At 42.1% G+C, this 72,089-nt stretch overlaps 2 protein-coding genes, 1 non-coding gene and 1 pseudogene across 3 annotated transcripts; 1 reads left to right on the top strand and 3 right to left on the bottom strand.

Annotated features, from left to right (window-relative positions):
* Positions 1 to 8,853: 8,853 nt before the first annotated feature.
* On the bottom strand, positions 8,854 to 9,228 carry LOC133832651 (uncharacterized). Its single transcript, XM_062262962.1, has one exon. The coding sequence runs from the start codon at positions 9,226 to 9,228 to the stop codon at positions 8,854 to 8,856; it is 375 nt and encodes a 124-aa protein (XP_062118946.1).
* Positions 9,229 to 25,274: 16,046 nt separating this feature from the next.
* LOC133832650 (protein CHROMATIN REMODELING 5-like) lies at positions 25,275 to 26,189 on the bottom strand. The gene is made up of 4 exons (XM_062262961.1): positions 26,117 to 26,189; positions 25,882 to 26,016; positions 25,442 to 25,633; positions 25,275 to 25,346 (listed from the first exon to the last, which is right to left on the bottom strand). The coding sequence occupies exons 1-4, from the start codon at positions 26,165 to 26,167 to the stop codon at positions 25,275 to 25,277; spliced, it is 450 nt and encodes a 149-aa protein (XP_062118945.1). The 5' UTR covers positions 26,168 to 26,189.
* A 2,199-nt stretch (positions 26,190 to 28,388) lies between these two features.
* LOC133829261 (short integuments 2, mitochondrial-like) lies at positions 28,389 to 29,603 on the bottom strand (annotated as a pseudogene).
* Positions 29,604 to 30,391: 788 nt separating this feature from the next.
* Positions 30,392 to 30,498, top strand: LOC133833361 (small nucleolar RNA R71). The gene has a single exon (XR_009892742.1). It is a non-coding gene; the product is annotated as a small nucleolar RNA R71 (small nucleolar RNA).
* The last annotated feature ends 41,591 nt before the right edge of the window (positions 30,499 to 72,089 follow it).

Below are 72,089 nucleotides of genomic sequence, written 5' to 3'. Positions count from 1 at the left end.
AGGCGTACAAAAAGCGGTCTACTATGTTAGCAAGAGGCTGATCGGGGCAGAACTGAGATATCCACCCATCGAAAGGTTAGCATATTGCTTAATCCTGGCCTCAAGGAAACTACGCCCTTACTTCCAAGCCCATCCCATCACAGTGTTAACCGACCAGCCCCTTCGGCAAGTCCTCCAAAAACCAGAGGCGGCTGGGCGATTATTAAAATGTGCAGTCGAACTAGGGCAGTTCGATATCACATATTCACTGCGAGCAGCAGTAAAAGGACAAGTCTCGGCCGATCTTATTGCAAAGTTCACAGAACTCCCAGACAGCGAGTAGTGCGAACAGCCTAGTGCGCCTAAGCCTCAAGAGAAAGCTCCTTCGTGGAAGTTATTCATGGATGGGTCGTCCAACGAATCCCACGCAGGAGCGAGAGTGATATTGATAACGCCGGAAGGGCATCGATTTCACTGCGCCATCAGGTTCGACTTCACCGCGTCAAATAATGAAGCCGAATATGAAGCACTCCTCGCTGGATTGAGAATGGCGAAAGACATGAGCATAAAGACGCTTGATGTTTACAGTGACTTACAGTTAGTGGTGAATCAAGTTCTAGGGGAATATCAAGCGTGAGGCTTAAAAATGGTGGCCTACTTGAATAAAACTAAAGACCTGCTAGCCCAGTTCGCGAAGTATACCCTCCAGCAGATACCGCGGGATCAGAATTCAAACGTAGATGCCTTAGCCAAACTCGCAAGCGCGAAAGATGCTGACACCTTGAACATTGTGCCAGTAGAAAGACTGAGTGAGCCAAGCATACAAGCGGTTGAAGCCAGTATGGAAATTCGAATGGAGGATACATGGATGGCACCTTACTTGGAGTATCTGACAAATGGTGTGCTACCAACAGATAGAAACAAAGCCAGAACTCTACAAAGGCAGGTCACTAGGTACATACTGGTCGATGGTGTTATGTACCGGAGAGGGTATTCAATGCCACTACTCAGATGAATTACGCCAGAAAAAACTAAGGAACTAATGAAAGAGGTGCATGAAGGCTTCTGCGGGGATCACGCTGGGGGGGTAGAGTTTGGCAAAGAAGATTCTAAGGCAAGGCTACTTCTGGCCAACTATGAATGAAAATTCAATAGAGTTTGTACGAAGATGCGATAAATGTCAAAGGTTCTCCAAAATTCCGCGAGCAGCTCCAAACGAGTTGAAACAGATGCAGAGTTTGTGGCCTTCTGCGGTATGGGGGATAGATTTAATTAGATCCCTGCCAATGGGAAAAGGCGGAGTAAGGTACGCAGTCGTGGCAGTTGATTACTTCACTAAATGGGCCGAAGCTGAACCACTCACTACCATAACGACCAAGAAAGTTCTTGACTTTCAAGAACAATGTTTGCCGGTATGGTTTGCCTCGAAAGATAGTTTCAGACAACAGAACCCAATTTGACAGCGACTTATTCACCGACTTCTGCGAAAGGCACGGAGTTATTAAAAGATTTTCTTCAGTTGCGCATCCCCAAGCAAACGGGCAGGTCGAGGCCGTGAATAAAACTCTTAAGGACACCCTGAAAAAGAGGCTTGAAGACGCTAAAGGAGCCTGGCCAGAGCAGCTGCCTGAAGTCCTCTGGTCGTATAGAACGTCTCACCGAACAGCGACAGGTCATACCCCATTTTCCTTAGCCTACGGATATGAGGCTATGTTACTTGTCGAGTTAGATCCCCCCTCACACCGACGCATAACATACGACCAGGACCAGAATAGCCAACTGATGATGGAGTCCCTAGGCTCAATTGACGAGATACGGGAGAAAGCCCGACTCCGAGTTGCTGTGTACCAGCAAAAGGTCGCCCGGTACTTTAACTCAAAAGTAAAAGAAAGAAAATTCAACGTCGGTGACTTGGTGCTACGACGAGTTTTCTTAAATACCTGCGACCCCACTGCTGGAGTACTCGGACCTAATTGGGAAGGACTTTACCAGATTGAAGAAGTCCTTCATCCGGGCACCTACAAACTTGCACGCCTAAACGGAGATCTCATTCCACGTTATTGGAATGGAGAACACCTGCGCGAGTATTATCAGTGAACAGTCCTTTTTAAAGGACTGGCTTGTATTAAATTTTACTTTTTACAAGTTTTGCAAAAAGGGTTAGCCATGTTGTATGGCTGATCGCTTATATATGTATAATCCTTTTTTTAGGATCACTCGTAAAGACATGTTTAGTCCATTTTTAATACGAGATTATAAGGGACTGTGCGCAGCCAGTCATTCTTGCCAACCTTTGTAAATTTATGTTTACAAGTATTTGTTCATTACGTGTGTTGTTTTGCTGTATTACAAGTATTGCGTTTCCAACCGAGCAGAAATGCTCAAACAGGTCATGGTCAAGGCAAGTGACCAAGGACCTCAAGCTCCTCGATCACTTGGGGGGCATATAAGGCACATCGATAGCAAAGCATACCATGAGGTATGTAAACACATGAACAAAATAAGTGAAATGCTACGGTACTTAGAGTATTTTTCAAAATTCATATTTTGCTAAATCAAACCAAAGTACTATGCTAAGTTCGGTCATACGGACAGAACGGACAGATGTTATAGTAAATGAAAATATTATAAAATTATAATGCAATCTTTTACACCACAAGCATCACTGCTTGGATGTAATTGTTCGAATAAAAGGAAAGTTTGCTGCCCATGCAGCAAATCCAAAAAAGATAGTCTTTACATCAAGACCCGTGGGTCGTGTAATTGAAGAAAAATAAAAAGAAAATAAGTTTAAGGAGCAGTAGGAGCAGGAGGGTCTTGCTCAGCAGACTGGTTGGCCTCATCCTCAACAACTCCTCCTTCCTCTGTGCCAGTGGCCGGCTGGATGCTTGGGGAAGCGGGGATCCTTGCTCTTTCCTCTTCTTCAGCCAATTGAGCAGTGCAGCGGGCCAGTTCAGCATTCCTGATATCCTCTGAAAGGTAGTCGAAGTTGGCACCCTGGTTGTGTTTCTAGAAGTTATAGAAACACCGAAGCGTCGCATTCTTATACGTTTCCAGATTCTTGGCGTTGGCAATCTTCAGCTGCTCTATTTGGCTCTCAAGATCAGCCATGGCCTTATCCTTGGAAAGATTCTCCTCTGTGAGTCTCTTGCATTCGCGATAATTGACTCGGCTGGCCTCCTGGTACTCCTCCGTCTGCTTCCTCAAAGCTGCCTTCGAAGCTTCGACCTCCGCCAGCTTTGCCACCGCAACATCTCTCTTCTGGGTGACCGCCTCCAACTCCCCCACATGCCTGGCTTCTGTAGCCTGGAGTTCCTCAGCAGCTTTCGCCTGGTATCTCTCGATGGCCTTTGCCCGAGCCTGGTCGATGGTAGCTTGGGCACGGGTACGAGCAGTAGTTTCAGTCAGCAAAGCCTGTGGACAAAGGATAAAGTTGGAATCTGTTGCCAAGAATAAAAGACTAAGGCCAAAGAGATAAGAAGCACTTACGCTGGCCATTTCGTTTAGGCCCTTGTTTAGAATTTGGTCGACCCCCATTTTCTCCGCCTCAGCCGTCGCATCCTTACAACGATCGTACTTCACGATGTGTGCAAGGCGGTCCTTGGCTGCTCGTAAGGTGCGGTTCGAGAGTTTGGCCCCAAGAGCTTCGTCCCGCTGGTTTTGTTCTTTGGCAGCTGCAGGCGGAGGGTTCGTCGTAGCAGGCGGGGTTTCCTTCTCAACAGGAACCGAAGGCTGGGCAGAAGTTTGCCCAGTTGGCATGTCCTTGGAAGGATCTTCTATTCGACCCTTCTTGGCAGGAGGTCCTTGGCTTAATTCGCCGTTATGCCTCATCGACGTCTTTCGCCGAACCAGAGGAACTTCTACTTCCTCCTCAGTCTGGTATAAATCGAAGACATTGGGAGTGGCCATATCTGCACACAAGTAAACATATGCAAATGATAAGATAAAGGCAGATAAAAGCTCTTTATAAAACAGAAAAGAGGTCACAAAGTTTAATACCTGAGCTACAACTACTGGTCGCTATACTATTGACTCTATTAGTCACACACTCACTATCTGGCACGAAGAAGTCTGGCCCTAGATTTGGAGTATACGTAAAGTTGCCCTCCCCATCAAACAAGTGACAGGGAATTGGAAAGTTATTTAAAAGAAAAATAACTGTACCATTTTCATCGGAGGATTCCCCCAAGTTCACAACAGATTCTGTTGCCTTTTGTTTCCCCTTGCCTTGGGGTGCAGAAGGCCTTTCTGCGGAAGGATTGGCAGTGGGTTCCCTGATTGTAACCCCTGTCGGCCTCCTTCGCGGAGGGGACGCAGGGGGTTGCTGCTCGGGAATCCCCTCGGCAGTGGCATCTGCTACCACGGGCCCTCTTGTTTCATGGCGAGGAGCCAGGACGCCAGATAGCCTCAAATTTTCATCAGTAACCAGGGACTTGACGTTTTTTTCTGCGTCTGTCATCCTGGCCAATGCGGTGGACCTCAACACCATGTCTGGTGTTGGGGTCGTACGTAACCATGGGCCTGAAAGACAAAGTGTACTTTAAGAAAAATGAAAGGAAATTCGCTGATGAAAAGTATCGACCAGTAAAAACAGCACTTACCTCCTCGGGCGAAGGCCAGGTTGTTGCTGGTCATGTCCGGCGTAAGGAAGTACTCCTTGATGTACTGCCCCACGCTAGATATGTGCGTGGTGTCACTCAGGAACGTCTGGTTTGTCTCCTGGTGAAAAAGGTGGAAGAAGCCCGTCCCATACTGTTGAGGGTTGGACTTGAGGTCAAAGAGGTAATTGACCTCATGGGGGGTAGGTTCTGGCCATTTTTTAAGTTTATACAGGATATAGAGTGTGGCCAGCATTCTATATCCATTTGGAGTAATTTGGAAGGGGGCGACACCAAAATAGTTGGCCACCCCCTGATAAAAAGGATGTAGAGGGAGGGTAGCCCCCGCCTCTATATGATACCTAGACCAAGCACTATAAACACCTCCGGGAAGGTTAGCCCTATGGTCTGCAGCAGGAATTTTGAGATTGACCCCTGTGAGAGGATACTTCCTGAGGTAGTTGGCAAGCATCCGAGGAGTCACTTGGCTGGTCGGGGAGAGATACCACTCGACATCAGGCAGATTCTGATGACGAGGACGGGCTCTAGTTTGGATATTAGGGTTAGGTGCGGGATTTTCTTGACCACTGGTCGAAGGAACCCTAGCCTGTGAATCAGGCTTGGCAGGAGAGTTTGGGCTATCTTCGGAGTCAGGTATTTTCTTGCCTAAGGATTTAGAACGGGCCATTTGAGGAGGAGATGGGCGAGGTCTAGGAGAAGATCGTGAGAAAGGGATTTTGTGAACTCTATCGGTTGGTTGATCTTCTCCTTCGAGCAGTTGGGCAAGAAGATCTTCGTCGATGGGCCGTTCACCTCCCCACAAATCTGGCATTAAAGTCTGCAAACAGAAGAATGGGGACGTGAGGATAGAGAATTTTTAAGGCTTTTTAGAATAACGCTGGTCGAGTATAAAAGTTAAGCTTTTATACAGCAGCATTCTAACAAAAGCTAAAAAAATTTCACACGAACAGTTTGAGAAACGGATCAAAGGGTGAAAGCAAAAAGTTTTTCGTAAAAGCTTTTTCAACTCCCTTTAGGGCGGGAAAAACCTATTTTTCGGCTGGCCTAAAAATCAAATTTTTACTTCGGTTTTACGTCCTAAAAAGTATGATCCCAAATATCAAACTAACTCGTAACTTTTTTCACCCACAAGACATTCTACTGACAAGCATCTCAACCCAGAAGTAGATAAACTCAACAGTAAAACATACAGGAACATGCATTACAATAATACGAAACATAAAGATTCGAAGACTTACCAGAAAGAAGGTCGGGAAGATTGGTAAGAGTTTTCGGAGATCAGGGAACTCTCGGACTGAGTTTTGAGAACGCAAAGGGACGGTCTCCAGAAGAAAATGGAAGCTCTGGTTTTAGGGTTTCTTGAAAGAGTAATGGCGTGCGTAAAAAGAAAAAGGGAATTTTGGAGATGTTATATATAAGTTTGTCTGTGGTATTAAAAGGGATTAATCATCAGTTTCCCCTTTTTCAAATTATGGGGAAGCGGGATAGCCGTCAAATTATTACTGGGGAAGCGAAAAGTCATGATTAGACAAGAGTAGGTTGCTTTTTCCAAGAACACACGAAGGGTTCTGACACGTATGGCGGGGTCACCGAATGGTCGTTTCCTAAAAAGTTTATTTATTGCTCGTAATAAATAAACTTGGGGGACAAATGTTACCCAAAAAACTGGCATAGATGACGTGGCAAGTGATTCCTGGACACGTGGTTGACATTTGGAGGAACTCTGCTAGGATATCGACCAGAAGGCACATTATAAGCAGTAGGCGGCCTAGTCTTACCTGTGACCAGTTTGGTCGATGGTTCCGCATACTTCATGATGTTTCTATAAAGATCTTTGTAAATCCCGAAATTGACTCCCACAATCTCTTGAGTATCCGGTTATTTAGGAGAGAATATATGTAACAAATTCTTGTAATCCCCCTTGAGCCTATAAATAGAGAAAGATAGCTCAAGGAAGGGACTTTTTGCTTTTGAATTATTTGAAACTAGAGTAATTCTATCTGAGATATTGTATTGTTCTTCAGAGGTTAGTGAAACTCATTGAACACTAGTTCATTGATCACTCCTTTGACTCTCACATCAATAACAATCTAAGTGGACGTAGGTTATTACCAGACTCTGGGGCCGAACCACTATAAAATATCGTGTTTTTATTATTTTCGTCATCACGTTCTTTTCAACTCATTCATCCACATCAAGCGTATTTTGACTCCGTGTCAGTTGACCAAAATCAGGGTCAACAGGAACAAACGAACTTGATTCTTTATCACCTTCCATTCTTGATAAATGATCTGCTACTTGATTCTATACTCCTTTTCTATATTGGATTTCTAAATAAAACTCTTGAAGCAACAATACCCATCTAATCAACCGAGGCTTAACATCCTTTTTTTCAATCAAGTACTTGATTGCGGAATGATCCGTATAGACTATCACCTTGGTGCCCACCAAATAAGATCGAAACTTGTCAAAAGCAAAGACAATAGCCAAAAGTTCTTTTTCTGTCACTGTGTAATTGAGCTGAGAACCTATCAGAGTACGAATATCATAGTAAATGGAGTGAAAAACCTTGTTTCTTCACTGCCCCATCACCACTCCAAAAGAAAAATCACTTGCATCACACATCAATTCAAAAGGTAAGTCCCAATTTGGAGCCACAATAATTGGTGCTGAAATCAATCTACTTTTCAAATCTTCAAAGGCTTTCCAACATGCTTCATCAAAATTGAAAGGTGTATCCTTCTCCAAAGTTTCAAAGAGGTTTAGAAATCTTAGAGAAATCCTTTATGAACTGCCTATAGAACCCCGCATGGCCAAGAAAGCTTATAATATTCTTCACTGAGATGGGAGGTGGGAGCTTTTACATAACCTCAATGTTGACTTTATCAACTTCAATACCATGCTTTGATACTTTGTGGCCCAAAACAATACCTTCCTTAACCATAAAGTGACATTTTTTCCAGTTAAGGACAATGTTTGGTTCTTCACATCTTTGCAACACCTTAGCCAAATTACTCAAACAGTCATCGTAAGAATCACCAAAAACAAAGAAATCATCCATGAATACCTCTAAGAATTTCTCCACCGTATCAGTGAAATAGCCATCATGCATCTCTGGAATTTGGTGGGAGCATTGCATAAACATAAAGGCATCCTCCAAAATGCAAAAGTACCATACGAGCAAGTAAAAGTGGTATTGTGATGATCTTCTGGAGCTACTGCAATCTGATTATAACCATAGTACCCATCTAGAAAGCAATAATAATCTCTCCCTGCAAGTCTATCTAACATCTGATCAATGAAAGGAAGAGGAAAATGATCCTTTCTAGTAGCCTTGTTCATTTTCCTTCAATCCATGCATATTCTCCACCTTGTCACAATTCTAGTAGGAATATATTCATTGTCTTCATTCTTCACCACCATGATTCAACCTTTCTTTGGTACACACTGATCAAGACTAACCTATGAGATATCATAAATGAGATAAACAATGCCAACATCTAACCACTTGATTATTTCTTTCTTCATTACTTCCTTCAGGATAGGATTTAGTCTTCTTTGCCCCTCAATAGAGCCTTTTTCATTGTCTTCAAGAAAGATCTTATGCATACACTAAGAATGACTAATACCTCGAATATCAGCAATAGTCCACCCAATGGCCTTTTTGAACATCCTCAACACCTCAAGAAACATTTCTTGTTCATGAATCAACTTTGCTGAAATAATGACAAGTAAAGTGGATGATGACCAAAAGTAGGCATAACGCAAATGTGATGGCAAGAATTTCAACTCCAACTCAGGTGGCTCTTCAATTGATGGCTTGGGAGTCTTAAACACCCTAGATGACAACTCCAATGAATCAAATCGGGCTCTTATTCTTAGCCTTGAGAATTTGCCTCCAACCAATCTAGATACTCCTTCTCATCTTTGTCATTTTGAGAATCAAACAACAATAACCTTTCTAATGGATCACTAGCCCTTCCCGTCTCAAATTCCTTTGATGCCAAAGTATCTACCACTGAAACAACAGAGCACTCCTCAACCTCATCAGGAAACTTCATAGTTTTAAGGACATTAAAAGTCACTTTTTCATCTCGGACCCTCATAGTAAGCTCACCCTTCTGCACATCTATCAAAGTTAATCCTGTTGCAAGAAATGGCCTCCCAAGATAATATGTACCTCTCTATCTGCCTCAAATCTAGCACAATAAAATCAGCAGGGAATATGAATTTGTCTACCCTCACCAACACATCTTCAATCTTCCCATCCTGGATGAGCAAGAAATCTATCAGCAAGTTGAAGAGTAATTGTAGTAGGCTTGACTTCTCCAATCCCTGATTCATTGAAAATAAACATTGGCATCAAATTAACGCTTGCGCCTAAATCACATAAAACCATCCCACAATAACTGTTTCCAATGGTACATGGAATAGTGAAACTCCCAGGATCCTTCAACTTTGGAGGCAACTTGTCTTGCAAAAAGGCACTACACTCCTTAGTTAGAGCCACAGTTTCAAACTCACCCAATCTTCTCTTCCTTGTAAGAACATCTTTCATGAACTTCACATAATTAGGTATTTGCTCAAGTGCCTCCACAAGTGCGATGTTGATATGCAACTGCTTCAACATGTCTAGAAATTTCTTAAATTTAGAATCCAACTTTAGCTTCTAAAAATGTTGAGGAAATGGAGGTGGCTGCTTTGAATTTGAACTTTTCGAGTGACACTGTTGTGGCATCCCTATAGCATTCTGGGCAGAGGCAGATTTTTGTGCACTAGGAATTTCGGCATCTTTTTGGATTTCCTCATTTATTTGGATTGAAGAGGGCTCACCCTTATGCCCAGAATTTGTCTTGTTATTTTCCAACTCTTTCCCACTCCTCAAAGTGATGACTTTACAATGTTCCTTGCCCACATTTCTTTGATTCTCGGTATCACTTGGCAATGTACCATGGGGTCTATTTCTAAGCTCATTAGCTAGTTGCCTAACTTGGTATTCTAAGTTCCTTAATGATGTCACCAGGCTTTAAATTATGGATTCATTCTTCACTATATACTCTTTCAACATGTTCTCAAGAGTGCTAGATTGCATTGCTTGTGGTTGTGGCCTTTGTTGTGGTGCTTGTGGGGGTTAACCCGGTGGGAAATTTGGTCTTGGAGGCATAGAAGAATTTCTAGGGCCAGCCCCTTGATTACTCCATGAAAAGTTGGGATGTTGCCTCCATGATGGGTTGTAGGAATCAGAATAAGGACCATTCCTGTTTTGATTCCCCATGTAACACATAACTGCTAGATTGGAAGGCACTACAAGAAAAAATGCTTTTAATAACACCAAAAATGTGTTATCAAAACATACGATAACACTTTCTGATGTGTTAAGACCAACTATGTTATCGTAGGTCAGGGTACTTTACATAACACTTTATCAGTGTTATACAGATGTGTTATTGTATTGTCAACGATAACACAATTTCTGTGTTATTTTAATATATAGATAAGTGTTGAATTATGTTATTTATAGTCGATTATATAACACTTTTTTTTGTGTTATACTACACTTTAGTATAACACTTTTTTTGTGTTATACTACACTTTAGTATAACACCTTTTTTGTGTTATACTACACTTTAGTATAACACCTTTTTTGTGTTATACTAAACTTTAGTATAACACTTTTTTTGTGTTATACTACACTTTAGTATAACACATTATTTGTGTTATACTACACTTTAGTATAACACATGTGTTATATTAGCTTAGAGAAACATAATTTTTTTTTACTTACACAAAACTAGGAAAACAAATATGAAAGTTGAAGCCAAATAAAGTAACATAAATATATTTTTATTAATTACTCAAATGTAATTACAATATTTAGTCTACTAGTCTAGGCTTAAGAAATCATATTACAACATAATTTATGCCCAATTCAGATTCCTTTATCACCAAATACAAAACAAGAAATGTATACAAAAATTAGTGAAATACATTCTTCCATTCTTTGCATCAATATCTCGATGGCTTTGCAGTTTCTTTGAAAGTGTTATGCTTCAAAAACAGGTCAGTAAATGCCACCCTCAAGTTCTTAACCTCTCTATCTAATTCACTTGGTGTCCTTTTCCTGCAAGATCCTAGAAAATGGAGTAGGATCCACCAAAAACTGAGATAAGTCTACAGATCAGTGCTTGAAGTATCATACAAAAATAAAACTGTAAAACCCACATAACTCTTACCATTTTCTGAAAGTTTGTTCAAGACTACAGTATGTATTCCATCTTTTAGATTCCACAAATTGTCAACAACAGCAGCAACTAAATTACTTGTAACTAAACTATACTAAATTTCTATGACTAGAATGATAGTAAATGTAAAAGCAAATATTACATCCTTATGTTAAATTCAAGACTCTAGTGATTGACCTTAAATTAAAGAGTCATAAAAGAGTTTCAAAGAAATAGAAGACCTTATTGAAAACCCAAATCTCACCCCTAATGTTTCAAATGCTAATTAAATAGAAATTTACAAAGGAACAATGCTGCATAAATATCCAGTTTTGACATTAGACTCCAAATATCATAAAGTCAAATTTATATAAGAGGATTAGATAAAGCTAAAGCTTTACAACCTTAATTAACAATTAGAATACCTTCAAGACAGACTGCTTATTAGCTTTCTGAATGTGAATATTGGCAAGGAGAAGAATTAGATGTTCCCTCTGGTTGGCAACATTTCCTTCCTGGTTAGAAAACACATTATGAAAATTCAGAGAAGCATCAAAATATGAGCAATGCAGAAGAAAATAGCTAAAACAAGAAGTTACTTTTGTAAGTTTTAACAAACATTTAACAACCAGATCAGAGAACTTCTGATTTCTGACAGCAAATGTCTCATTTGATGCAGGTGAGTGTTGGGGTTTTATGCCCTAATTAAAACCCAAATTCTTTGTAATCTCATTTTATTATCAATAAAAGAATAGAAATCATTTTTTGACTTGGTCAATCACTTTGCTCACATGTTTTATTTTCATGATTATTTGTTTAATATAAACTTCTATTAAATCCCAATCATATAGCTAATCTTATTTATAGTGATATAATCACAGTGGAATATAAATATGATTATATGTTCAAAATAAGTTAGTCCTAAGATTAGTCAGTGCACCAGATTTACACTGACTTGCCAATCTACGATATGATCTACTTACACATTACAGTGTTATGTTCTTTCCAGAACATTAGCAAAGTAGATAAGAACGGATGTATTTGTTACATCGGACAGGACCGATATTGACAGTTGATAAGATAAGTAAACATACCGTTATTATCTATTCTAGTCATATCATATAGTTGACCATAGGTCAATTCAATCTCAATTGTGAGTGGTTAGTATTCTAACTGATTGTATTATTTGAGTTCTTTGACTTGTTCGTTACCAGCTTACCCTACGGACTAGCCCATACTTACATCTTGGGAACTCGGTAGTATAATTGAGTGGGAGTGTTAATTATAGATATGAACATCTATAGCTTCTGATGAAGAAGTGAAATGATGGTTTCCTTTTAGTTTGGTTCAAGGTGATAAATGATAGAGATCTCATTTCAGTAATTAAATTAGTTTAATGAAATATCATTTACAAGGAACTAAGTGTTTTAAGGATAAAATACAATGAGGGGTAAAACGGTATTTTAGTCCTATCTCATTGTAGACCGTCTATAGAGGATTGAGTGAAAATTATGGTTGTAACAATGGATAATTAATAGCGTATCTATATTTGTTATAGAGCGTTCTATGAATTCAAGAGTGCAATTCCAAGTCTATAGTGGAGTCACGAGGAATTAATAAGTTAGTCAATTTATTTGTTAGATTTATGATAACTTATTGGAGCTTGATTTCATAGGCCCATGGTCCCCATTGTACCTTGGATAAAATCAGCTAGATAGTCTCAATTAATTGATTTAATCATCAATTAAAATTATCAAAGTTGACCAGGTCAATTTTGGATAGTTTCACAGAGTTGTGTAATTTTGAGAAGAAAAGAGAAATTATGGTAGATTTATTAATTAAGATAAATTGGTATCTAAATTAATAAATAAATTTAAATCAAGGTTCAAATTATAAATAATTAATTTGATAAAGGATTTAAATAATTATTTAATTAATTAAATCAATAGAAAATAGTAGATGCCTTGATTTTAAGTCCAATGGGCTTATAATAAAATGGAAAATTTCACGGGCCTATAGCCCATGATAATTTCGACCTAGGGCTTCAAAATGGCTATTATTTTATTGATTTTTTAATTAAATTAAATGACCTAATTGAGTCTATAAAAGGAGTGCTTAGAGAGAAGTCAAAAAAAGACGACAGATAAGTCACAAGTCAGATTTTCTGATAGTTTTATATTCTCTCTAAACACAAGTCCTTTTCTAAGCCACTTTTTTATTTTCTCTTCTTCACTCTATATCTATCTCATGTGTTGAGAATTGCCCACACTAGTCTAGGTGGTTCTAAGGATACATAGGTGGTTCTAACATCCTGGATAGCCAAGACCGTTACACTGTGTGTTTATAAGGTGCCAGACTTGCTAATCAAGTTATTTACGTAAAATCGTGTTACTGAAACAGTAGAGGAACTAGGGTTAAAAGTGTTTTGGTCTCAAAAGTTATATTTTCATTACTAAGCATTGTTTATTTACATGGGATCCCAAAAATGACAGTTTAAAAGCCATTTACAAAAGTTACAAAGTTTAAATACACTGACTGGCCATACTAAGGCAAAAACGAGCAGTTAGGTAGTCCCTGTCCTGGTCCACTCCTCGATCGTGGTGATCGAACAGCTAGCTATGTACATTTCACCTTGGAGCTCTCCACCTCGGGCTTGGTCCAGCCTGCCCTTGCCTTAACCTGCACCACGTAGCACCCGTGAGCCAAGGCCCAGCAAGAAAGCATGATAACATAATAAGATCAGCAACACTTAACAAATATTTCACAATGCTCAACCAAGAATTCAACATTTCATACATTTATCCAATCCGTAATAACAGTTGTCGTCCAGACAGTCAATCAACTATGTTCATAGCACAACATTCACGTTCATAACCAATAGATTGTCATACCCATCAAATAACATTTAGGGTTGGCGCCCTTAGTCGCACCCTCTATTTGGCACACTGTCTTCGGCTCAATAGGGCCGCCCCCAGTGTAATACTCACTGACTCTGGCCAGCTTAACCAAGCTCAGTGATAAACAAGCTGCCTCAGCTCCCAGTGGCTGAGCCACGCCCCAGTGCGCAAATAATGATTCCGACACCCTTAGGTCGGTAATCGCATGTCCCATGGCGTAATAACACCATCTCACGACATGATATACAAATATTGGGAACACTTAGTCCCATCGTGACACATGGTTAATCACATTTACATAACAATACATACCAACATAGGGAACACTTAGTCCCAACCTAACCACATACTCAGGTGCAGCTTTCTTACCTTTCAATTCACTGGTTTCCGATGCCACGAAGCCGCGAGCACGGTCCTCTACCTCGAGCCTCTCCAAAGTCCTAATCACAACACAAATACAATATTCTTTGTCATCAACCAATCCAAGACTACCTTCCCGGAACCCAATCCACACTCTCGGAACCCCCAAAACCTTAGAACAACACCCCGGAGACATCTCCCGAACCCCCGGAGCAAAGGCCAAAAATTGCCAAATGTGACACCCTGAAATTAGCCTTGTGCCGCGGCACCACTTCCTTGTGCCGCGGCACCCACCAGTCAGAGACTCCAAGCCGCGGCACACAAAACCCGTGCCGCGGCACGCCTTCGCAGCCCAGAATTCTGGGTTCTTCCCTCACATTTTCCCGAGCTCCAACCTCTCCAAATCACCCCAAACTCCGTCCTAAGTCCCAAAACCAACTCTAAACCTTTAATAAACCTCACAACAACCCAAAAACATCATGCCCAAGCTCACTCACACCTTCAATCCTAAAATCCACTCTTGAATTTCACACTTAACAACTCAAACCAGAAAATTAAGAACAGCTTGAACCCAAACTCAAACCACACTCCAAACTCCCTATACCTTAACAGAAACAAGCCTAATAAACATACAGAGACCTTACCTTGAGTGATGAGTCCAACCTCCAGCTCTAAACCTCCTTCCCCCTTGATTTCCCAATTCTGAAATTACATAAAACCAGCAACCAACTTGCCTCAATTCACATTCATTATCTAAACTTCAGACCTAAAACTTGGATATATCATAATCAAGATCTTACCTCTGAATATTCTTGGTCTAAGCTTTCTTGACATCTTCAATCACTCCTTAATTCTCCTTGCAAGAGCTAAATTCAGCTTCTCCCTTCCATCTTAGTTTTGCTCCTCTAGGTCTCCAACATTCAGCATAAAGCCCCTTTCTCCAAATGTTATACGTATATCATATTTTCCCTTCAGCTAATAATCATTTATCCTACCAAATGACTGTTCTACCCTTCCACTCATACCCCTTCCTAACTAAACCTCAAGGCCATACTTGTCTTTTCACCAGCTTTGCAATTCTACCACTTTCCACATAAAACCTGTTACTCTCTATGGTTACTAACAGTTACACGGGTTACCAAATCACCAGTTACCATTATCTAGCTTTCTAGGACCGTCCCGGCACGTGCATCACACTAGTATCACAGCACCCACGTGGTACGATTCACACATCATAATTATCACATAACATAATTCACATAGTCATATAACATGCTTAAAATCATAATCATCACACATAATTCTCATCATGCCCTCCCGGCACACTAATCAAGGCCCTTAAGCCTTATTAGTGAATTTGGGTCGTTACAACTATCCCCTCCTAATGAGAATTTCGTCCTCGAAATTTACCTGAGCAATTCAGGACACAAATTCCACACAACTTATTCCAGCTATCCCGGTCATTCCTTGACCCTACCATTTCTGGTGTGTTACCTTAACTCTAGGTACAATCTTATTCCTCAAAACCTCAGTCTTTCAATCTCATGCTTAAACTGGTCACCCCTCATGGAATATCTTCATCTTAATCTGTAGATTCTTATCAGTCAACACATGAGTTTCTCCAATCCATGTCCCTAACATGGAATACAAAATCCACTGTGTATAGCTAACGGTGCCCAAAGATGTAGTCAACTTAAAAACAACCTCACCGATCCCCTACCGGATCCAAACAGCCTTGATACCCTGGGGTCCATCTAGCTCTTCACCTCTCTATCTCTGGTGACATCCCACGAAAGCTACCATCTTCTACTCGAAACTCCATACTCCTGTTTCCCAATTCAATAAAGCTTTTCCATCTACTTTGAAAAGTGAGTTTCATGCTCTAATCTTTTAATAATCTCAATGATCCCCCGAACTACTTCCAGATCCAAATACAACCTATCACTTATCTCATTCCAACGAAGGGATGATATATAATCCTTCTTATATTCCATTTTATCAAGTGTTCTTCCAATAACCAAATAACTCCCTTTCTCTCTGATTTACCATCAGTCTGAAAATAATAAAACTCGTCGGATTCTGTCTATCTATTCATTGCCTTTCTTAATCCTCCCAAGACCTGAGAATAAGATAAAGTCCTTGTTCAATGAAATTAACTCCGAATTCCATGGAGGCTTACCACCCATCTCGCTTAGAGTTCTGAATACTGGTCAACTGTATAAATTATTCTTAATGATAAAAGCAAGCTCTCCCCAAACGCTGATCCATGATGACCCCACCATCTTGGCAACCTCTCTGCAATACCTACCACCATATTTCCTTATTCCCATTATAACATACTCAAAGGTTGCGATGCCTATCACAAACAGCTATTGGAATAAGAATTTTGTTCCTCATTCATAATATTCCTCTCCATCTAGGCCTCTAATACAAAACCTTCAAGTTATTGTACCTTTTTCCTAATATCCGGATGAAAGGACCAAGAGAGTGGTACGAGATTCATCCAGAATTTCCATGTAATTTCGGTGTCCACCAGAGTCCAAATTTGGTCCTTATATCACTATAAACTTACACATAACACTGTAGAATCCTTTGCTAATTCAATTAAGGCTTGCTTTTAATTCCTTTCATTTGGGTTTTCCTTAACTGTCATTCTTGTTCCTGTATACGATAATAATTCCAGGTATCCACTGGCTATTAAGCCTACTAGATACTCCACTCTAGTTCTAGTCGGATCCTCTAACCAACACCATGCATAGATCATCACTTCCTCCTGTCTTGAGGTATCATAGCAACACAACAATTGATTCTAATCTGTAAGAAGACGTGAATCTCACCCAACTATCGGTACCATCATGCTTGCCTAGGGAAACTCTTACTTCCAAGGCATTCTTCAACCTTAACAAAGTTCCAACTAGAATACATCACTGTGCCGTCGATCAAGACAATTACAAGTCCAATTCAGATAATCTTTGAATACTCTTTTCACCTATTTCACAAAAATAGTTTGGCATTGACCAAACCCTCAACACATAACCTAGCATCCTCAGTGCCCTTATCCAACATGATAGCAACCTCCTACCTATCCTCTTCCCTGTTCTCCAACTGGTAATAACCAGGTCGAAGATTCCTAACTGCACCTGATCTCTAGCTGGTAATAACCAGATCAAAGATCCTTAACTATTTCTGATCTCTAGCTGGTAATAACCAGATCAAAGATCCTAACTATTCCTGATCTCTAGCTGGTAATAACCAGATCAAAGATCCTTCCTGAAGTATGTTATCCTACTCAACAATTAGGACCTTAACTCTCATCGTTTTGTTAAAACCATTCAATACAACATTTTAGATCTAATTCCATCCCTGACACCAGTCTTCTCCCCAATCCATCTCTTTACGCAGACGAACTCCCTGACAAATTCCTTGGAAACTTATCTGGAAACCCACAAACCAACCCAGTCTGTCTTGTCCCACTGATACAACTCAAGTAGTGTCCATCACATCAACTAAGGCTCTAATCATTTCCCTTGCAGTAGACCTCACACTCCAAGTATAAACGCCAGCCACTGCAAGGATTTCCCCTTTTTAAACTCAAGAGTTACCGCTCCTTTCTTACAACCCATCACCGTTCCCTCTGCTTGACCGACTCTTCATGTTCAAAACCCTCACGTTGTAACTGTCTTCGAGGATACTCCAAGTAGTAGCTGATACATTCATCGGTCTTAGTGTGCTTCTAATCAACTCTCTCCGTACCTGATCTCCTCCCTTCCTGTACTTAACCTGGAATACCTTTGAAGAATGAAGTTACTACCCTCTGAAACCTTACCTCTGACCCTACTGCTTCAGTCATGATATCATCAGTATAGTAGTCGTTCACATTCCACTTCTAACTGGGGAGTAATTCAACTCGTCATTAGTGAATCCTGAACGCAAACCATCCATGTCATTTCTTGATCTCTGCTCGTCAGACTTACTCATGTCATTAAAGTACAAACGACTAGAAATCCTTACTAGTAATGCATCACACCCCTCTCGGTACAAGTGATAATTTCCTAAGATGTCTCTTTCCTTGATCCTTATCTAGTAATAACCAGACCGATAATCAACTCCTAAAGACATCGTCCTGTCTTGTAACGAGGCATTTAAACTCTTCATCCCTAATATCATCTCTCATTGCGTCCCTGATACCAACTTCTTCCATACCCAAATTCCAAACTGTGGCCGAAAACTGCATTCTCATCTACTTTCCTACTGACTAATCTAATTCCCATTCAGTCCAATCAATATACTTCAAGAAATAGTCATGACTGTCCAAAGTTGTCCCTAATATAACATATTAACTTTCCTCAACATATACCCATCTGAATCCTTCCTAATAGACGCACAACACCAACTCCTTTCAGCTCTCTTCCCAACCAAAGCAAAGGCTATCCAATCCACTGGTCACTTCTGAGAAACTAACCTTGGGCTTTAAATGAGTAAAGTATCCCAGTCTTCCCTGTCTCAATGGCCAACCTGTGCACTGAACCCCTTTCCTGTCCAAACCAGGAGCCATAAAACCACCAAAGGTTCTCATTCTTCCGATCACTGAGTAGCCACACTTACTATATTTCGACGAACGAAAATATCATCACATGTATTCCCTTCATCTTAGATAATGAGGCCCTCTCTCTACTGCCCAAGCACAAACAACCAACTCAGAGTTTAACTCACAAATGACTTATCATCCCCGGCTTCATCCATTTGTACCATAATCCAAAGTGGACCGACCAACCCACCAAACTCAACAATATGTACTACCGCTATCCTGCCACTTTCGACCTCTTTTTACCACAATTTCCTAGTAAGGTTACTTGTCCCAATTTATCCTTCTCATATCACTAAGAATGGGGTTAGCCACACCCATTCACTAATTGATTCCTGAACAAACCCAAACCTTTCTCGAAACTAGAGGATAAGACTTCCGTACAATAATTCTTGTCTGTTCCTCCTCAGTAATTTGCCTTTTTCATCCATCCAATAAATTCCATCAGACCTCACAGCCTGACTCATATATCAACAAACACCTGCTGCGAATCTCTAGGGAAGGTGGAGGATTCCAACCCCCAACTATCATCTTCTATCCCTACCAAAACAAAAACTGAATCCAATTGACCATTCTCAATACATACACCCTGAATTAATCTGTCTTCACCGACTAAACTTCTCAGCCCTGACGTTTATACCCAAAACCAACTCAAGGGCAGATCCAAACAATTATAACAATCAAACACACATAAAACATATTAAACACCCATATTATGCATAAATTATCAAATCTCTTTATCACTAGATGCGTTCATACCTTTTATGCCCTCCATGCCAATAAACGGGTATATCTTATAAGTTCAATTTAACATATAATAACTTGCAATCTCTATATCGCCATTATCCATGTATTCAACCACATGCAAGAGCAATACTAATCAACATGCCTAAATGGCACCAAACAGCAGTCAAGGGCCAGGCCCCATCAGTATCTCATGCTCCCTATTCATCAAACAGATATCAACAATCATATCTCACTCAAATCATTTAAGCACATAATCATGCATACACAATTACCAAACCCTGAGTTGAGCTTGTCTCCCGCGGCGAATGTACATATCCAGCTAGTCTTCAGGACCCATAAACCTAGGACGCTCTGATACCAAGTTGTAACGTCCTGGATAGCCAAGACCGTTACACTGTGTGTTTATAAGGTGCCAGACTTGCTAATCAAGTTATTTACGTAAAATCGTGTTACTGAAACAATAGAGGAACTAGGGTTAAAAGTGTTTTGGTCTCAAAAGTTATATTTTCATTACTAAGCATTGTTTATTTACATGGGATCCCAAAAATGACAGTTTAAAAGCCATTTACAAAAGTTACAAAGTTTAAATACACTGACTGGCCATACTAAGGCAAAAACGAGCAGTTAGGTAGTCCCTGTCCTGGTCCACTCCTCGATCGTGGTGATCGAACAGCTAGCTATGTACATTTCACCTTGGAGCTCTCCACCTCGGGCTTGGTCCAGCCTGCCCTTGCCTTAACCTGCACCACGTAGCACCCGTGAGCCAAGGCCCAGCAAGAAAGCATGATAACATAATAAGATCAGCAACACTTAACAAATATTTCACAATGCTCAACCAAGAATTCAACATTTCATACATTTATCCAATCCGTAATAACAGTTGTCGTCCAGACAGTCAATCAACTATGTTCATAGCACAACTTTCACGTTCATAACCAATAGATTGTCATACCCATCAAATAACATTTAGGGTTGGCGCCCTTAGTCGCACCCTCTATTTGGCACACTGTCTTCGGCTCAATAGGGCCGCCCCCAGTGTAATACTCACTGACTCTGGCCAGCTTAACCAAGCTCAGTGATAAACAAGCTGCCTCAGCTCCCAGTGGCTGAGCCGCGCCCCAGTGCGCAAATAATGATTCCGACACCCTTAGGTCGGTAATCGCATGTCCCATGGCGTAATAACACCATCTCACGACATGATATACAAATATTGGGAACACTTAGTCCCATCGTGACCACATGGTTAATCACATTTACATAACAATACATACCAACATAGGGAACACTTAGTCCCAACCTAACCACATACTCAGGTGCAGCTTTCTTACCTTTCAATTCACTGGTTTCCGATGCCACGAAGCCGCGAGCACGGTCCTCTACCTCGAGCCTCTCCAAAGTCCTAATCACAACACAAATACAATATTCTTTGTCATTAACCAATCCAAGACTACCTTCCCGGAACCCAATCCACACTCTCGGAACCCCCAAAACCTTAGAACAACACCCCGGAGACATCTCCCGAACCCCCGGAGCAAAGGCCAAAAATTGCCAAATGTGACACCCTGAAATTAGCCTTGTGCCGCGGCATCACTTCCTTGTGCCGCGGCACCCACCAGTCAGAGACTCCAAGCCGCGGCACACAAAACCCGTGCCGCGGCACGCCTTCGCAGCCCAGAATTCTGGGTTCTTCCCTCACATTTTCCCGAGCTCCAACCTCTCCAAATCACCCCAAACTCCGTCCTAAGTCCCAAAACCAACTCTAAACCTTTAATAAACCTCACAAAAACCCAAAAACATCATGCCCAAGCTCACTCACACCTTCAATCCTAAAATCCACTCTTGAATTTCACACTTAACAACTCAAACCAGAAAATTAAGAACAGCTTGAACCCAAACTCAAACCACACTCCAAACTCCCTATACCTTAACAGAAACAAGCCTAATAAACATACAGAGACCTTACCTTGAGTGATGAGTCCAACCTCCAGCTCTAAACCTCCTTCCCCCTTGATTTCCCAATTCTGAAATTACATAAAACCAGCAACCAACTTGCCTCAATTCACATTCATTATCTAAACTTCAGACCTAAAACTTGGATATATCATAATCAAGATCTTACCTCTGAATATTCTTGGTCTAAGCTTTCTTGACATCTTCAATCACTCCTTAATTCTCCTTCCAAGAGCTAAATACAGCTTCTCCCTTCCATCTTAGTTTTGCTCCTCTAGGTCTCCAACATTCAGCATAAAGCCCCTTTCTCCAAATGTTATACGTATATCATATTTTCCCTTCAGCTAATAATCATTTATCCTACCAAATGACTGTTCTACCCTTCCACTCATACCCCTTCCTAACTAAACCTCAAGGCCATACTTGTCTTTTCACCAGCTTTGCAATTCTACCACTTTCCACATAAAACCTGTTACTCTCTATGGTTACTAACAGTTACACGGGTTACCAAATCACCAGTTACCATTATCTAGCTTTCTAGGACCGTCCCGGCATGTGCATCACACTAGTATCACAGCACCCACGTGGTACGATTCACACATCATAATTATCACATAACATAATTCACATAGTCATATAACATGCTTAAAATCATAATCATCACACATAATTCTCATCATGCCCTCCCGGCACACTAATCAAGGCCCTTAAGCCTTATTAGTGAATTTGGGTCGTTACAGAGTCAGGATAAGAATAAATGAAAAAAAGAAGAGGGAAGAAATGAAATGGCAAGTCTTAACCAGAATCTTTAGCATCAGAACATTCAAAGCTTTTAAAAGCTGGCTGCCATCATCCATATGTGGAACTCTCTCATCCAACAGCCATAGAAGGAGCTCAGTAATTAGACTATCAAGTGTGCTTTCCTTGACAGCATAAGCCAGTCTCTTGTTTTGAAATGTCTAAAAATCAATTAGAATTTTACATCAACTAGTTAGGTTTATAGTAAGGTATATAAAAAAAATGGAAAAACAGAGTACAGTGTTAGCATTAAGACATTCAACAACAACATAAACCAAACTTACCTGCATGAGGGTGTTGAGAACATATTTACAAGATCTAGATGATGCTCCTGTCAAGATAAGCCTCTAATACCTTGGAAGTACTGGGCCAGAGACAGATCGTGTAACCTCTCCAATTTGCTCTGCTACATCCAATCTACAATAAATCAAAATAAATAAAAGTTCAAAGTTAGTAGTCTAATAGGCTTGTATCAAAAGGACTCTCTAGATCCTGGTGACAAATTTTTTTAGCTATAAAAATAAAGTAAATGTCCTCAAACAAGTTCAAAAATATTGGATGCAATGCAATGCAATGCAACAATTTGAAAACCAAATAAGTGCAGCCTAACAGCAGGAATGAAGAAGCACCAACATGACCTCTGTTTATGTCACAGCTAACTATAAAGAGACCTTTTAAACGTGTCAGCAATCAACATGTTTTTTTATTTGATATGCACGAGTACCAAAAGAAACAAGATTGAGAAAGCTTTACAATGAGACAAACAATTCAACTGAATACCCCTTGAATGCGGTCTAATCAGAATCTTGTATGAATTTATGTCAGAAAACAACATACAGGATTCAACTGAATACCCCTTGAAACTCTAGCATATACCAGACATAAAATAGTTCACATGTTTTATGCTAATTCTTTTAAAAAAAAATAAAAAAAACAAGTGAGAAAAAATCTTACCCATTCCTCACCTTTCAGTCCCCGTCTGTCCCCGACCTTGCACAAGACATAGTCGACCACCACCTGCACCGATCTAGCCCTCATCACCAAAGCACCGTCTGCATCCCATCATCATCAACCTTTAGTCCTTGCCTACGTCCCATAGTCGTCGAGCATTAGTCCACGCCTTAGGGACAATCGGAGTAGCTCTTGTGGCGGAGCAGAAGAGGAATCAGAGAAACCATCAAAATTCATAACCGGATCATGAAAGAAAAGAAAAACCATAAAAAAAAAAAGGAAACGAAACAGGTAAGGACTAAGAATTATCTAATAGCTTTACAATAAAAGAACCAAACATGTAGATAACAGATAAAATCATGTTTAACAACACATGTTAACTTTTTAAACCATGTCCTTTGCTACACACAATGAAATAGGGCACAATGAACTCATTTTAACGTGTAAGCTGATTTTATAACTTCTTTTATTGATTAATTTTGTTCCCGAGTCCCCTAGATGGCTGGTATGAATTGGATCAAAACTAAGCTTAGAAAACATAGAAACTTTAAAAATTTTGATAGCCCCTAAAATATACAAGCAAACAGAGAAAAGTCAACCTAGACATACTTTGGAATCAATGAGTTATCATAAAGGTTTATTTTAACGAGATTACAAATGATGGTAATAAGCATTATTACACAGAAAAATTATGCTCTACCACAGTGAGCAAGACAAACCTGCACTAAAGTAGTGGGTCTATGTGTACATATAATCAAGTGGTGGTAATTGGTGGTTATTAAGTAGGAGAACACACCTGGAGAACACTCACGTCTAGGTAGGTAAGTTGAGGACAACCTCTTGCAATGGCCATTATTCCAGCATCACCAATTTGATGACAGCCACTAACGTTTAGATACTGTAGGGAGTTACACTTACCAATGGCAACAAGTGCCTCGTCCCCGAGCCTAATAATTAATATGCGAGTGAAGACATAAATAAAAGTGTAATTCATACTCAAATATTTGTAATTCTATAAACAATGAAAAGAAGAATTCACCTATCACAAAATCGGAGGCTAAGATCTGTCAGGGACTTGCAATTCTCTCCAACAGCTACAATTCCTCTGTTTCCAATCTATAACTACAAAGAAGGATATATATGCTGTCACAAATAATTCACATGGTAACTACCAGACCGACCACTATGTGTGTGTTCAAAGTAAAAGAGTTCAAAGACGTCTTCTCAGATAATATTCAGAATTGGCAGTGTATTTAGTAATATGTTTCTAAAGTTCTTATCTTTTCTTTGGAATGGTTCTGCCTTCTCTAAATTAGAGTCTGGCTTAGTTTTGGTTCTGTTAGTTTCAGGAGTTTGTTTACATTTCTTCCTATTTTTGCTATAGATTTCTCAATAGCTTGCTCCTATACCGGACTCTATATTTCCATATTTCCATAATCTTCTTTCTAGATTATTATCAATCACAATATAAGCTGTAATTGTACAACTATGTTATGCATTTTCTTTTTTATAATAACAAAATTTTATTGAAGAATTCAAATAACAAGAACATCTGGGAATTGAAGCTAATTCAGAGAATGATTATGATAACTAAAATGTAATAAAAGCCAAGAGAAGACAGAAGAGTCAACAACATTGTAAGAATAAAAAAGAATAGTACTTGAAACAGGAGTAGTTTAGAAATATATTATTAAAATGATATCTAGACACCAGATGAAATTGATGATGGTTCCACTATAACAGCTAACAAAACAGTTGCCCAACATCAAAATTTTAGCATATCTAGAAACTGTAGCTGCTTCAACCTCTCCACACATAATTAAAGATGCCAAAAATGATCAAATAGAACATAAGAAATTCAAATTTAATAATTCAATATTTCTGCAAATTTAAACATTAAAGGAATTACTAAGCACAGAGTTTAAACCCGTCCAACAACTAAAAGATTTGGCATATGTGCTCATTATCACAATTGGTGGAGGGAGAAGAACAAAAATTATTCCCATACTTCCCACTTCCCAGGCACCATAATCAGCTCTAAACATAAAACTCCAAACAAGCTGGACTGTTTTGTTAAATGGGTAATCACATGCATGTATAGCAAATTAACAACAATGTAGAACACACAAAATCTTCTATGTCTGTGTTAGTGAAAAAGAGAAATTATTTACCAAAACTCTTCCACACTGTTCTGTAATGGAGTACCAGTAATCAACAACTTGTTCTTGGTGCTAAATTCCTGTCAATCACAACACTAGCAAATGGTAACAAACTAAACTTGAAAAGGAAAGATAAAATGGGCAGTTGTAAATTCAATTGCCATGATTAACCTACCGAAAGTGTTGTATACAACTGTGCTTCACTATTTTTTAACCTGTGTGCTTCATCAACCATCAGATAGCACCACTTGATCTTTGAAAGGATAGCTTTATCTTTCAGAACTACTTCATATGTAGTCAATAGTGCATTAAACTTTATTGGCCTGCCAACATTTTTGTTATTGTAGAATTCATACTGCTGACAAACCTGCATCCAACATAAAACTTTTAAGAAAAAATGAGGCACTAATTATGATAGCACTAAAAGAGACAATAGTCACATGTCCGTGACCTCCTCCCAAGTTATTAAAAAACCCTCACTTATGATGGGAACTTTTTGACATAGAAAAAGTAATCATAATGCAGCATGTAGACTGTTACTAATATTAAAATATTTACATTAAACATCTATGTGACATATACCAATATACATGTAATGGAAAAACTTAAACTCACCTCTTGACTTGCACGAGTACCAACATATACAATAATATTCATCTCAGGTAGCCACTTCCTAAATTCTTTTGCCCAGTTTAACAATGTGGATAATGGTACAACAACAAGAAATGGCCCATGGATATGTTGAGCATTCTGTAAAGAGAACAAACAAAACCTTGATCTCAAGTCTAGCTCTAAAGAAAAACTCATGACCTCAAATTTCAAGAAATTTTCAAAATAACTACATTTACACCTGTAAAAACCCAAGCATGGATACTGACTGAATAGTTTTACCAAGACCCATCTCATCAGCTAAAATAACATTAGTATCAGACCCTCAAGCTGATAATCACGCAGCTTTCCTCCCCTCAACCATTCAGGCTGCTCATCAAGCTTCCGTAAACTTTCTAAAAATTAAAAATGCACCCATTATGTCTGTTGCATATGACAAACCAAATTCTCGACAAAGATACAATGTTTAAAAGCATAGTTGAAATAAAAATCAAGTAGAAATAAGCTGTGTTTAGCAAACCAATGTCTGGAGACAAGTGCACAGTTAAAATGTACTCCTCCCACATATAAAATAAAGATAGTATTTACATTACTAAAAAGTTTGCCTATATTTCTTTGTATAAAATACCAACGTGTTCTTTATATTTCATATTTTCTATCTGAATAAAACTGGTTCATTAAAAAAAATAATGAAATGTTTGCCAATACAGAAGAAATGGCAGAATCACAAAGTTGATGCATATGAGCATCAAAATGGTTGTATTTACCTACTTTTGTTCATATTTAGTAGAAAAGAATGACATTGGAACTTTCATAGGCCACTCAAATTTGAGCACACCATCGTTCAAGTTTTTAAAACTCCAAAGAAATACCAACCTTTGCTCTATTTGCCCTGGGGATCTACCAATTTCCCCTGTACAGAAATTTTAGCCTCACGGGCCTGCTCATAGATGACACACTACAAGCATTAGTAAAATATAGAAGCACTTTCTACTTGAGTGAGGATTTGTGTCTGCATACAATCAAAACCTAGTGAAGTAAACTACCCAATGAGCTCAAGGCCAAAACAATGAAGGAAATCAACCCTGAAAAGCAAGAGCAGAAACAACACAAACTAGGGATCCAAATGCATATTCATCTGATGCTAACAAATGATGCATTGCATGATAGCCTTGGTTGAGGATCAAAATGCTGGATAAGTCTACACAGTTTTAGGAATGTAAAAGGCTCAAGGGTAGAAAACTACTTATGGAACCATCAGTTGACATCTAATGCAATGAATACATACTTGAGCAGAATACCAATATTTTCCACAAAAAAGAAAAATAAAACGTTCCTATGTCAATTTTTGTTTTCTTTCAATCAATTGTTAGAAAGATACAGTTTTTCAAGACAGAGGCTCCGGATAATGAAAATCGCGAGCTAAAACTTAAATTCACATGCAGATATGCTATGCACTTAAAATTAGTAAAGAGAACAAAAGGGCTAGGAACAAGATGATGATGATAATGATCAAACAATTATGTTGTAGTGACAGAAACCTACAGAGCACTTAACTGCAAAAATGGGATGAGGAAACACTGAAAAAAAAATCATTAACTCACTAATTTCATTAGTATAACAACACAAAACCAGAACAGAAACCTACAGAGAACTACTTTACTATAACCAAAAAGTGGAATTTATGGAGAACTTTTCGAGCCCATAACAGAAACCATAACAAACTTCAACCATCAATAGAGGAAAACTCATGAAGCAAAAACTAAGATGCTACAGTATTAGTGAACTTCTAACTTGAATAAAAGAAATTCAGACAAATAATCACAAACAAATTGATCTCAGATAAAAAGGCTAACACAGAGAGCTTGAGAAAGAGAGAGATAGCGCACTGAATGAGGAAAGACTCACCCTAGTCTTCCCTGTTCTTTCATGCAGTGCCAACGACTCTAAATTCGAAAAACAAGGCTAGTATCAATACCTAGCACACATTCATCAAGAGAACAAGTTACCCCAACGTGAAGCCAAACTCAACCATTTGAAGCAAAAACATAGATAGATAAAAACATAAACAACACAACAAAATCATTTGATTAGGGGTTAGTTGGATAGAGTATTTTTTGATTAAGAAATTGCGTGAAAAACTGAAATGAATGACCCTCTAATCAAGACTAAAATAATTCTTTTTAAAAAAAAAAATACCAAATCTAAGTCTCCTATAAGACCTTTGGGTGGTGATAGAGATGTACAAAGTTATTTTACAGGCAAACCACCATAAATAGTTTGAATAAAAAAAATATTAATTCAAATATGGTATCATATATATAAAACTATATGTAGCTTACTGGCCAGGTCAGTCAACTAAAGGCAACTGTATTAACATGTAGCACAATATATGTAGTCTAAGCTAAACCCATGATATTCCTCCACAAGAAAATAGTTTATTGACAAAGTTAAACATATTCTTATTCATTTCCATTTATAATGTGTACTTGTTAACCAATTCTAGTTAACCAATTCGTTAACCAATTCTAGTTTTTGTACTTGTTACAGTTTCAGCATACAATAAGTACATCATCAAATGTTCACATTTAATTTAACAGATTAAAGAAAAACAATAACAAAAACAAAACAAAAAAGAACTAATCGAAGAGGGCTGACCTGCAAGAGCAAGCTTTAGTCCTGTCTCTATATCTGGGATACTTGGAACCAGTACACCTGGAGTGTCCAGTACATATATGCTCGGTTGATGAGCAATCTGTACCCAAAAAACAAAATAGTTTTGAATAAAATTCAAGGAACTAGAATCTAAAACTTGTCATTAGGAGATATAAATATCTTAAAATGCATATAACCAAAACATGAATCCTAAGAGTAAAGAATGTTTATGCACCCTCAATTTTTCTTGCAGTAGAAAGGAAATCAAACACAAAAACTACTTCACCTTGAAACCAGCAATATCTTGAGTAACACCAGGCAGAGGACCTACTGTTGCTCTCTTATTCTTCCCTTGCGCTTAGTAAACAAAACTCAACAAAATCATTTTTGGGTTCAACTTAAATATCAGTCCAGAAAAAATCTTAATCACATCTTACCAGGAAAGTAAGACGATGCAATTTGATGAATGGAATTAATCAAAGCAGATTTTCCAACATTAGGAAACCCAACAACCATAACAAGCAGAGTTGGCTCTTTCAAAATCGCTTCCTTCAATTTAAACTCCACCAGCTCAAGAAGCTTCGATACATACACGCATATACATTACACGCCATTAAAATCAACAGAACACGAAAGCAAAACACTATTAAGGAGTAAGAACAAACTGAAGAAAACTTACTTACCTTCCTAACAGAAGTCTTACTGTGTGCATTTATGGGAATACAATCTTGTTGGAACGATTCAAAATGACGAACACATTTCTACAGAAATAAATAAATAAATAAATAAAAAATGAAAATGATTACCGGCATGATATTGGGATTGGCAAGGTCCTTCTTATTGAGAGCAATAACGCGTCGTTTGGCGGAGAGGTGAGATTGAAGGTCCTGGTTGGCAAACGACAGGGGAATTCGAGCGTCGCGGACCTCAACAACAAGGTCAGCTTGCTTGAGTCGATCGTGAATGGTGTGAGAGGCTGCGGCCATGTGACCAAGAAACCAATTGATAACTCCACCGCCGGCGTTGAACCCCATTTCTCCTTAACCCTTCTTCATGAATTTCTTTACACCCATCTTTTTGTTTTAGCTAGAAAACTCTGTGAAGTGGTCAAGTCTATATTCGAACGGGTTTGGCGAATGAATAAATTAGCAGTTAGTCGAAGCTGGAGGAAGGGTGGTGGCAGCTGCCGAGTCGAGGTGGTAGTGACTGTGAAAGAATGAAGGTGGAAAGAGAAGAGAAGAGAGATAGGTCTACGGGAAAGACTGAGAGAGTACGAGAGAGATAGACCAAGAGAGACCAGGAAGAGAAAGAAAGAAAGATTGAAGAAATGAGTATAGGGGAAATGGGTACACGGGAAAGGAAGAAAAAACTTAGGGTTTGGCGCCTGAAATTTTTACCTTGCCGCCTGAAATTTGTCTCATATACAATAACTATTTTTAAATACTATTATAATGATGTGTTATGGTAATGGGTGTTTGGTGTAGTGAAGACAGTTGTCAAAAGTATGACCCTCACCACAATACACACAAGAAATGTTCTCCATTTGCTCCATTTGTGTCCCCATAGGCTGCCCCATTGATTGATTCATCCCCATTTTCATTGTCCTAAGCATATTAGAAATCGAGGAAACTTGGGCTGCCAAAGAAATGATGGCATCTACATCATGAATACCAACCACTTTCTACCTGTAGACGATTTAGAAGTGGGCCACTAATAGTTGTTGCTGAATATCCTCTCAAGGATTTCATATGCCTCATTATAGGTCTTAGCAAGAAGATCCTCGTTCGCTGAAGCATCAACCACCATTCTAGTATGAGTGTTGAGATCGTTATAGAAGGTCTCCATCTGGATGCAATGTTGAATGCCACGGTGAGGGCATTTGTGCAACAACTCCTTAAATCGCTCCCATGCCTCATATAAAGATTCTTCATCAAGTTACTGAAATGAAGTAATCTCATTGCAGAGCTTGACATTCTTAGTGGGAGGAAAGTACTTCATCAAAAACTGCTCAGCCAACTCTTGCCAAGTAGTCACAGAATCAAAAGGCAAAGAGTTCAACCAAGCTCATGCTCTATCTCTCAAGGAGTATGGGAACAACTTCAATCTTAGGGTATCCTCTGTAACTCGGGGCAGCTTGAAAGAATCATTCAGTTCAATGAACAAGCGAAGATGAAGGCGAGGATCTTCTGTTGGCATTCCATTGAACTGGCCCACAGTCTGAAGCATTTGGAATATAATTGGCTTCAATTCGAATTGTGCAACCTAAATTTATGGTCTTACAATGCTCAGATTGAGCTCGTTGATCAGCTTCAATAACACCGTTCTGCCCATTATTAACAGCTACTCCCCCTTGAGCTACTCTTTCTTGAGCAACTTCTGCTTGATTTACTTCCCTTTGAGTGACTCCCTATTGAGCTCCTTGCTCAACATCCATAACTACTACTTCCCTTTAGGATTTTTGTACTTTTTTCCTTCGTCTGAATGTGCGTTCAATTTCTGGATCAAGGGGAAGTAGTCCAGGGTCTTGATTCTCGTTCATACACTCTGTGAACCTGAATTTACATAAGAATCACCCACGTTAGCACAAAAAAATATTAAATCAAATTGCAAGATAATTAATTTCACAATAAATGACTTTAAGCAATCCCCAACAACGACGCCAGAAACTTGTTGCATAAAATTAAGCTAAGTGCAAATGTACACTATCAACAACTAAAAATATAGTAGCAAGTACTAGATATCGTCTCCTCAAGGATTGCTTTAAGCTAAGTATTATAAAAAAATCAACTCTAACAATTTAGGTTGCAAACAATTGAGATGGGTGTGATTAATTAAGAAAGTGCAAATTACTTTAGAAAAATAAAGGGAAGCAATTTAAACTTAATCAATGAATAATTCTTTGTCAAATGAAGGATAGAAATAGTTAGGAATACCAATTCCCCCTATTTTTTTAGTTTTATTTCTAATGCTACAACAAAGTTCATAGCAAAGTTCTCTTGTAACTAGGATTTCCAATTCAATGCACATGCCATTTTCCCAAATGCTCATGTTAAAGTTCCATCAATTAAATTCACATATTCCTATGCTAAATTCAATTTCAAGTAACAATCCTTCAAGTTTGCATGGTGAATAAAATATCCCTAAATTATCCACTAATCAACAACATAGTAATCAACATGCATCTACTAAGCCTATCCACTTATCCACCCTTCTAGAATTCAAATTATCTTGTAACTCACTCAAGTTGATCAATCTCAAGCAAGAATTAGCAATAAATATAGCTTAATTGAACAAAAGCAACTTAGCATAAATTTAAAATCAACAATTTGGGGTTTCACTACAAATTAGGGTTCATCAATATCCTAGCTTTAAAAAGTTAGTTCATACTCAAAATCAACAAAGAACCATAATCATCCATCATTGTTCAATGAGTTCAAAAATTAGATAAATAATTCAAAATCAAAATAGAGAAAGAAAGAGATTCTAGCCCCCATTGGTGGAAAGTTTCTTCTTCTCCTCTTTTCTTGTTTCTCTTCTCTTCTCCTCGTTTTCCCTCTTCTTTTCTTGGTGTTTATCATCTAAAAAAATGCAAAAAAAACATCCCTTCAATGGTGTGGGCAGCTGGGTTCTTTGTTGAAGATAATGATTCTCTCTCTAGGGCTCCAAAAATGGGTACAAACCCTTTTCTTTTTCTCCACGCGTGGGGACCACACTTTTCCCTAAAAAATATCAGCTCTTTACCACCTCATCCTCAATCTCATCATGTCATTCCACCTCATTTAATGACTTGTCAAGTATGCATAACTTATGTTGTTGACTGTGCACACTTTGCTTCAGCAAAGATGAAAGGATGCTACAACAAAGTACCAGGATTTCAGCTCCACGATGCTTTCTTTGCACATTTTTCACCAAGCATCCTTTCTTTTTGCCTTCAAAAAATAGATATCATATTTTTAGATCACAATCCCATTATTTTCCCACAAGATTTATCATTAATTAAAACAAAATACACACAAAAAAATTAAAAGATGAAATGACTAAAACCACACAATAACAACACAAACACTCTATTTCACTTAGATTTTTAAGTTCAAAAGCTTAGTTAATAACTCTAAAATATAGAGTTATCAAACACCCTGTTCATCAAATCCATAAAAGCGGCTAGGGCAATAGTCAAATCAATTGAGATGACTAAGAACTCATAATGCCCATATTTTGTACGAAAATTAGTGTTAGGTATGTCTCCCTCCTTGATCCTCAGCTGGTGATAACCAGATGAAGATCTATCTTTGATAATGCCATCTTACCCTACAACTGATCAAACAAGTCATCTATCTTTGGCAGAGGATACTTATTCTTAATGGTTATATTGTTTTGTTCCCTGTAGTCAATGCACATCCTCAGAGAACTATCTTTCTTTTTTATAAACAGGACGGTCGCACCCCATGGAGAGAAACTGGGTCTAATAAAACCCATGTCTAACAACTCCTGTAACTATACCTTCAATTCCTTCGACTTTGCTAGGGCCATTCGGTACGGTCCCCTGCACATTGGCTCTATACCTAACTCCAGTTTGATAACGAACTCTATCTCTTAGTGTGGCGGCAACCCTGGTAGATCCTCTGGAAACACATTTAGGAACTCACAGACTAATTTAGTCTCTTCTGGTCCCAATGGCACGACCTGAGTGGTATCTACCACACTGGCTAAGAATGCTATAAAACTGCCTTGCAATAGGTCCCTATCCCTCAATGCTGATATCATAGGTACACGGGGTCCATGCACACTGCCAACAAATACAAAGGGGTCTTCACCCTCAGGTTCAAAGGTTACCATCTTCTTTTTGCAGTCTATTGTTGCCCCATACCTCACTAACCAGTCCATGCCAAAATCATGTCAAAGTAGATCATTACTGACTCAATCAGATCAACTGAGAATTCTCAACCATCCACTGTCACTAGCAATGATCTGACCCATCTCCTGGAAACTACTAACTCTCAAGTGGGCAGTAATGTTCCAAACCCCATAGTATAATAATCACATGGCCTACACAATCTATAAATTATCCAACTAGAAACAAAAGAGTGTGTAGCACCAGAATCAATTAAAATAGTATAAGAGGTTCCAACACTAGAAAGCTGACCTGTCACTACTGAGGGACTAGCCTCATCCTCTTCTTGCATCAATGCGAACACTCGAGCTAGAGTCAAGTTGTCTACCTTCCTTGGTTCTTCCTTTCTTGCTCTCAGGTTATATTTCTTTAAGTGACCCACTATTTTTCACAGAAATCAAGCCTTTGCTTGACACTCTCCCACATGATGCCTCCTACATCTGACGTACTCTGGGTATGTCCTCCAGCCCTCATTGCTTCCATGGTGACCTATGTGTATACCACGTGGCCTCCTGTCGGGGCCTAGAGCTGAAAAGGAATCTGGAGTCTTCCTTTTCTGATCACTGGGGCCTCCGCCCCTACCTGAACCCACAAATGGAGGTCCCGTCCTCCTAGTGTCTCTCCTGGCTGCGTTCTCGCACCAGATTTTGTTCTCTGTGCCCTCTACAATAAGGGCTTTCTCCACCACTTATCCATAAGTTATCACCCTGGGCACGGTGGTAATGCGAACATCCAAGGCTATCCTAGGCTGTAGCACCTAAAGGAACCTTTCCTTCCTTGTCCCATTAGTGGGTACAAAGTCTGCAACAAACTTGGCTAGTCTATCAAATCTCAGTGCATACTCTGACATTGACATGTTCCGCTGTAACAACTTACTGAATTCTTCTACCTTTGCAACATTAACTGCATCATTATAAAATTTCTCATTGAACAGAGTTCTAAACTCTTCGTAATCTAGGGTATGGACGTTCCTAGTTTGGGATATCACTTCCAACCAAATTCGGGCATCCTCTCGAAACATGTATGTGGCATAGACCACGCTTTCATTACCAAATACCCTCAAGAAATCCTGGATAGCGGTAACCATGTTCATCCACTGCTCGACCTTAGCCGGATCTACGCTGCCCTAAAAATTTGGAGGGTGGTGCTTCTTGAAGGTTCCCATATGTTCCCAGCCTCTAATAGTCGTACTACTGCCGACACCAACACAGGTGGAACCTCTGACTGAATGTGTCCTGCAGGAACCTGTTGCTATCTCAAGAGGTGAATCTCTTCTTCCTGCCTCGGTAATTTGGCTAGCATATCAGCAAGCACTTGCTGCCACTTCTCAGGAGCTGGCCGAGGGGTCTGACCTTGATTATCATTTTTGGCAAGTATTCCTTGGCCGTTTGCAGATCTGACTGCCCTGGAAGCATACTTTCAAACTTATACCTTGGTGTAATAATCAATTCGGCCAGTTAGGTAGTAATAACTATACCTCTTGCCGCCCTACAGTCTAAGAACAAACAAGCGTTTGCACTCAAGAATCATGCTAATAAGCATGTCAGTTCATATTCATACTCATACATGGTGCTAATAAGCACTTCCTGACATTCATAACAAATAACGACGCTAATAAGCACTTTCGGGCACTTATAGACAAACAACGATGCTCATAAGCAGTTCTTTAACATTTACCAGTACTAACAGTGCTAATAAGCATTTCTTAGCCTACATACACATATAACAACTCTAATAAGCATTTTCTTTGCATTCATAAGCAATATCAGTGATAATAAGCATGTCTTTATAAATCATACATTAGTCAAGGGCTGGGCCCTATCAGAATATCTCATTCTCCCTAATAAGGTAGGAAAATAAGGCATTTTTATCCTATTTAAGAAGTTAAACACATAACCACATAAATAGTTACGAAACCCTGAGTCAAGCTTGTTTTAGTGGTGAATGTACATGCCCACCTTGCCTTTAGGAACCCTTAACCATGGCACGCTTTGATACCAAGTTGTAACGCCCTGGATAGCCAAAACCGTTACATTGTGTATTTAAATAGTGTTGGCCATAAATGTGTAACTAAACATGATTAACGACTTAGGGTTAAAATTTTTGGATGAAAAGAACAATCATTTTATTAAAGCGTTAAGTTCATACATGGGATCCCAAAATAAACATTTACAAAGTCGTTTACAGTTCCAAAAGGGTAATTACAACTCAAAAGTTACAAACAACCTACCTAAGCGGCAAAATAGGGTTTGACTCTAATTCCTCTGAGAAACCCCAGATGAAGTTGTCGAGCAGCCGCATATGTACACGTCGCCACTGAAGCTCTACAACTCATGGCTGGTCCAGCTTCCCTTTCCCCTTACCTGCACCACATAACACCCGTGAGCCAAGGCCCAACTAGAAAACTTAAACAGGCTCATAAGCCATTAATAACATATTATAGAATCATAATAAGCATGCCTAGCAGTAATAACCATACTCATGCATCCATTCTATTTAAATAAGTAATTGCAGCATCACATCAAGGCCCGTTGCCCTAAATAACTGACTGATAAGTCATACTGGGGCCCAGTGCCCTAAGATATGGGACTATGGAGTCACCCTGGAGCCCATTGCCATATCCTTTATATAACTAGCCTTGGAGCTGGCCCAGCGTACCTGTCGCTTTAGTTTTCCAATGACCATCGGGTCAGACAAGTGTATGTTATGCTCATGATTAGGCCTAACTATAATGACTAGCGCTCAGTGCGCTATTGCTGCCCGTGACTTATAAGTCAATGCTTTCGACCAGCGCTCAACACGCTACCATTGCCCTTGACTTACAAGTCAATGCTTTTCAATCAGATAATGCAAATAAGCATACACCATTTAACAATTATCCATATACAGAGCATTCAAGCATGCTTAATCAAACAATCATAGGCATGATCATAATCATGCACATTTATAGGGGCCCGAGCCCGAGCTCGAGCCCTAACCATAACAATATCTAATGATCGAGCCAAGCCCTAATCACATACATCACGTATTGGGTGCAATTTTCTTACCCCTGGTCCAAGTATCAGATAGATAAAATGACCATCGAGCACAATCCTGCCCTAAGCCCTAGCAATAACCTACTCACAACCATAAATGATATCCTTATTAATATTCAATCCCAAAAACAAACTCCGGGACCAATCCTGTGCTCTCGGGACTTCCAATCCCACCCAATGGGGTGGTGGAACCATCCCCTAAGCCCCCAAATTCTTCCCAAGCTTTAAAAATGGGGCTTGCTGAAGTTGGTATAGGGAAGGGGCGCCCAAGGATAGGGCAGGGTTGCCCAACCAAGTCAGAGAGCCCCCTAGGACTTCCCCTAAATAGCACAGGGGTGCCCAACACAAGGGCAGGGGTGCCCTAACCCAAACAGAGAGCCCTCAAGCCCTCCATTTCATAGCGTAGGGGCGCCCAACAAAAGAGCAGAGGCGCTAGTGAGCAAACCCAGAAATTTCTGTGTTTTTTCCGAATTCAAGCCATCAAAATCCACTCCAATTGCCAACCTCAACCACAAGTGAGTTCCAAAACTAGTATAATTCAACCTAAGCAACACAAGGACACCAAAAACTCACCCAAACCTCCACTAAAACTCAAAACCCAAATCTTGAGCTTCAAAGCTCAAGAACACCTCAAGAACATAAAAGATTAACACAAAAATAATGAAAATTCTTACCTCAATCTGTTAAGCTGCAATCCTAAGCTTCCCCTTTGCCTAAATCCTAGCTTCAATCTTCCAATTTTTGAGCTTTTCCTCCTCAAAATCCAAAAACTCCCCAAGAGGTATGAGAGAGAGAGAGTAACGAGAAAGAGAATGAGAATGAGAGAGACTGCTGAGAGTGTTTCTTTGGTTCTACTAGGTTCTGAATTGGCTGAGTATATCTCTCCCCTAGGCAAGTAAATGACTTAAATACCCCTTTTCATAAGCTTACTCTCTAATGGCTTCAAGGCCAAAGCTGTCATTGCCACCTTTCTCGCTAATCCCAGTTAATGCCTCATATATCCCGTTACTTCCAATATCCTTAAATAGTCACTAAATAATTTCCCATTACCAGATAAACCCCGATAATGTGCTAAATTACCAAAATACCCTTAGGCTCGCCCCAAGTCGGGTATTTTGCCCTGTTGTGACTAAACCGGTACTTGCTCGCTAGGATCGACTCGTGTCGAGCAACTCAAATATATCCACATAATAACGTGGTCACAATCAATATGCACACACACATATATATATATACAAGTATGTCCTCAACAGGCCAAAATTACAAAAATGCCATTCTAATAAGAAACGGGCCCACATGCATGCTTAATAAACCTAAACATGCAAATATAGTCATATTATAATATAACTCACATAATTCATGTAATCATGCATATCATCACATAATAATGAAATTAAATCAATTATTGCCCTCCAATCCTAATCAAGGCACTAAGCCTTATTAGGGAAATTAGGATGTTACAGTTACTGTTGGAGACGCACCAACGAACAACATAGTTTTGGGCACTTTTGTTGTGGTCAACCTTCCCTCAGCATTCAATGCCTTGCTTGGAGGCCTATACTCATAGATTTGAGGGCAATCAAATCCATTTTTCATTTGACAATGAAATCCCCAACCAACGCTGGGATAGGATGTGTGAAAGGGAATCAACTGAAAGCTTGAGAATGCTATAATTCTTCCATAACAACTGCAAAGAAAGGCTCTATCACGACCAAAATTATTTTTGTTGGTCCCTCCGATAATGGGTCAACTTCAACAATGGAAGTAAGAAACACACCAGAACATGAGCAGGCCACAACAAATGAGGAGTAAGCCTCCAAATATGGCATTGCCCAAAGTGAGGAAAAAAACTTTCATCCTCTCTTTGGGGATTATGATACCAGAGTGGGACCAACTAAAGACCTCAAAGAAGTCCCACTCGACCAAGACTGTAAAAATTGGGAGAAACTTGGTTAAAGAAGTCAAAGCTGAACTAATAAGATTTTTAAAGCACAACCAAGATGTGTTTGCTTGGTCTCACAAGGACATGGTAGGTATCAACCCTATAATTATCAACCATGCTCTTAACATAGATAAGGTCAATTTTAAACCTGCCCAGCAAAAAAGGAGGCTGCTTGTCAAAAAAAGGTCTAAGGCCTCAAAAGAGGAAGTTGAGAGGTTATAAGAAAATGGGTTTGTACGAGAATTTTTTTATCCTAATTAGGTTGCTAACCTGGTTCTTGTGTAGATTTCACCGATCTAAATAAGGCCTGTCCAAAGGACTGTTTTCCTTTGCCTAGGATTGACCAACTTGTTGATGCTACTGCCAGACATAAAATCCTTACTTTTATGGATGCCTACTCCAGATATAACCAAATTAGCACACACCTTCCCTATGAGGAGCATACTAGCTTTAGAATGGATATAGGCTTATATTGTTACAAAGTAATGCCTTTTGGACTAAAAAATGCTGGTGCGACGTATCAACGATTATTCAATATGATGTTCAAGAATCAGATAGGCAACAACATGGAAGTCTATGTTGACGATATGTTGGTTAAATCCTAGAAGGTTGAAGGGCATGTCCAAGACCTGGTGGAGTGCTTCAACATTCTAAAGCAGTACAATATGAAGCTCAACCCCTTAAAATTCTCGTTTGGAGTAGGCTTGGGGAAGTTTCTTGGGTTCATCGTCTACTCATGAGGCATAGAGGAAAACCTAGAAAAAATAAAAGCATTGGTCGACATGAAGTCCCCAACTAAGATTTAAGAGGTACAAAGCCTAACTGGACGTATTACAACCCATAGCAGATTTGTGTCAAAGTCAACGGACAAGTGTGTTCCATTCTTTAACGTGCTTAAGAGAGGCAGCAAGTTTGAATGGACAGAGGAGTGTGAGAAGGCCTTTCAAGTCCTTAAATAGCATCTTGCACAACCACCTATATTTCTAAAACCACTTAAGGGTGAAACTCTTCTCATTTATCTAGCAGCAACTAATTATGCTGTTAGTGTCGCACTTATAAGAGAAGAAGATAAAATCCATCATCTAGTGTACTACATTAGCAAAAGGATGGTAGGAACAGAAACAATATACCCCTTGATTGAAAATCTGGCATATTACTTACTTCTTGTAGCAAGGAAACTTAGGTCGTATTTCCAAGCTCATCAAATCAAAGTCCTAATCGACCAGACCCTCAGATAAGTCCTTCAAAAATCGGAGTCATCAAGTTGACTTTTAAAGTGGGCAACAGAGCATGGACAATACGAGATTACCTATCATCCACGAAAAACAATAAAAGGGAAAGAGCTAGAAGATTTCATTGTCGAGTGCACAAGTGTACAAAACAATAATGAGCAAGACACAACACCAGATGTAAATGAAGAAAGTTGGCCAACATGGAAGTTATTTGTGGATTGTTCATCAAATGAGCATAACTCTGGAGCTGGTATAATTTTGACTACACCTGAAGGACATCAAATTCATTGTGCATTAAGGTTTTGGTTTAGTGCCTCGAATAATGAAGCAGGGTATGAAGCCCTACTTGCTGGTTTAAGACTTGCTAAAGATGTTAAAACCTTGTCCATAGATATCTCTCACAACTGGTTGTGAGTCAAATTATTGGGGAATACCAGGCTTGAGGAATACAGATGGTGGGTTACTTAAGCAAAGTTAAAGATTTGCTCGCAAAATTCAACAAGTACACCAGAAGGTACCGTGCGACCAAAACTCAAATGCTGATGCTTTGAATAAACTAGTAAGCGCCAAAGATGCAGACACTTTAAAAATCGAGCACCTAGCTCAACCTAGTATTAATGAAAATGAAGTCATACTGGTGCTAGACAACACACCATCCTGGATGATCCTTATTGCTACTTATCTAAAGTAGGGTATTCCACCCCAAGATAGAAATCAAGCTCGAAAAGTGATGCGACTGGCGACCAGATACGTAATCATTAATGGAGTAATGTACAAGCGAGGGTACTTGATGCCTATACTCAGATGTTTTACTAAAGTTGAAGCTGAGTTACTTATGGTGAAGGTACATGAAGGATTTTTTTGGCAATCGTTCAGAAGTTCAAGTCTAGAAAAGAAAATATTAAGGCAAGGGTACTTTTTTTTTGTCTACAATGAATGAAGATTAATTGGAATATGTGAAAAAATGTGATAAATGTCAGCTGTGTTCCAAAATACCTCGAGCAACTTCTAATGAGCTTAAACATATGTAGAGTCCGTGGCCTTTTGTCGTGTGGGGGATAGATCTGATCGGGCAACTACCTACAGGGAAAGGTGGAGTTAAGTTTGCAGTTGTTGCAGTGGATTATTTTACCAAGTGGATTGAAGCGGAACCACAGGCAACTATTACTTCAAAGAAAATACTCAACTTTGTAGTGAAGAATATTATATGCAGGTATGGACTACCAAAGAAGATCATCTCAGATAATGATACCCAGTTTAACATCGATCTATTCACAAACTTCTGTGCAAGACATGGCATCACAAAATGTTTCTCTGTAGTTGCTCATCCTCAGTCAAATGGACAAGTAGAGGCTGCTAATAAGACTTTATAAGATACAATGAAGAAGTGACTCGAGCAAGCAAAAGGAAACTAGTCTCATATCTTGGCAGAAGTGCTATGGTCATACCTTACCACTGCTCGAACATCGATTGGTCATACACCATTCTCTTTGGCGTACACATATGAAGTAATGATACCAGTCGAGTTAACTCCTCCTTCTCATAGATGAAGCACGTATAACCAAGATCATAACCACCAATTACTTGCAGAAACTCTTGACCTAATCAACGAGCAATAAGAAGAATCAAAACTCTGAGTAGCTGCTTACCAACAAAACGTTACTCGATATTTCAACTTGCAGGTCAAGAGTAGAAAATTTGCTATGGGAGGTTTGGTTTTAAGGAAAGTCTTCCAAAACACTAGGGATCCTGCATCAGATGTTTTGGGGCCTAATTTGGAAGGACCGTATCAAATCGTAGGCGTTTTACAACTAGGGACGTATAAACTTCCTCGATTGAATAGTGAACTAATTGCAAGATATTGGAATGGAGAACACCGTCGCAAATATTATCAATAATTTTCTGTTCAAAATTTCCGTATAACAATGGTCGTAAGGCACGGATTTGCCCTTAACAAAACAACTAGTGTATTCCTAGTATTTTTATTTTTGTTTGGTAGTAAAGGCACATTTTTGTCCATCTTTGTAATAAGCAATTATTCTAATGACCATTTGTCGTTATCTGGTCGTAAGGCACGATTATGCCCTTTTTAAAATGACCAGTTATTTATAAGAATTATTTTAAGATGTTTTCTTTCAAAAACATTTGTTGCTCGTATGAGTTTTTTAAATTTAATAGGCACGATTTTGTCCATTTTATTATGAGTTATTTACAAGGGAATGTGTCTAACAAATTCAATTTTCACAAAAATATTTTTATAATTAACAAGTATTGCTTAACATGTAGGATTTTTTCGAAGTATATTTCTTTCTATGTTAAATAAACATCAAGTTTTGTTCGAATAGGTTTGGTTATTTGGAAAGTGACCAAGGACTTTAACCTCCTCGATCACTTGGGGGGCATATAATGTATACATAGTCACACAAAAGTGCAAAAGAGAAAAAAGCACAACGGAGTAGTGCTTAGATTTTTTTTACACGTTTATAAAGTATTGTGCTTTGTTCTTTTAATCGAATAGTGAAATAAAAATTCTGACTTGCTTAAGGGTGGATGATTCAGACGAGTTAGAGGGGGAGTTAGGTTTATTTTTGGAGGAATTGCTGGAGTAGGCGGATCTTGCCTGGGCTGCTTTGCTGCTTGTTGGTCCTTACTAGACCTTGTGTCAGCAACCTTCTATTTTTTGGAAGACTTCTTGTTCGAGGCCGAGGTGTAGAGATCAAAGGCCTCAGAGTCTGACATGGCTGCAATCAATAACAAATATGTTAGAAATATTCAACAAAGGTATAAAATAAAAATGAGTAGAACAATTATAAAGTAAGTATGGTACCCATATCTACACTACTGTTTGAGAAGCAACTTAAAAAAGAAGAGCTATTTGACCAGGAAAGATCTTCTTGGAAAGCATATATAATCTCTACTTCTGCTTCTTTTCCGAGCAAGTCAGAAAAAGGAGAGAGGGAGTTAAAAAGTTTATTTCTACACTTAGCTACTATTTAAGTAATACTATATTTTAAGTTATTACTTGTGAGGTTGTCATCATCATCATTTGTGGAAGAAAAGGAAAGGTCCACGACATCCTCGACCATAACTTGCTTTCCTTTTCCTCTGGCTTCAGGTTCTGCTGAGGCATTGGCACGAGGAGCATTGCCTTGCTCTCTTATGATTATTCCCCTTGTTCTTCTCCTCATAGGAGTAGGGGTCGACAGGGCTACTTGTTTTTCCCCGAATCTTCATCTACTTCTTGCTCGGTGACTCTTCCACCAGAGGCACTTTTCGTGGTGGAATCTTTATTGGTCTGGTGAGGCTGGAGCCGACCGACCAGCCTAAGGTTAGCATTATTTACTAGCAGCTTGCAATTCTTCTCATCATGCGTGAGGTTGTCTAGTAACTCTGCTCGAGTGACCATGCCCTGGTAGGAAAAGGGAGTTCCCATGGGACTAAAACAACAAAGTAAGGATAGCTAAGTATCAACCTTAAAAAGAAATGAGGAACAAAATTGAGGGAGGGTTCATTACCTCCTCGTTGAAATGATAGATTTTCTGCAACCAGGTCGGTCATTAGAAAGTACTCCTTGAAGTATCACCCATATTCCTCCTAAATGTGGGCTCAGTCAAGAACACTTGGTCGTGTCCCTGTGGCAAAAATAGAAAAATGTAGTTTCTTTCTGTCTTATATTGGATTTGAGGTCAAACAAATAGTGGAATTCATGGGGGGTTGGAGGCTCCCATTTATAGTGGTGGTATAAGATATATAATGCCGACAACATTAAATACTTATTGGACATGATCTGAAATGGAGCAATGCCAAAGTACTTTAATATACTCCTAAAATACTCGTGAAGTGGAAAGGTGGCTCCAGCTAGAATATGGAAGCACGACTAGGTGCTAAAGGCTCCACCAAGCAAATTAGCCCGCTGGTCGACTTGAGGAGCAACCATGTTAATCTCCCGAATGTCGTACCTTTCGGGGTATCCTTCAAGAGCACTGCTCGAAAAAGTACTCGCTGGAACTACATGTCAGGTTACGTTTTTGTTCTTCCGAGGTTTAAGCTTTGCTCGGAGTCAAAGTGTATTAGTAACCCCATGACTTGTTCATCCCTTGTAGACTGCTCATTTTTCCCTTGCTGGTGATTGTTATTCCCATTGGTCGCTTGCCTTGAAACTTGCATGTCTTGAGATATCCTTTGATGGGTTGTTTGCTTTACTCTAGCCATATTTGGAGAACTGAAAACAAAATTTATAGCCTCTTAAACTATTGAAGTCCTGGTCGTTGCCCCCCGCTGGTCGAAATTCTGATCGGGAGAGTATTAACAAAGTCAGGATGGACAACATAAGTCCAATCCTTTGGAAGGGATTTCTTTATTCCTTGGTGCAATTCGTCAACCTTACAGCGATACTCCTGGTCGGGGATAAATTGAAAATGATACTGATGGGATTGCTCCCCAAAATGAAATGAAGGTTTAGGAGTATCACAGTTGAGATCAATATCTGGTTGATTCTGATCCACATCATTGACCAACGTTTGGAGTAAATCAGAATCTATTGAATAATCACTTCCCAGTGATCGCTTGCATACATCTGGTAAAAATAAAAGGTGTAACATTCCAAAAATGCTAATAAGGTTTAATGCTTTGATTAGCGTGCCAAGAGGGCATAATTGGATATATGTGTGATTAATTGATTAAATGCGTGACTACGTGGCATGCATGACTTATATGATAATATGAATATAATTATAGGGAGAGACTACAATGCATCCCTTTTTTTTTCAACACCGGTGCATCCTTTTTCTATTTCGGCACCTGAATAGTCATAATCCCAAATTTTTTTATATGATGGTGTACATTATAGATATCTGGAACATCCTACAAATTTTCAAGAAATTATGAATAAATTATGGTATAGAAATAGGGTCTAAATTGTCTATTGCACGCGTGCCTGTTTTTTTGTGTACGCGTGTAAAATTTGATAGTTTGAACTCTATTTTCGGCTTCGTAAACTATTCAGAATTTCTTGAAAATTTGCAGGATATTCTAAATACCTACAATGTAAACCATCATATAAAAAAATTTGGGATTATATCTATCCAGGCCCCGAGATAGAAAAAGGATGCACCGGTGTTGCAACAAAAGGGGATGCGTTGTGGTCGTTCCCTATAATTATATGCATGTTTATGACTATTAAATGTGCATGTGGGCAAGTTCTTGTTTAAAAGGGCATATCTGTAATTTTGGCCCGTTGAGGGCATAAATGTGATTAAATGTGTTAAATGGTTGGGACCACATTATTATGTGGATATATTTGTAGTATACGGCTCGAGGCGATCCTAGTGAGTGGATTAGCAGAATACTCACAACAGAGTTTAATACCTAACTCGGGGTGAGCCTAGGGGTATTCTTGGAACGTAGAGAATATTTGGGGATTTATTTAGTAATAGGTAAGTATTTGGTAATTAGTTGGGTATGTCAGGATTGATTGGGAATTTGTAGGATGACTCGAGGAATTAACGGGGAACGGGGGAAATGATCATTTTTCCTTTATGGGCAATAAAGGAGGCTGAGTTAGTATAAGGGGTATTTTGGTCTTTTGGTTAAGGGATATACTCAGATGACTCTAGGAAATAACCAGAACCATCAGAAATTTCTCACACAATCTCTCTCTCTCTCTCTCTCCCTCTCCCTCTCCTGTGCTTTGAAGGTGAAGGAATTCCTGAAGAGAAACTTGGATTTGAGATGGGAAATCTAGAAAATTGAAGCTAGGAGTAGGCAAGGAACAATTGAGGAATTAAAGCTACTAACTGAGGTAAGGTTTCCAGTTCTAAGTTGTTGCAATTTTGGTTGGGTTTGATTTTAGGATTTCAGTAAGTTTGAGCTGATATTTTAGGTTATATGTGGTTTTTATGAGGTGAAATTGAGAGTTCTGAACCTAATATTGGCTTGGGTATATATTTAAGGTTGAATTGTGAGGCTTTGAGTTGGGTATAAATCAAGAAAACCCAGGGATTTCTGGGTTCGCGGGGGTGCGCCATGACCCAATTCATGGAAGTCGCGACCCACGTGCCCTAGAAGGCCCTCGAGGGCTTCTGAATCGTGGGCGCGCTGCGGCTCGCCTCCCCTTGGGACAAGAGGCTGGCACCTCTAACTTGGGGTGCACCGTGACCCTTAGGGCCAGGTCATGGCCCGCCTAGGCAGCCATAGGTAAATTTGGTTTTTAGGCTCCCTAAGGCTCGGGAACTTAAACCTAAGCGATCGGGAGAAATTATACTACCCGACTTAGTAGAATTTGAGGTCCCGAAGGCTAGTATTTTATTCCAAAACATTTACTTGGAATAGATTTTGATAGTTATCCATTGTTTCTTGTGACTAGGGTTACCGTTAAATCTCAGGATTAAGGATTGTGCTCAGGACCGCTCCACATCCTCCGCTCATGACTCGAGGTAATAAAACTGCACCCGAGTTGTGAATGGGACTGAGATCCCCTGTAAATGAACATATGTGTTCTATAACTTGAATATCTATTATGTGTGATGTGAAAGTATGACCTAAGGGAGCTGGGGCTGATGTTGAGCGTACAAAACGTAGCTCGGCCTAAGTGAGCCGGGATCAGCTGAATAACCATAGGGTTTGGCCGATGGGCTTCGACACCTAAATATTTTTATTAAGATTGAATTATATGTTTGGAAGTATATGTTTACTGTTGCCTAATTTTTTGCTTGTACTCTGTTGTTGGTTGAATTAGTTGATTCAAAGTTTACTATGCACATTCTATTGTTATCTATGCTTGTTGAATTTGGTTTTTTAGCTTAGCCTTGGCTCACGGGTGCTACGTGGTGCAGGTAAAGGCAAAGGAAAGTTGGACTAGCCTTGAGGTTGAGAGCTTTGGGGGCGGTGTGTACAATGGCAGCTACTCGACCGCCACGATCCTCAGGATTTACAGGGACTAGAGCCAAAAATTGTATTTTGCCATTTAGGCTAGCTACTGTTGTATCTATTTTTGAGAGTTGTAATCACCATGCAAGCATTACTTTTGGGATCCCATGTATCAAACTCTTATTCTAATGAAAATCAACAATTTTACGATCAAAATCTTTTAACCCTAACTTGTCAGTTAACCTTAGAAACACATTTATGTTCAAATGACTTGATTAGCAAGTCCTGCAGTATCTTAAACACACAGTGTCCTGGTCTTGGTTATCCAGGGCGTTACAAAAGGGGAAGTGGGTTATTCAACCAGCATAGGTGTGCCTAAGGGGTGGAGGTCTATTTATAGGAGAGCTTTAATGGCTTGTAATACATTATGGTCACTGGGGACAAAAAGGTACGTGGGTACACTGTCTGGATAGTGGTGCAAGATGTAGTGGTGTAGAAGATCATAGTGTCGGCCCTAGTACATGGCCAGGGGTGTTCAGGTAGTGCCTCCACTCTTCGTATGGATTCATACCACCACTACTTATCGAATACAGATGTCAGAGTTAAGCCTTCACTTTCCCTAGGGTCGTTGTAACGCCCTACTTCCCTTAGAGCTGTTACCATGTGATTTTAAAATGTGCCATTAGCTTGCTAATCGAGGTATTAGACCAAAAAGTGTGGTTAATTAAAATGAAAACTCATTTAAATAAGATTTTGGTGTGAAAGGTTGGTCATTCATTTAAATCATGAAAATGTTACATTGGGATCCCAAAATACTGTTTAGAAACATATTTACAACTCAAAAAGTTACTTTACAGTCGTCCTAAGCGACAAAATCAACATTTATAACCTGCTCCTCAAAATACCCAGCCATGGTGGCCAGGTAGGCCAAACTTGTATGCACCTCTCCAGGCCCTCCAACTCATGGTTGATCGACCTTTTCCTTGCCCTTACCTGCACCAGAGAGCACCCGTGAGCCGAGGCCCGACAAGAGAATCTCACAACACAACATACAATAATTTATTTCAACAAATAAATACTTAATCAAAGGCAATAAACAATCTACAAATTGTTATTGGGATACACGATGGCATAACAACACAATAGCATCACATCATAGTAGTATAGCAGCACATAAGCACAACATAACATCATAGAAGTATAACAACACATAACCACAACGACATAACATCATAGCAGTACAGTAGCGCAGCAGCAACCTCCTTTGCTTAGGCTGCGCTTCCAGGCACCAGGTCCACGGTCTTAACTGAACGGGTGTGTATAGCACTCTTAGAGGGTCTTGCCCTAGAGGCCTGAATACAACATGCTTAACGCCGATCCCGGCCGCTTGCCATTTTTTGCTCTTGTCGCTCTCGGCTCTTACCGCTTTCGACTATTGCTGCTCCCGAATCTGGCCGCTTCCGGCTCTTGCCGCTTCTGGTCACAATCACACATATGACATAATAGTTGTAAACAATACATACATCATGACACATAACATAGCTCTACAGACACAATCATTTCTCTTACCTCGTGTCCCGAGCTGACAATCCAAAGCGATCTCGAGTACGATTCCTAATCCTCGACCTAAGCCATAAAACCTAGTCACAATGCCATAATAAATAGATATTCATCAATCACTAATCAATATAAATCTTCGGATTAAAAATAATAGCCTTCAAGACCTCAAATTATACTAAACAAGGTAGGAGAATCCTTCCTGAGCATTAACATTTGAAATCCCGAGCTTAAAACCTTCAATTGCCCCTTTTTCCTAATTTAAGCTGCGCCTTGCCCCCAGGGCCGTGACCCGCTACAAGTCAGAGAGCACGACTTTCTCTGCTGAAGGACACGGGCCGCGGCATGCCACGTCTATGCCAAGGAAAACTTAAAGGCTCCCCATGCCACTTCGCACACATGGGCCGCGGCGCCTGCAGAACAGGGCCGCGACGCGAGCCCCAAAACCCAGAATTCCTCATGCATTTTACGAACTAACATTCCTGAAACTCAGCAATTTCAAACCTTATACCTAGAATTCAACCTAAAACTCTTATCCAAGCAATAGAACTGATACAACACCCCAAAAATTAACTAAAACCTCACTACAACCTAAGCTTAAACACTTGAATTCAAAACCGTAAAACACCTAAAGTAAACCAAGAATTTAGTAAAAGAACTTGTTTTTAATCTTACCTCTGAGATAATTTCACCTAAGTTAGCTCCCCAGTACTTCTAGCTTGCATTCCCCAAATCCCTAGCCTCAAATCCTTGACTACTGGGCAATTTCTTCAAAATTTCTCTAAGTTTCCCCAAAGACCAAGAGAGGGAGAGAGAACCATGAGAGAGAGAGAGAGACTCAAAGTTTGTGTTGTATCTTTTCCTTTGTTTTCTGGTCAGGTTAGCTTAAGTCTATCCTCAATGACATAATGTCCAAAATACCCTTACTTCCATCCTTAATCCCTTAATGCCACCAAGGGCAATCCCGTCATTTGCCACATCACACTAATTCCTCGAGTGTTCCTACAAATCCCCATTTAATCTCGATATACCCAAATAAGTACTAAATCACTACCTGTTACACGATAATCCCGAATACGTACTATATTCCCATAATACCCCTAGGCTCCGCCGAGCCGGGTACTTGACCCCTTTGTGACTATTTCGCTAATTCGCTCCTTAGGATTGTCTCAGATCACACATCGCAAATATATCACCACAATCTTGTGGTATCATGTACAACATGCATATAATTCACATTTATGCCCTCAACGGGCCAAAATTAAAATTATGCCACCTATTAACCAAAAATGAGCCCACATGCATATTTAATTCACCTAAATATGCATCTCTAATCACACAATCATTTAATCCACGTATTAACATAAGTAAATCAATTATTTCCCTCCTAGCACGCTAATCAAGGCACTAAGCCTTATTAGAAAATTTGGGACATTACAGTCGTACATCTCGTGTTTGTACGTGTACCTCGTGCCTGATGGCTCTTCTCACATTTCTAAGATACATATTTTCTCCAAGCTTCCTTATATTTTGTTACGTTCAGGAAAGCTTGCAAATTACAAGGGTTAAAATACCTAGTTTCCTTCACAAATTTTACCTTGATATTCAATGATGATGACAGATTTACTAGTGTTCCGTGTGTGCACACTTGCGAGGTTTCGCAAGTATGTGTCGCGAGGAACCATGGTGGGATTGTGCTTTGCTGGTAACACATAATCCATGAGATGAGTAGGGCCTCTTCAATGAGGCATGAGTTGCTTGTGATGGGACAAACTACCTCAGGTGGCACCCTTGGGCCTGCAATAGAGGGGATCTCGCTCTAAGCCCTTGAGTGCAAGATAAGGGGTCTCACATTTTGTAATCAAGCCTCTCGTGCACATGGTTTATGAGAGGAATCCTTATGCAAAGCTTTGGGCATCCATGCGGTATGGCCTTCGCATAGCGTGGCCTCGAGCACTCGCGTGGGTATGGCCCTCACATAGCGAGGCTTCAAACGCAGGTGCACGCAAAGCCCTCGCATAGCGAGGCTTCAAAGGCTGGCATGACAAGGCCCCCGCATAGCGAGGCTTCAAAGATAGCCACGCGCAAGGCCCTCACATAGCGAGGCACATGTAGGAGAGGGGTCGATATGGACCTTGAGGAGCATGTATGAGCTCTTAAGGTGTTGGAAAAATGGGTCTCACATAGCCAGGACCTTAGGCGTACCATTGCGCACTTAGGTGATTTGAATGAAAAGGTCAAGGCCAGTTGAGATAGGCCTCGCATAGCATGGCCCTTGCGTCTTGACAGGCGAGCATGGCAAGCTGAGACATGTCTCGCATAGGGAGGCCCCTCTTGGGATCTTGCATAAGAGACTCTCTTGTATTGACATCTAACTTAGTGGCCTGCTGCGAGGTAAGAAAACTTCTCATATTCACACTTGCCCCTGAGACTACAAGTATTCTTTCAAGTGTTCTTATAGACTCCTCCTTATGTTCCTCGCATGATATGTATGGCACTCATGCTTCATCTTGCTTCAAAGGTCACGGAAGGCTCACCTTTGGAGTGATATCTTGTGGTGCATGGAGAAGCACAAATGCACCTTGATGGTGTGTTTCTTTGTAGTTTATAAAGAAACACAAAAACCAACTAGCTTTGGTGGTGATGCAAGGTGTGTCCTTAAGATTTAATGAGAGCCAACCATTTCCAAGTGCGGATCCCAAGGTTGCCATTGCCTTTGATCTCCATCATTCACTTTAAACTTAATACAAGGGCTAAGGAGCTTTGGCTCTTCCTATAAATACCCAAGGCTTGAACTTGTCTTCTTAATTTAAAGCTTGCATAGTCTAGTGGTAATTCTTCGAAGTTACTTCCAAGAGCTCCAAAGTTCCATCCTCCATAGAAGCATTTTGTTGTACCCTAAAAATACGAGCTGAATTACTCAACACGGGGTACAGTTGGCAGACAAACCTATGAAGAAAATGTACAAAGAGTATCTTGTTAACTTTGGAGTGAGCAGCTTGATCTTACTTGACAGCCTACAACAACCAGAGAGTCTACAGATCGCCGCTTACGCCAACAACTTAGTTTGAGGTACACATCTTTCGGATCATCCTTATGAAACTCCAAACATGACCCGCGTTAGTTCTGATTGGTCCTACAACACCCAACTCGAGGAGTATGTTCAGTTTGCGAAAGCCTAACTATGACGCACAGTGAAGGATCCCAAAAGACTTAGAGATTCCTTATACGCCTAATAAATGCCTAGATATTATTATGTATTTATGTAAATGGGAAGTTACCCAAATTTGTAAGTTACCACATTAATGTACAGCTACCCAAAATTGTCCATGATAATCTCCTATAAATACAATGGGAACAGAAAGAAAAAGGGATCAACTTTTTGTATGCCAAAACTCTCTTGAAATTGTCATAAAAAATTTCATCAAGAGTCGAAAACAGATCAATAAGAGTGACTCATTGACTAGGTGGATTTTAACCACTGAACCACATAAATTCATGTGAGCATTTTGTGTCTTGCTTTTTGTCAGTTCTTTCTATTTAGTTTATTAAAAGTCTGGTATCTCTATTGTCAGATTTCTAAATCCCCTGTTGCTAAAAAATTGCGTCAACATATTGGTGCTTTCATTGAGAGCAGATTAGGCTTGAATTCTTGAGCAATATTCAACCCAAAAATCATCATGGTGGTCAATAGATTGGTGCTTTCATGCGTGTCAATGAAATGAAGCAACCTAATGATCAGGGAGCTCACCATACGACCATCCACACTGGAGAAGGTATATTTGCACAACGTCACCCTGGAAAATAGCATGTGGACCAGAACGATGTTGGAAGTTCAACCTCACGCCCACCAAATCCCAATCCTGGATGCTTGAACACCATTGAAATGGAGAACTCTCAGCTAAGGATCCATCTCTCTCGAGCTAATAGGAAAATTGAGGAGATTTTAGCTTGATTACCCCCTCCTGCAACCGATGCTGACGTCGGAAGGAGGCAAAGTGGGTCCCACAAATCCCATAGGAATAATTGACCTAACATCATCTGTTCTGTCCGAACTGTGACCCTGAGTTCCGTACCTTCTGAACGGACTCCACGAAATACTCAACCTGTCAATCCCCAAAGGAATAATAATTCAACTCACACTCCCAGGAATAAGTCTTGCCAGACAAGACTAGTTGAAATAGTCTCAAGGAGAGGAGACATCCTAGCAAATCCACCCGTGTCTCGACCAACAGCTCAGGCACAGAGGAATGAGTCTGCATTGCCTCCAACTTGAGAAATTAGAGTAGATCAAGGGTGGGCTAATCTAGTGCTCCCTGACAGAACAAGGATAGCCTCATGAATAAGGCATCCTTCGTCGCCAATTCGACATCCCACACCACCTTGCCCACAGAGGAATGCTCCAGCTCGAGGGAGCAGCATGAGAAATCCTACCCCCTCAGAAGATGCTTATGTCTCATGATCTTGTGCCAATAATCTAGCTCCTCAACCCCAACCACTAGCTATAAGCTTTGTGGATGGGAGCTATTTGGCAGAGACCCAGCGCGGAGCCAGGTCTGTGACTGCTCAGAATCCAAATTCCTACATGCACGAGAGCGACCTAAGGGAGCAGTTAAGCTCCGCAGAAAGTTTTTTGCCACAACCCACAGTCTGACCTGCGTGATCATCTGAACAGACAAAAAGGACATTTGGGTCACTACGATGGTTTGAGTTATACTCAGAACAGTGAAGATTCGTCTATCGTACAGGACAATGGGAATGTTCCGCCTAACTGAGCTCAAGCTTGGAGGGATGATAACTCGTCTAACACGTACAATATGATGGGAGCTAGTAACAGGTTCCCTAATTACATATAGACCAATGAGCCAACCCTCGAGTGCCTAGCCTTAATGGAGGAGCAGATGAAAAGATTCATGTCTAGAAAGAACATTAATGACTGTGATTCTGATGAGGAGCTCGAATCTTTTGCTCCTCATATTACGACAGCTCCCTATCCTACTAGCTTTAGGATGCCGACCATGCCCATAATAATGGAACCATTGATCCATTCAATCACCCAGGGACCTTCAACACGCCGATGATGGCCCACAATGTAAATGTTGACCTAAGGTGTATTCTATTCCTTACAACATTGACTAGACTGGCCAAACTGTGGTTCAATAAATATAAAAATCATTCAATCACCTCATGGAAAAAATTGTCCTCCGAGTATAAGAGACAGTTTCAGGTTGTGAAGTAGACCCGGGTAGAGGCTGATTCATTGGCTAACATCAAGCAGCAACCCAGTGAATCTGTGAAGGCCTACCTTAACCGATTCACAAATGCAGCGACCCGAGATAGAGACGATGATGATAGCTCTAAACTCATGGATATGAGGACAGGGATTACCATAGGAGAAGATTTGTGGAAGGAACTTTAGAGAAAATGAGTAAAGAGTGTAGATGAATTCTTGGCTCGAGCTCAAGAATGGATAAACTTATAAGAGGCATAATTTGTTGTTCCAGGAACCAGCTAGATCCCTGTTCAGCTCGCTGGAGTGGTAACGGATGCTGTAGCTATGGCTCATCCCCCTACTCATAATAATAAGTCGGGGGGCAATAAACGGAAAGGGAATGGTGAGGGAAATCAGAGCCGCTCTAAAAAGAATAAGCCTAGGGAGAAGTATAACTCCATCTGCATGCTTATACCGATCTAACAGATACGCAAGTAAATTCTACTCGCCTTCCATGAAAGAAACAAGAATCCATAAGACATCAAAGGGCGAAGAGAGATCCAGCTAAGTTCTTACAGTATCAAAATGACATCGACCATAACACTGATGATTGTCGTCTACTAAAAGATGAGATCGAGACTCTCATCCAAGCTAGACCGTTAGCACAATGAACTCCAAACATTGTTGCTCTTAATCAATTGGCGGGGCAGATTCCTCAACCGACTCAAGCAAACCAGGCCACCCCTCAACCAGCTCAAGGAAATTAGATCATCCCTCTTCCTATTGAAGGGGGAGAAATAGCCACTATTGTTGTAGGCCCCATTTTGTAGGAACGAGAAAATGAGCCCATAAAAGGTATATCCAGGAGCTGAAGACACATGATGGCACTGAATCGTGCCGGAACAGAGGTTATCAAAACAAAAATGGTTGAATAAATAACCAATCATTTTTATGGAAGAGGACACTAGGCACATTCAATTCCCACATAATGACATGCTGGTGATAACCATTCAGCTTGCAAATCGAAGAGTGCGAAGGATACTGATCGATAATGGGAGCTCTATAAACGTGTTATTCAGGTCAACCCTTGAAAACATGGGGCTATCTGTAGCCAATCTTAAGGAAACCTCAATGATCCTCTATGGATTTTTGGGAGACGGAGTTGCAGCCATAGGCATGATTGAGCTCGTGGTGACACTAGTGAATGAAGCACGAGCTGTAGCCAAAATGCTCGAATTTTTAGTGATTGATTGCCCGACTGCTTACAATGCAATATTGGGAAGACATGAGCTAATGAAATTCGAAGCCATAACTTCAATTTGTCATTTAGCAATAAAATTTCCATCGTCTTCAGGTATATGTATCGTGGGAGGAAATCAACTCGCTGCCTGAGAATGCTATAGCATTGCCATGAAGAGAAAAACACAACCCGGGGAGAAGGCCATGGTAATAACTGAGGAGAATGAGGAACCTCATGCAATGGTAATTACCGGAGAGGTGGAAGAACCTCAGGAAGAAGGAAATGAGGTCGCCCAACCTGAGGACATCGATCCAAGACTAGGAGAAGACAAATTTGAGCTCCAAGCGTTAGAAGGGCTTGAGGAAATAATTATCGACCCAGAGATACCTTTGAGGGTAGTAAAGATTGGAAGAAATCTTGAAATTGAAAGAAAGAAGGATCTGGTCAAGTGTTTTAGAAGGAACTTGAACGTCTTTGCCTGGTCACACGAAGATATGGTGGGAATCATTTCAAGTGTAATGATGCACACCTTAAACTTGAACATAAATGTTCCCGCGAAGGTGCAGAAATGAAGGCTTTTGGGAAAAGAACAGGGAGAAGATCTAGAAGAAGATGTAGCTCGCCTACTCAAATGTGGGTTCATAAGAGAATCAAAATACCCGACCTGGATCTCTAACCTTGTTTTGGTCCCAAAACCAAACAAAAAGTAAAGAACCTGCATCGATTTCTTCGACCTCAATATAGCCTATCCTAAGGATTGTTTCCCACTACCTAGAATTGATCAACTAGTAGAGGTAACAGCAGGTCACGAGCTCATGTCCTTCATGGACGCGTATTCTGGATATAACCAGATTTCGATGAACCTTGCAGACCAACAACACACCAACTTCATGACCGAGCATAACATATACTGTTACAAAGTTATGCCATTCTGGCTGAAGAATGCTGGTGCAACTTACCAAAGGCTGATCAACAAGATGTTCGTTAATCAAATCGCGAAAAGCATGTAGGTGTATGTCGATGATATGCTCGTTAAGTCAAAGATTGCCAATAACCATGTATCCAAACTTGAAGAATGTTTTTGCGTACTGAGAAAATACAACATGAAGCTAAACCCCCAGAAGTGCACCTATTGTCGAGTACCTTGCGATCGGTAAAATACCAGAAGATCGAAAGAATGAAAGAAAATTATTGTACCAGGTCCCATGGTATGTTATATTCTCTACGGATGAGGCCATTCATTACCCCTCCTACAGTGTGTTCTGCCTGAAGAAGCCCAAACCATCCTTCGAGAAATACATGAAGGATTTTGTGGAGACTACGTTGGGGGGCAAAACTTGGCTCTAAAGGTATTAAGGCAAGGCTATTTGTGGCCTACGCTCAAGAAGGACTTGACCTCGTATGTCCTAAAAAGTGCGAAGTACCAACATTTTTTCACTATTGCTTGAGCAGCACCCATGGAACTAACCATGATTTCATCGCCTTGACCATTTGTTGTATGAGGGATCGACTTAATCAGCTCATTGTGTTGATGCTCATAATCTCATCAAGAGAAAATATGAGGCCGAGGCAAGGCCCTTGGGCCACCGTCGTCTCGGGAAGCCATCATACCATCACGACACGAGTCTGGGTTCGTTCCTCGTGAAGTCGATGCCAGGTGGCCCACATTGGCAAGGCATAGGTGCCAAGGCTCAGTAGCCTCGTGAGGCCCCTCTCGCCCACGCACCTCACCTCAGACATACGCGAGGCCCATCTCACGAGGCCCTCGTCTCGCGAGGCCTCCATCCGCACCTCACCTCGGCCATACGCGAGGCCCATCTCGCGAGGCCCTCGTCTCGCGAGGCCTCCATCAGCACCTCACCTCGGCCATATACGAGGCCCATCTCGCGAGGCCTCCATCCGCACCTCACCTCGGCCATACGCGAGGCCCATCTCGCGAGGCCTCCATCAGCACCTCACCTCGGCCATACGCGAGGCCCATCTTGCGAGGCCCTCATCTCGCAAGGCCTCCATCCGCGCACACCAGCCCATGGGCGGGGCCATCCATCTCGCGAGGCCCTCGTCTCGCGAGGCCCTCGTCTCGCGAGGCCACCACATGGGCGATGTAATGCCCTGGTTATCCCAGAACAATTACGGTGAACGGTGAACCGGAAATTTGACCCGCTACCCGAGTCCTTTGGTTAAAAACGTGATCTAAGTGTTAATATCAGGTTAAGGTGAAAAACCAGTAAAAAGGAAAGGGTGCATTTCATTAAGTGAATAAACTGCTCATGAGCCTTTCAAAATGTTTACAAGTAGTTCCTAATACAAAAGAGTCGCTACAGTTCCAAATTACAAACTCCGCCGGCCTAAGCGGGAAAAATAGGGTAAACCCTTAATCCCTCTGAGAACTCCTTGACCATGGCGGTCAAGCGGCCCTGTATGTACATCACATCGCCCAAGCTCTCCACTCAAGGTTGGCCAAGCTTTTCCTTCCCTTTACATGCACCACGTAGCACCCATGAGACAAGGCCCAGCAAGAAAACACAATAAAACATGATATAATATCAACAGCGATCATAATAATCATCCAGGACTATCAGTCCAGCAAATAGGTGACAATAGCCAAAAGTCACAATTACGAGCATCGCTCCCTCTAGCCATGTGACGATAGGGTCACCAGAGCTTAACTGATAAGTGATTCTTTCATATGTTCGACCAGGACAGGTGCATGGTAATTAGTCACCAATATAACCTTCCTCACGACTCTAGAGTCGAAGCTATGGACAACGTCCCTTAGCCACGTGACTAACGGTCACCGGGGTCGTATACCTTGGCTATAGACATCTGGTCGTAGACCAGGCAAGCGCTTATAAGTTCTTCGACCTTAGGGTCGGTCCCGCATTAATGCCATAGAGCCATTCAATGTGTGATCGTCGACTTTAGAGTCGGTCCCTGACTAGTCAGTGTCTTAAACAGGTAATCAACGTTCATTAGCATTTAATATGCAATCCACGTTCACATATATCAACCAACACGCCTCAATATCAAACCATGCATGTCATATACCTGTACAGGGTGCAACTGTATCCATACACCGTTTTCTTACCTCAAGTTCGAGCGAGAAGTATGATAAAGACGACCCCTGAGAACGATCGGTCTTTTAGTTCCTTAGCGGTTACCTAATCACAACCAATTATAACCTACATTAATGAGAATCCACAATAATAGGGTCTTAACCTAAGCACCACCCTCGGGACCTCGAAACATGCCCACACGGTGAGTAGATTCGATCCCGGGCCTTAAGGATTGAAACCCCAAGTCAAAAACCCTTAAAAACACTCAAAACGGGGTTTGGAAGGAACAGGGTAGCGCTACAGTGCTCAACCCCTAGAGCCACAGCGCTCTACTCAGAACCTCCCAAGCGCCAGAAAGCCTCCTGAGGAGCGCTATAGCGCCCTAGGGTGGGCACTGTAGCGCTACCTCCAGGCCCAAACACCCCTGAACCGACCTTCTTCAACTTCCTCGATTCTAACTCGATTCCCAAGCTTCCAAAGCCTATTCTTGATGCCAAATAAACCCAAAAACCATCCCAACACACCCCAAACATCATAAGCATGGGAACCCTAGCCAAAACTCCCAACAAAAACCATGAATTCATCCTAGTAATCTCAGCTGCAAAACAAACCAAAACAGAGCAAACCAGAGAAAACCATGGTTACAAACTTACCCAAAGCTCGACTTATGATGGTCTTCAATGGTGGAACACACTCCCAATCTCCCAAGGCTTGCTTCCTAAGCTTGAATCCTCAAAATTGGTTCAAAAACCACAAAGAACAGTGAGAAGAAGAAGGTACGGGAGAACTCTAAAGTATACTCTGTTTTCCATCACTTTCTTCAGTCATCAAGTGTTATATCTATCCTAGGGGTGAAATGTCCATTTTACCCCTAGGTCAATTAATACTTTCTAAAGGCTCCCAAGGGCATAATTGGTACTTTCCTCCTAACTCGTTAATCATAATTAACGCTCTCCAATTCCCGCTATTCTCAATAATCATAAACACCAATAATTCACGTCCCGTTACCCTTTATCTCCCGGTAACGCTCTAATCATCAAAATCACCCCGAGACTCAACCCAAGTCCCGACACTTAAACCTGTTGTGACTAAATCGCTAATCAATAATCTACGATCGTCTCATGTCGAAAAGCTCGAACGAACCCACATCATAATGTGGTCTCAACACATATCATCGACATGCATACAATTAACATTATATTATAATATAATTCTCATAAACATGCATAAACACATTAAATGGCATAATTAAACAGTTATGGCCCTCCCGACCTACTAATCCAGCCGTTAGCCATAATAGGGAATCCGGGGCATTACAGGCGAGGCCACCGATCTCGCGAGGCCTTCATCTGCACGCATCAGACCAGGGGCGAGGCTACCATCTCGCGAGGCCAACACATGGGCGAGGCCACCCATCTCGCGAGGCCTTCATCCACACGCATCACACCAGGGGCAAAGCCACCATCTCGCGAGGCCGACACTCGGGCGAGAGGCCATGCGAGGGGTGGGCTCCTCCGAGGACGCGACATATTGAGAGCCTCATATAACGAGGCAGAGCACTATATTGAAAGCATGCTTTGTGAGAGCTTCCGAGGAGGCTTGCGCACCCCATCACATGGCCACTTGAGAGGAGGAGGGCCTCCTGAACAGCTAGGGAGCCACGCCATCAAGAGGGTCGTAAGGAGGGCGTCTCATCATGCATCCTTAGACGTCTGCCAGGGCCACATGCCTATCGCCCAGACTCGTGAGTGACCTCGGGAGGCTTCAGGAATCTCATGCCAAGGACCCAAGATCTCCACCTCACACCAAGGGTCTCATTCCTTACACCTTGAGACCCCTATGCTTAGGGGCTCCAGTACGAGTCGAATGGGACATACTTGTACGACCTAGTACTGAGTGCGGATACCAGTGCCAGTGAGACTGCTGGGGTAAGAGTCATGGTCCGTACGTCTATAGCCGTAGGTCAGAGCCGACACCACTACCTCCTGCGCCACTACGCCTACCACAACTCATCAGACATGGGTATAGACAAGTAGTGGAGGCATTCTCCTGACACCTGCTCCTGTGCTGGATGTACGACCACAACCTTTGAAGCCACTCCCCTGACATAGTACTTATGTACCCTATGGTCTCCTGGACCATGATGTACCTAAGGCCATTAGAGCCTACTATAAAATGAACTCTAAAACCACCTGAAAGGGGGTCGGAAATTTTACTATAGCAGAGGCTTGAGTGTGAATGAAAGACTGAATTCTCCATTACTATTCTATCATTGTTCTTGAGTTATTGTTCAAGTTTTTACAGCTTTCCGATTAGTGATCTTGATTTGATAATTTTTCCAACTCAACTTAGTTGACGAGTTCTCACCGTCAACAGTTTGGCGCCGTCTGTGGGAATGTTAGTTTCAAGCTACTGTTCCACCATTGTTTCCGGCAAGAAGAAGATGCTAAGACACTCAAAGCGACTGAGGGAGCCACGGGAGGTAGAGGTTCACCTGAGCGGAGTCCAGCTGAAGGCCTCCATGAAGGACACTCCTCCACCCAGAGACGTGGAGCCCCCGAAAGACCCTGAGGTTCACAGAGGTGATAGGGTGGCCTCATCACCAGCCGCTCCACCTGGAGGAAGTCCTCCAAGAGCACCACCGGTAAACGCTGACGAGTTCCCTCCTCCAAAACCACTGCAGGCACCGAACTCCGGCCGGCAAGACCCGGGCCCTTCTGCCCGTAGGCATGATAAGCACCCCCGGGTCCACTTTGTGAGCTCGAGTTCGAAATCCCGGTTTTACGAAGGGGAAATACGTGAGCTCCGCCATAAGAACCAAAGGTTGGAAGCCACCTTGGAAAACATGCAAGAGGTCCTGAACGACTTGCTGCAGGGTAAGTCAAGCGTAACCTTGCCTAAGAGGAAGGAGAAGGGCAGGGATGGGGTGGAGACCACTGTACCGGTAGATGATGGGAGAACCCGACATTCAACCAGTAACACCCCCCGAATGAAGCAACATTATCACCCTGAACCGCCTAAGCAGGCCCAGAAGCCAGCGCCGAGGACCAACGCTGTCCCCTGCAATGAGGACGAGGTCACCTCTAAAAGAGCACCCTCAGACTTGCGGGAGGAGCTCAATAAGAAGAGGGCGGGCAAAGGGACCATGCCCCCTGTGGCGCCTCGAGAAGGAAAGGGAAAGGAGGATCTTAGCCTGTCCGCTTTGAGGGACACTCTCAGCAAGAGGAGGCAGGACCTAGACACGGAGATGAGGAGCCTGCGGAGCAAGATCGTCACCGCGTCAGGTGGCCAGGCCTTTGAGGAGGACTTCGACCATGAGTCGCCCTTTGTGAGAGAAATTCAGGCAATCCGACTCCCTGCCAATTTTAAGGAGCCCAATATGACCCCTTACGAAGGGAACACGGATCCGAAATACCACCTGGATGCGTTTAATGATCTGATGAAACTGAGGGGGATCAGAAGTGGTGCCAGGTGCCATTGCTTCGCTGTTACTCTGAAAGGATCCGCCTACAAATGGTTCAAAAGATTAAGGCCAGGGTCCATCAGGTCCTGGCAGCAGTTTTCTGACGAATTCCTCCAACAGCACCATGCTGTGCGGGACTACACGATGCCAGGTACCAGCCTGGCCAACGTAAAGCAAGGGGAGAATGAGAGCCTGAAGAGCTACATTCACCGGTTCATTATGGAGGCCGCAAAAGTGGGAAGCCTAACTCCCTGAGAGTTGAAAATGGCCATTACCGCTGGAGTTCTCCCAAGAAGCAAGTTGTGGGACAACATGTTGAAGAGGGAAGTCACCGACTTAGATGACTTCTATGAGAGAGCGCAGAAGTACATCCACGTGGAGGATGGCCACGCAAACCTGAAGGCAGGAAAGAAGAAGCCCCACGCGAAGCCCCCAGCTAACGATGGGTCGAATGTAGCAAAGAAGAAAAGGGCATACGATGGATCAAGAGATGACCACCAGAGGAAAACCAAACATGGGAATGATCATAGGCAAGCGGCCTACACTCACTACACAGACCTCACAGATACCAGGGAGCACATTTACCTCACCAATGAAGATCGAGTTCCTTTCAAAAGGCCCCCACCAATGAGAAAGGACCGGTCCAAAAGGGACCCTAGTAGATACTGTCAGTACCACAAGGATACCGGTCATACCACGACAGAGTGTATCCATTTGAAGGAAGAAATAGAGGAACTCATTTGCAGGGGACATTTGGGCAGGTATGTGCGCAAGGATAACCAGAGGCTAGAAGGAGGAGTGTCCTCGTCGCGGGCATGTGAGGTGGCCCCGGAAGTGCAAGGAGAGGTCAGGGCCATCTTTGGAGGACCAGGATTCAGAGGCGATTCTAGGAAAGGGCGAGACAGGTATGCCAAGGAGGCCCGGCGAAGTCCACCACATTGCGTTTTAAGCTTGGAACAACGCCCCCCGAAGAGCTTCAAGGGTGAGAATGACTCAATAACTTTCACCGAAGAAGATGCGCAAGGGGTGCATTTCCTCATAACGACCCCCTGGTGCTAACTGCCCAGCTAGCTAACATGAGGGTACATCGAGTCATGGTGGATAATGGGAGCTCCGTGGACATCTTGTATCGACAAGCGCTGGAAAAGATGGGATTGAGCCTCCGTCACCTAAAGCCTTGCACTACGACTTTGTATGGGTTTACGGGAGACTCGATGCAACCCCTGGGGACAATCGAATTGGCCCTCACCATGGGGTAGCAAACCAGGCAAACCACTGTAATGACTAACTTCGTCGTGGTAGATTGCACCTCAGCCTTCAATGCGGTATTAGGGAGACCCTCTCTGAGAGAATTGAAGGCGATAACTTCTGTGTATCACCTAGCCATGAAATTCCCTACCCCTGGGGGAGTAGCATGTGTGAAAGGGAAGTAGAAGGAAGCGAGGGAATGCTATAACATGCCCCTCCGCGCAGCCACCAAACCATCCATGCCAATGATGATGGTTGTGCATGAAGGAGTGACCCACACAAGTTAGATCCGCACAAGATTGGACCCACAGGTTACAGAGCCTCCCAAGGAGTGCTACCAGCAAGACTTCGGCTCTTAGTGCCAAAAGAACCTATGTTTAGCTTGTTCTTTGTTATTTTAGCTTAAGTAAGAATCAAAGAGGCTACCCTAGGTAGCCTCCTAGTTAGATGTAACCCCCCTTTTTATTTACAAAGTTAGATGTAAACCGCATGCTATGAATGAAACCGTTTGCTACTTCCCGTGTTTACTTTCTTCGCTGCACAAACATCAGCCAAAGTGCCTGCCGAAATTAATTTCACCAAGCACTTGGGGGGCAGGTCGGGGGGCAAGAACATGCAGCCAGCAAAAGGGCTCCTAAAAAGGGACCCTCTAACGGAGGATCCTAAAAAGGACCCCTTACCCTCCTAACTCCTAAAAAGGGACCCTCTAATGGAGGATCCTAAAAAGGACCCCTTGCCCTCCTAACTCCTAAAAAGGGACCCTCTAACGGAGGATCCTAAAAAGGACCAAGCACTTGGGGGGCAGGATGGGGGGCAAGAACATGCAGCCAGCAAAAGGGCTCCTAAAAAGGGACCCTCTAACGGAGGATCCTAAAAAGGACCCCTTACCCTCCTAACTCCTAAAAAGGGACCCTCTAACGGAGGATCCTAAAAAGGACCCCTTGCCTTCCTAACTCCTAAGGGAGACCCTCTACCAAGAGGATCCTCAAAAAGGACCCTCCATCAGGAGGACCCCAAAAAGGACCCTTCAACAGGGATCCCAGGGGGACCCCCTATATCAGGGCCTTAAGCGAAGTCTTTACAAGGCATCTCCTGAGATCACAAGGATTAGCTACCCGTGTGAATATCAAGGAGGCCTTAGGGACTCACAAAAAAATATATGGTATCGATGATAATAAGTCTAGAGCGGCCACCAAGCCGTCTAGCCAATAATAAGTCTAGCCATTATATGGTGACGACAATAATAAGTCTAGAGCGGCCGCCAAGCCGCCTAGCCAAAAAGGAGGACGGGGGGCAAGAACATGCAGCCAGCAAAAGGGCTCCTAAAAAGGGACCCTCTAACGGAGGATCCTAAAAAGGACCCCTTACCCTCCTAACTCCTAAAAAGCGACCCTCTAACGGAGGATCCTAAAAAGGACCCCTTTCCCTCCTAACTCCTTAAAAGGGACCCTCTAACGGAGGATCCTAAAAAGGACCAAGCACTTGGGGGGCAGGACAGGGGCAAGAACATGCAGCCAGCAAAAGGGATCCTAAAAAGGGACCCTCTAACGGAGGATCCTAAAAAGGACCCCTTATCCTCCTAACTCCTAAAAAGGGACCCTCTAATGGAGGATCCTAAAAAGGACCCCTTGCCCTCCTAACTCCTAAAAAGGGACCCTCTAACGGAGGATCCTAAAAAGGACCCCTTGCCTTCCTAAGTCCTAAGGGAGACCCTCTACCAAGAGGATCCTCGAAAAGGACCCTCCATCAAGAGGACCCCAAAAAGGACCCTTCAACAGGGATCCCAGGGGGACCCCCTATATCAGGGCCTTAAGCGAAGTCTCTACAAGGCATCTCCTGAGATCACAAGGATTAGCTACCCGTGTGAATATCAAGGAGGCCTTAGGGACTCACAAAAAAATATATGGTATAGATGATAATAAGTCTAGAGCGGCCACTAAGCCGTCTAGCCAATAATAAGTCTAGCCATTATATGGTGACGACAATAATAAGTCTAGAGCGGCCGCCAAGCCGCCTAGCCAAAAAGGAGGACGGGGGGCAAGAACATGCAGCCAGCGAAAGGGCTCCTAAAAAGGGACCCTCTAACGGAGGATCCTAAAAAGGACCCCTTACCCTCCTGACTCCTAAAAAGGGACCCTCTAACGGAGGATCCTAAAAAGGACCCCTTGCCCTCCTAACTCCTAAAAAGGGACCCTCTAACGGAGGATCCTAAAAAGGACCAAGCACTTGGGGGGCAGGACGGGGGGAAGAACATGCCGCCAGCAAAAGGGCTCCTAAAAAGGGACCCTCTAACGGAGGATCCTAAAAAGGACCCCTTACCCTCCTAACTCCTAAAAAGGGACCCTCTAACGGAGGGTCCTAAAAAGGACCCTTTGCCCTCCTAACTCCTAAAAAGGGACCCTCTAACGGAGGATCCTAAAAAGGACCCCTTGCCTTCCTAACTTCTAAGGGAGACCCTCTACCAACAGGATCCTCAAAAAGGACCCTCCATCAGGAGGACCCCAAAAAGGACCCTTCAACAGGGATCCCAGGGGGACCCCCTATATCAGGGCCTTAAGCGAAGTCTTTACAAGGCATCTCCTGAGATTACAAGGATTAGCTACCCGTGTGAATATCAAGGAGGCCTTAGGGACTCACAAAAAAATATATGGTATCGATGATAATAAATCTAGAGCGGCCACCAAGCCGTCTAGCCAATAATAAGTCTAGCCATTATATGGTGACGACAATAATAAGTCTAGAGCGGCCGCCAAGCTGCCTAGCCAAAAAGGATCCCAAAAGAGACCCTTGTAAAAATAGTACTATGCATAATGACGAGAAGGACGCTTCTCGCAAAAAATAATAAGCGCGCGTAAAAATATATAAAAGGATAGCTAAGACCCAAGGGGTCAAAATATCCTTTTAAAAGTAATCAAGAGGCACCAAAAGAGGTCTCAGTGAACCCTCTCGCATGGGCTCCAAAGGACCTTCAGCCTGGTAAATAAAAGAGGGGAACCAACCAAACCCCATCATGCAAGCTTAAACGGGCCTCAAATGCAGCAGAACAAGAAATAAACAGCAACACATGTATTTATACATTAGAAAAAAGAGTTCTTATGAAAGTACAAGAGTTACCAAAAGAAAAGTAGCAATGATAATGATATTACAAAGTTAAAAGTAAAAAAAAACAAGACTACTTCAAGGCCTCCTATGGTGGGCACTCCACAAGGCTGCTCGGGCAACGGCCTGTTCGCTAAAAGAGGAGAAGTCGAAGTTGGGATCCTGCCTCCACACATTGTAAAGAGCACGATCTATAGACCTGTGCTCGGTGGTGATCCTCTCCACCTCCAAGGAAGCCCTCTCTGCCTCTAAGGAAGCGTTCCTCTCCTGCGCTGACTGTAGTTCGGCCCTAAGGGCCTCAACTTCGGTCTCCAGTTGAGTAACCCTCTCCTGCGATGCAGCCGCAGTGGTCTTGGCCCCCTGGAGCTCGCGCTCCAAGCGTCTAGCCTTGCCCTTTAGCTCCTTGATCTTGGCCTTCACTTTTTCCCTCTTTGAGAGCAAGTTGGCAGACTTAGTCCGGGCCTTTGACAACTTGACCTTGGTCTCGTTAAGCTCATTTTCGAGCTCCTGGACCCGAGCTGTAAGACAGTCCCTCTCAGCAGTAGATGCGGAGAGGGTGCTGGACGTGTCGGCATACCGAAGAGACACAGTGTAGATCTGCACAAAAAAGTCAATGGCGTCAGCAATAAGTAACAAAAAGAAAAACACATGTACATCTATACATAATACTAATCGACGCAAGGTGTAAGAACTCACCCAGGCCGCGGCACGCCTTAGGGTGTCCCCAAGGTCTGGTTGAGTCACATTCCCTAGACCCCTCCAGTCGGAGACAGGGAGGCCCGAGGCAATTTGAATGTAACGTTGCGCATAAGATGAGGCCATCCTAGTTACCCAAGGCTCCGCCTTCGTACTAGGAGCATCTTGTTGGACAGGGACGGAAGACTCGCTCGCCGAAGCAGAAGGGGGCGCAGGGAAGGAGAAAAACTGAGACCCTGGTAGATTAAAGGGGGCCTCCGCAAGGTCGATGAAATCAGCCCCCGGTGGTCCAATGTCATGAGGAACCTGAAGGAAGGCGTCACAGCTATCAAGGCCAGGGGGAGCGTAACATCCCGCTGCGGCCTGCGGGTCCAGAGATTGAAAGGCCATGTCCTCATCATGGAAGCCATAGAGGGGGCATCCCCCGGGGGACAGGGGGCGCTGATGAGATCCCCCACATTCGAGGGGGGCATCCTCCATCTCCTCCTCGGCCTCACCGTCGTGTAGGGACGGCTCAGCCGGCATAGCCATAGCCTTCTTAGACCCAGTAACTGACCACCAGAGCTTAGGGTCAGAGACCGGGGACAGCTGGTGGCGGTTGAGGTTCACCACAGTAAATAGGACCGCCGCCTTCTTCAGGGCGGAGTCTGCATTAATGAGGTTGTTTATGGCCTCCGCCTTTGGCCCAATGACTGAAGGAACAGCAAATTGCCCTGCATGATCCACGCCAATGTCAGTACAAGCAAGAGTACGAAACAGTAAGTCCTAATAAGAAGAAAAGAAAGACCAGGGTACTTTCTAGGGTCAGCGCGAAAGTCTTCACGAACAGAGAGAGGGCCCTCTACCCAGAAAAAGTCTTGTTTCCAAGGCCCTGTGTTGGACACTGAGCCCTCTATCAAGGGGAGCTCGTTGTTGACCTTCTGCAGGTAGTAGAAGCCCTTGGACTTGTGCACTGCCATGAGGTTATACAAGGAATGCACTTCTTGCGCCGTCGGGGCGCGTTTGACGTTTCCCTTGAACCAAATGAAAAGGCAACTTACAGTTAACCAACTGTTGGGTGACAGTTGAAGAGGGGCCAAGTCGAAGTAGTTGAGAACTGCCACGAAAAACGGGTGCAAAGGAATGGTGCCACCTGCCTTCAAAATCTGCTCACTCAAAGCCACAAAACCCTTCTCAGGGCGGTCGGCCCGGCATGCCTCCTGAGGAGCATATAGAGTGTATTCTGGAGCAACGCGGTAGTGCTTCATGATCTCCTTCAATTTGTTCGCAGACACATGTGACACTAGACTGGACGCCAGTAGAGGGGTGTCGTCCTCCTCCTGGACAGACACTTGTCGGCATGCTTTCGGCATATCTGCAAAATCAAAAGGAAAATGTGAGGAAGAGGCAGAACACTTGACCCTCCATTTTTTCTTCCTAGCAAGAGTTTTCCATCGAGGGAGCGACGGTGGAAGCACTAAGCTGGGAAAAACCGAGGCTAGGGGCCGGGGAGAGGCACTAAAAGCCCCACGACCATCATCAGGCGAGGATGGGCTGGGAGGTTCTGGCGGAAGGTGTCCCTCCATAAATTCTAACTCCCATCGCAATTCAAAAAGGGTCATCCTAAGACGCGCTATATGGTTACTAAGGTCTGGGGGTGAAGGTCCTCTATCTCCTCTCGGCACCGAGTCAATTTCGCTCTCCACCACCCAAATTTTACGCCTAAGTTCGGCCATGCACTCAAGGTGGCGGATGCGGGCTTGCCTTAAGGAGTCATAGTCCTGGTGAGGGTTGCCCTCAGGGGACTCTGAGTCTGAGGACAGGTCAATGAACTCAGCCCTTGGGGGTATGTCGGACGGGCCGTCACTGGCCATGAAACCACGTCCCAACAGCAAAAAGGGGCTCACGTATAAACAAGGGGAAGGCTACAAAACACAAAGGAATAGGCTTAATACCTCTAGATGCAAACGCCCTAAATGGCCTACTACAGGGTATAAAAAAAAACAAAAAATAAAACAAAGAGGAGAGGCTTGCATATGGTCAAACTCACTACAAGCTTAGACTAAGGTACCCCATCCCGAGTACTGCAAGTTTGGACCCGATAAAAAATAAAAGGGAAAAGGAAAGAAAATATACCTCAAGCGGTTAAGAGAGCGAAGTTGGGGTCAAAAAGAGGTCGAGGAGCGAAAAGCACCAAAGGGCCGAAAATGCGCGTCTGCAAGAAGGGACCAGAAAGATGTGTTAGTCACAAAATAGACACACCAAGAAATTAGCTCATATGTAAAAAAAAATGAAAATGAAATGAAGTGAAAAAATATATAAAACAAATAAAAGGAACTATGGTGAAAATGAGGTTGTGAGGGATTGAACCCCTCACCTCTTGAAAAAAAAGGGCTCTCCAAACCAATAAGCCAAAGGAGTAAGGTGAAAATATTAGGCCATGCATGAGGACCTATTTATAGGAATCAAGGTGAATAGTCTACAAGAGCACCTAAAGGTACTCTCCTAGACTGGGGGGCAAGTGTTGATGCTCATAATCTCATCAAGAGAAAATATGAGGCCGAGGCAAGGCCCTTGGGCCACCGTCGTCTCGGGAAGCCATCGTACCATCACGACACGAGTCTAGGTTCGCTCATCGTGAAGTCAATGCCAGGTGGCCCACATTGGCAAGGCATAGGTGCCAAGGCTCAGTAGCCTCGCGAGGCCCCTCTCGCCCACGCACCTCACCTCGGCCATACGCGAGGCCCATCTCACGAGGCCCTCGTCTCGCGAGGCCTCCATCCGCACTTCACCTCGGCCATACGCGAGGCCCATCTTGTGAGGCCCTCGTCTCGTGAGGCCTCCATCAGCACCTCACCTCGGCCATATGCGAGGCCCATCTCACGAGGCCTCCATCCGCACCTCACCTCGGCCATCGCGAGGCCCATCTCGCGAGGCCCTCGTCTCGCGAGGCCCTCGTCTCGCGAGGCCTCCATCAGCACCTCACCTCGGCCATACGCGAGGCCCATCTCGCGAGGCCCTCGTCTCGTGAGACCTCCATCCACGCACACCAGCCCATGGGCGGGGCCATCCATCTCGCGAGGCCCTCGTCTCGCTAGGCCACCACATGGGTGAGGCCACCCATCTCGCGAAGCCTTCATCCGCGCGCATCAGACCAGGGGCGAGGCCACCATCTCGTGAGGCCAACACATGGGCGAGGCCACCCATCTCGTAAGGCCTTCATCCGCGTGCATCAGACCAGGGGCGAAGCCACCATCTCGCGAGGCCGACACTCGGGCGAGAGGCCATGCGAGGGGTGGGCTCCTCCGAGGACGCGACATATTGAGAGCCTCATATAACGAGGCAGAGCACTATATTGAAAGCATGCTTTGTGAGAGCTTCCGAGGAGTCTTTCACACACCATCACATGGACACTCGAGAGGAGGAGGGCCTCCTGAAAAGCTAAGGGGCCACGCCATCAAGGGGGTCACAAGGAGGGCGTCTTGTCACGCATCCTTAGACGTCTGCCAGGGCCACATGCCTATCGCCCAGACTTGTGAGTGACCTCGGGAGGCTTCAGGCATCTCATGCCAAGGACCCAAGATCTCCACCTCACACCAAGGGTCCCATTCCTTACACCTTGAGACCCCTATGCTTTGGGGCTCCAGTACGAGTCGAATGGGACATACTTGTACGACCTAGTACTGAGTGCGGATACCAGTGCCGGTGAGACTGCTGGGGTAAGAGTCATGGTCCGTACGTCTACGGCCATAGGTCAGAGCTGACACCACTACCTCCTACGCCACTACGCCTGCCACCACTCATCAGACATGGGTACAGACAAGTAGTGGAGGCATTCTCCTGACACCTGCTCCTGTGCTGGATGTACGACCACAACCTTTGAAGCCACTCCCCTGACATAGTACTTATGTACCCTATGGTCTTCTGGACCACGATGTACCTAAGGCCATTAAAGCCTACTATAAAATGGACTCTAAGACCACCTGAAAGGGGGTTGGAAATTTTACTATAGCAGAGGCTTGAGTGTGAATGAAAGACTGAATTCTCCATTACTGTTCTATCATTGTTCTTGAGTTATTGTTCAAGTTTTTACAGCTTTCCGATTAGTGATCTTGATTTGATAATTTTTCCAACTCAACTTAGTTGACGAGTTCTCACCGTCAACACATTGCAATCTGAAAAGGGAGGAGTTCACTACGCGGTTGTTGCCACCAACTAGTTTACTGAGTGGGTTAAGGCCGAGCCTCTAACAACTATAACCTCGAAGAGAGTCCTAGATTTTGTAGTGAAGAACATACTATGCCATTTTGGACTCCCAAAAAGATCGTGCCCAACATCGGAACTTATTTGATAGTGACCTTTTCACAAATTTTTGTGAGAAGTACGACATAAATAAGATTTTCTCTTCAGTGGCATACCCTCAAGCTAATGGACAATTCGAGCAAGTGAACAAAACCCTAAAGATGAGCTGAAAAAAGCGTCTGGAAGGAGATAAGGGGCTATGGACCAAGCAGCCTCCTTTCTCAGAGAAGATCTTTAATGATGAATAATGGGCTAAAGAAAAAAGAAGTAAGTGCATCGATAAATGAATGAGACGAAAATTTATAGTGGTTCGACCCAAAAAAGATGAGCCACGTCCACTTTAGTTAGTATTATATATGAACTTTGAACCCTCAAGACCAAGCTGAGCTTGGTCTTACTCTTTGGGTTGTTAAAGTAATGGAGAATAGAAGCTCTCTCCAGAAATGAACAGGTACTTACTCGTTTTGCTCTCTCGATTCCCAGACTTGTACCATATCCAGGTTCTCCTGTTACTTTACGAGTTGCACTGTTTATAGTCACAGAGATGGGTAGAACTAACGGTGGCACCTTGTTTCCTGATCAGGCTAAATATTGGTACACTTTGCTTGGAGACAGGTTTGTGTCTCACCAAAAATGGAAGTCTTACGTGTCCTATTCATTTAATGGTTGAAGGCACACTCAGGTATGGAATGAGGCTCGGGTGGCGAGGGCCATCGACGAGCAGCAAGGGGCCTCGGCGATCGGTAACTGGCTACTGGCAACCGACGACTGGTGAGGTGCCTCACGGATTAGATATGTCTAATGGTGACTTTAGAAAACCCTTGTACAAAAGGCACAATCCGAATGTGAAAGGAGGCTTGGGTGGTGAGGGCCACCGGCAAGCAGTGAGGGGCCTTGACAACCTGCTATTGGCGACTGGCGAGGGGCCTCGAGGATCAGCTACATCAGATGGCGACTTTAGTAGATCCTTGTGGTGCGCGTTCGTCTGACATGTGCATCTAGCTAGGGTGATTGGCCAGGGCCCTTTTCTTCTTACGATTGGTGTTGGCGTGGCCATCTGGGATCATTTGGCTTCACATGATGGAAGAAGTAGATCGACACTGGCGAGTCCTGCCTATTCTTAAGTATTGGGGAAGTAGCGAGGGCCACTCCTTATGGCAACTGGTGGTGACTATTGTTTCCCAACATTTTGTCTTAACACATCATCGCTTCGCGGGCCACGTCGTGGAAGTGCTGAATTTGGGTATAACACCTAGTAAACCGTACTAGCAACCATTTATTAAAGATTTCGTACTTTAATATGTTGTCGACTATTTTATTCATTATATATGATCTTAATTCTCTTCTACGCATACAAGATCATATTATCATAAATGAATATGGTTTTTTTTTTATATTTATATAAATTATTCAAAGAATAATTATAATATTCAAATATAATAAAATGTACTTTTATATAAATCTATAAAAATGTCTTTTCACATGCGTTTAATGCACAAACCCTAACATTTTTCTCTGTGTTGAAAATCTGAATCTTAAACTTGTTGAAAACTTAATCGCTAAGTCTCCATTTGAAATTCTAGAAAACTCTTTTCTTTCTAGTTAATTTAATAATTGAATTAAATTCAAAAATAAAATATAAAAAATTAAATAATAAGATTATTAATACTTACTAAATAAATAAAATAACCAATAACGAGTCTGATACTTAGTTACACGTACGTCTGCATTGTGATTGGT

The sequence above is a fragment of the Humulus lupulus genome, chromosome 4 (assembly GCF_963169125.1).
Source record: "Humulus lupulus chromosome 4, drHumLupu1.1, whole genome shotgun sequence".
In the NCBI taxonomy this organism is placed as follows: Eukaryota; Viridiplantae; Streptophyta; class Magnoliopsida; order Rosales; family Cannabaceae; genus Humulus; species Humulus lupulus.
This window is presented reverse-complemented; position numbering and strand designations above follow the sequence as displayed.

Excerpts from the sequence above, each read along its gene's own strand:
- LOC133832651 (XM_062262962.1), bottom strand. The coding sequence starts at position 9,228 with ATGTTGAAGCAGTTGCATATCAACATCGCACTTGTGGAGGCACTTGAG.
- LOC133832650 (XM_062262961.1), bottom strand. The coding sequence starts at position 26,167 with ATGGGTCTTGGTAAAACTATTCAGTCAGTATCCATGCTTGGGTTTTTA. Across the intron at positions 26,017-26,116 it reads CCATGCTTGGGTTTTTACAG|AATGCTCAACATATCCATGG; the intron begins GTGTAAATGTAG and ends TTCTCTTTACAG. Across the intron at positions 25,347-25,441 it reads AGTTGTATACAACACTTTCG|GAATTTAGCACCAAGAACAA; the intron begins GTAGGTTAATCA and ends TGTGATTGACAG.